Here is a 72089-nt window from a genome sequence, read left to right as displayed (position 1 = left end):
CTACTCGGGAGGCTGAGGCAGGACAATGGCATGAACCTGGGAGGCGGAGGTTGCAGTGAGCTGAGATCAGGCCACTGCACTCCAGCCTGGGCAACAGAGCCAGACCCCATCTCAAAAAAAAAAAAATGATCTATGCTTGATGATGTTCCACAGCTGAGTCTGTTCATTTTTCCATATTGTTTTTTCCTTTGAGTTTTTCAGATTGGAAATATCTATTAATCTGTTCTCAAGCTTGCTGATTGTTTTATTCAGTTATTGTGCATTTTAACTCCAGATTTTGTTTGGTTCTTTTTTATAATTTCTGTCTTTTTCTTGATATTCACTATTTGATGAGTCACTGTCTCCTGCCTCAGCCTCCTGCATAGCTGGGACTACAGGCACTCACCACCATGCCCAGCTAATTTTTTGTATTTTTAATAGAGTCGGGGTTTCACCATGTGGGCCGGGCTGGTCTCAAACTCCTGGGCTCACGTGATCCACCCACCTCGGCCTCCTAAAGTGCTGGGATTACAAGCGTGAGCCACTGTGCCCGGCTGGCTTCTCTACTTTTAAAAATGGGTGACAGGGCGAGACTCTGTCTCAAAAAAAAAAAATTTGTTTATAATAACTGCTTTAAAGTCTTTGCTAAGTCCAACATTTGGCCCCCTCATGACAGTTTCTATTGACTGCTTCGTTCCCCTGTGTATGGGCCATACTTCTTTGTTACTTTGCATGCCTTGTGGTTTTTTGTCGAAAATCAAACATTTTGTTCAATACAGATAGCAACTTTAGATTTGAACCCTCTCCCTCTCCCAATTGGGGGTTCTGGTTTTTTTGTTTTTTTTTTTTCCTTTGAGACAAAGTCTTACTGTGTCGCCCAGGCTGGAGTGCAATGGCATGATCTCAGCTCACTGCAAGCTCCGCCTCCCAAATTCAAACAATTCTCCTGCCTCAGCCTCCCGAGTAGCTGGGATTACAGGTGCACACCACTACATCTGGCGAATTTTTGTATTTGTAATACAGACAGGATTTCACCATGTTGGCCAGGCTAGTCACGAACTCCTGACCTTAAGTGATCCACCTGCCTCGGCCTCCCAAAGTGCTAGGATTACAGGCATGAGCCACGATGCCTGGTCAGATTGTTCTATTTGTTTAGTAACTTACCTGGATGAAATCTGTGGAATATTGTTTTCCTTGCAGTTTTTGAACATTGATTTATCTCCAAAATTGTTTTTGTATTTTTTTCAGTTAAAAACAATTGTAAAGCCCAGTTTCCTAGGGGTCACCCCGTGTCTACAATTTTTTAGTGGTCAGCCAGTTATTGGTCAAAGGTGGTGCTTTGAGACGGTAAGTTACCATCCTTTGTCCATAGATCTGTGTGTGGCTTGGGGAATGCACTAGAAGTTCAAGCGCAGCTGGGCATGGTGGCTCACATCTGTAATCCCAGTGCTTTGGGAGGCTGAGGTGGGCAGATCAGTTGAACTCAGGCGTTTGAGACCAGCCTGGGCAACATGGTGAAACCCTTCTACTAAAAATACAAAAATTAGCTGGTGTTGTGGTGTGGGCCTGTAGTCCCAGCTACTCAGGAGGCTGAGCTGGGAGGATTGCTTGAGCCCTGGAGGTCAAGGCTACAGTGAGCTGTGATCATGCCAGTGCACCCAGCCTGGGTGACAGAGTGAGACCCTGTCTAAAAAGAAAAAAAAAAGAAAATGTTTCATTTATCTTGACTCCAATCTTTATTATTTCTTTCCTTCTACTAGTTTTGGGCTTAGTTTGCTGTTTTTCTAAAAAGTTCCATAAGCATAAAGTTAGCTTACTGATTAGATGTTTCTTTTTCTTTTTTTTTTGAGACAGAGTTTTGCTCTGTCACCAAGGCTGGAGTGCAGTGGCGCCATCTTGGCTCACTGCCACCTCCATCCAGCTCCTGGGTTCAGGCGATACTCCTGCTTCAGCCTCCAGAGCAGCTGGGGCTACAGGCTCAAGTCACCACGCCTGGCTATTTTGTATTTTTAGTAGAGACAGGGTTTCATCATGTTGGCCAGGCTGGTCTCAAACTCCTGATCTCAGGTGATCCACTTGCCTCGGCCTCCCAAAATACTGGGATTACAAGTGTGAGCCACCATGCCTGGCCTATTTCTTCTTTTTTTTGAGACAGAGTCTTGCTCTGTTGCCCAGGCTGGAGTGCAGTGGCACAATCTTGGCTCACTACAACCCCCGCCTCCTGGGCTAAAGTGATTCTTCTGCCTCAGCCTCCCGAGCAGCTGGGATGACAGGTGCCCGCCACCACACCCAGCTAATTTTTTTTGTATTTTTAGTAGAGACAGGGCTTCACCATGTTGGCCAGGCTGGTCTTGAACCCCCAACCTCAAGTAATCTGCCTGCCTTGGCCTCCCAAAGTGTTGGGATTATAGGCGTGGGGCACGGCACCTGGCCTTATTTCTTCTTTTTTAAAGGAGGTGTTTACAGGTATATTTTTCCCTCTTACTACTGCTTTTGCCACATCCCATAAGTTTTAGTATGTTGTGTTTTCATTTTCATTTGTCTCAAGATATTTTCTAATTTTCCTTTATGACTTAGACTCAGTGGTTGCTTAAGGGTTGGTATCCTTTGGCTCTGTGTCCCACCCAGATCTCATCTTGAATTGTAATCTCCATGTGTCTGGGGAAGGGCTTGGTGGGAGGTGAGTGAATGGGGAGGGGCTTGGTGGGAGGTGAGTGAATCATGGGGGCGGATTTCCTCCATGCTGTTCTCGTGACAGTGAGTTCTCACAAGATCTGATGGTCTGAAAGTGTGGTACATCCCCCTCCTGCTCTGCAATGGTGAGACATGCTTGCTTCCCCTTCGCCTTCTGCCGTGATTATAAGTTTTTCGAAACCTCCCCAGCCATGGAGAACTAAATTAAACCTCTTTTCTTCGTAAAATGGCCAGTCTCAGGTAGTTTTTATTTATTTTATTTATTTATTTATTTATTTATTTATTTATTTATTTTAGGGACGGAGTCTTGCTGTGTTACCCAGGCTGGAGTGCAGTGGAGCAATCTTGGCTCACTGCAACCTCCACTTCCGGGGTTCAAGCGATTCTCCTGTCTCAGGCTCCTGAGTAGCTGGAATTACAGCTGCATGCCACCACGCCTGGCTAATTTTTGTATTTTTGGTAGAGACGGGGTTTCACCATGTTGGCCAGCTGGTCTTGAACTTCTGTTCTCAAGCGATCAGCCTGCCTTTGGCTCCCAAAGTGCTGGGATTACAGGCATGAGCCACTGTGCCCAGCCTCAAGTAGTTCTTCATAGCGTGTGAAAACAGAGTAATACAAGAGTGTTTTGTTTAATTTCCACATATTGTGGATTTTCCCGTTATTTCCTCTGTTAATTGATTTCTAGTTTTTGTTTGTTTGTTTTTTTAAACAGAATCTCAAAAGGACAGGCATGAACCACTGTGCCCGGCCCTTGATTTCCACTTTTATTCCATTGTGATTGGAAAAGATAATCAATCACCATGATTACAGTCTTTTAAAATTTATGGGCCACGCATGGTGGCTCATATCTGTAACCTTAGTGCTTTGAGAGGCTGAGGAAGGAAGGCTGCATGAGGCCAGGAGTTTGAGATTAGCCAGGGCAACATAGTGAGAACCTGTCTCTACAAAAAATATTAAAAATTAGCTGGGTGTGGTGGTGTGCACCTTTAGTTCCAGCTTCTTGGAAGGCTGAGGTAAGAGGGATTACTTCAGCCCAGGAGTTTGATGCTGCAATGAGCTAATTGCACCACTGCATTCCAGCCTGAAAAACAGAGTGCGACATTGTCTCTGATTAAAAAAAAAAATTATTAAGACTTGTTTTGTGGCCTAAGGTGTGGTCTGCTTTGAAGAATGTCCCATGTGTACTTGAGAAAAATATGTGCTCTGCTCTTGGAGACTAGAGTACTCTGTGTGTGTCTGTTAGGTCCAGTTAGTTTATAGCACTGTTCAGTGCCTCCGTTTCCTTATTGATGCTGTATCTGGTTATCCTATCCATTACTGAAGGTGGGATATTGAAGTCTCCAACTATTATTGTACAAATCTCTTTCTCACTTCAGTTGTCAATGTTTGCTTCATGTATTTTGGGGCTCTGATGTTTACAAATCTTAAATTTTCTTGGTTAATTAACCCTTCTATCATTATTTAATGTCTTTTTTTTTTTTTTGAGATGGAGTCTCACTCTGTCGCCCAGGCTGGAGTGCAGTGGCTCGATCTCAGCTTACTCCAACAACCTTCGCCTCCCAGGTTCAAGAGATTCTCCTGCCTCAGCCTCCCAAGTAGCTGGGACTACAGGTGCCTGCCACCACGCCCAGCTAAATTTTGTATTTTTAGTAGAGACAGGGTTTCACCATGTTGGTTAGGCTGGTCTCGAACTCCTGATCTTGTGATCCGCCCTCCTCAGCCTCCTAAAGTGCTGGGATTACAGGCGTGAGCTACCGCGCCCAGCCCCACCGCCCCCCCTTTTTTTTCTTTGAGACAGGGTCTCATTCTGTCACCTAGTCTGGAGCGCGGTGGTGCAATCTCGGCTCACTGCAACCTCTGCCTCCTGGGCTCAAGTGATCCTCTCACCTCTGCCCCCCAAGTAGCTGGGACTACAGGTACGAAGCTACCACACCTGGCTAATTTTTGTATTTTTTGTGGAGACGGGGTTTCACCATTTTTTCCAGGCTGATCTAGAACTCCTGAGCTCAAAGGATCCACCCACCTCGGGCCTCCCAAAGTGCTAGGATTACAGGCTTAAGCCACTGTACTTGGCCTTATTTAATGTACTTTTTGTCTTTTATAAGTTTTCAATTCAAATTCTCTTTTGTCTGATAGTGAACTTTGCCCTTCTCTTTTGCTTAATATTTGCCTGGAATAGCTTTTTCCGTCATTTTGCTTTCAATATATTTGTGTCTTTAGATTTAAAGTGAGTCTCTTTTTCTTTTTCTTTTTTCTTTTTTCTTTTTTTTTTGAGATGTAGTTTCACCCAGGCTGGAGTGCAGTGGTACAATCTCAGCTCACTGCAACTTCCGTGTCCCGAGTTCAGGCGATCCTCTCACTTCAGCTGGGACCACAGATGTGCAGCACCATGCCTAGCTAATTTTTTTGTATTTTTGGTTTCACCGTGTTGCCCAGGCTGGTCTTGAATTCCTGAGCTTAAGAGATCCGCCTGGGATTAGAGGCCTGAGCCACCTCACTTGGCCTAAAGGGAGTCTCTGTTCTGTTTACAGATTATAGTTGGATTATTCCCTTTTAATCTACTTTACCAGTCTCTGCCTAAGGAGATCTATTTACATTTAAAGTAATTACTGATGAGGAAAGATTTTCACCATTTCACTATTTTTATGTCTTACAGCTTTTTTGTCCCACATTTCTCCCATTACTGCTCTCTTTTGTGTTGTTTGATTTTTATAGTAATGTGTTTTGATTCTTTTCTCATTTCCTTTTGTGTATATTTTTCCTTGTGGTTACCTGGGGATTACATATAACATCTAAAGTTACTGAATTCATATTAACTTTAGTTGCATACAAAAACTCTACTTCTGTATTGCTCTATCCCCCCTTTATGTTGATATCACAAATTATATCTTTATAATAATTTTAATGCATTTGTCTTTTAAACTCTGTAGCAAGTGAAAAAGTGAAGTTACAAACCAAAATTACAGTACTATTGGATTTTAAATTGCCAGTGCATTTATCTTTTCCGGAGATCTTTATGTCTTCATGTGGCTTTTTACTGTCTAGCTCTTTTCATTTCAACCTGAAGTACTCTCTTTAGCATTTCTTGTAGGGGAGGTCTTGTGGTAATGAATTCCCTCAGCTTTTGTTTTTCTGGGGATATCTTAATTTCTTCCTGGGTTTTGAAGGACAGTTTTGTGGAATATAGAATTCTCAGTTAACTTTTTTTTTCTTTCAGCACTTTAGATAATATCCCACTGCCTTCTGGCCTCAAGATTTCTGATGGGAAATTGGCTGATATTCTTATTAAGGATCCCTGTATATTACAAGTTGCTTCTCTCTTGCTGCTTCCAAGATTCTCTCTGTGTTTTGAAAGTTTGATTCTGTAACTCCGTGTGGGTCTCATCAGTTTATCTTAGAGTTTTTGGAAGTTTCTTTTTTTTTTGAGACAGAGTTTCGCCCTTGTTGCCTGGGCTGGAGCTCAATGACAGGTTCTCGGCTCACCGCAACCTCCACCTCCCGGGTTCAAGCGATTCCCCTGCCTCAGCCTCCTGAGTAGCTGGGATTACAGGCATGTGCCACTATGCCTGTTCATTTTGTATTTTTAGTAGAGACGGGGTTTCTCCATGTTGGTCAGGCTGGTCTGAAACTCCCGACCTCAGGTTATCCGCCCACCTCTGCCTCCCAAAGTGCTGGGATTATAGGCGTGAGCCACCACGCCCGGTCCAACCCAATTCTTATCTTAGGTAAAAACAGCAATACTTGAAAATGTCAGACCAGAGAAATCATTAAGACATGTTTAATGAAATACTTAGCAAATTAACCCTGATCTTGTAGTTTTTAGGGAAAAAAGTGTTCGACTTTTCCTGTAGTAATAGTTGTAATACTAACAGAGATTTGTGGAAATATACTCCAGGATTTTGGTTTGCTAATGTATAGTATAATATGGAAATCCACATTGGTATTTAAGTAAGATGGACTGGAATTTGAATTCTAGTCCCTCACCTTAGTACCTCTTTGATATTGGACAAGAAACATGGCCTTCGTGTGCTTTTAATTTTCTTACCCATGATAGGAGAAGATACTTCCTCAGATAAGGTTTGTGAAGCACCCAGTTCATTGTCTTAGTGAATGTTGAATACTCAGTAGAGGATAGCTATAATTGTTTCCATGTTGGGGAAAAAATGAAATGGTCTGAATACCTATTTTCTTAACGTTTTGTAAAGTTGGACTAAAATTAAGTTCATGTAGTTGGAAATATTTACACCTATTAGGGAGAAGTTAAGCTGAGAGTTGCTCTGAACCATGAGAATTATGGTCAATAGTGAAACAACTATTATGGATAATGGTTTTAAAATTATTGAATGTATTGTTTTTATGGTTTCTTTTTTTTGGTTTTTTTTTTTGAGATGGAGTCTCACTCTGTCGCCCAGGCTGGAGTGCAGTGGCACGATCTCGGCTCACTGCAAGCTCTGCCTCCCGGGTTCACGCCATTCTCCTGCCTCAGCCTCCCGAGTAGCTGGGACTACAGGCGCCCGCCACCATGCCCAGCTAATTTTTTGTATTTTTAGTAGAGACTGGGTTTCACCGTGTTAGCCAAGATGGTCTCAATCTCCTGACCTTAGGTGATCTGCCTGCCTCAGCCTCCTAAAGTGCTGGGCTACAGGCATGAGCCACCACACCCAGCCAGTTTTTTCTCTTTTTAATGTGAAATCAGCATCAGGAATACTTCTAGGGGCAAAGGATAGTTTGTTGTATAAATCAGCTGCCTCAGTTTCCTCTTAGGACAATTTAACAGCTGTAGTTCACATGGGTGCTTAACAAGGGCCTGGTGATCACAGTTCTCCAGTGGGGCTGTCCACTAGAGAGTGGCATATGTTAGAGAACATATCTGTGTAAGTAGCATCAGAGTATGTTGTGCTGGTGATAGATGTTTTGAGAATTCATAATTATTTAAAATTTGTTATTGATTCATTATTTTATATGATTATAAAAATAATTATTTTACAGAGGATTTATAAAAAATACGCTTTTACATTGAAAGGAAATGGAGCCTGTATAAAGAAGTTAAATTCTGATCTCAAAGACATTATGTTGAATACGTTGAGAAAAAATAACCTGGTTGATATTTTAGTCAATGTCTCTTTAAAGGTTGCATTCTCATTTCTTGTTACAGAAGCATTTTTTAGCCATCCTTTTCTTGAGCAAGTTCCAGCCAAAAAATGTGAGTATCCATTTTTTGTATTTTCACTTAAAGAATGAATGCAAGCTTTAGGAAAAATTAATGATTTTTACTACAAAATTAATCTTTTATTGTGACAAAATTTCATTGAATTTATTTATTTATTTATTTATTTATTTTTTTTTTTTTTTTGAGATGGAGTTTCGCTCTTGTTGCCCAGGCTGGAGTGCAGTGGCGCGATCTCGGCTCACAGCAACCTCTGCCTCCCGGGTTCAAGCCATTCTCCTGCCTCAGCCTCTGGAGTAGCTGGGATTACAGGCATGTGCCACCATGCAAACGGAGTCTTGCTCTGTCACTCAGGCTGGAGTGCAGTGGAACCTCTGCTTCCTGGTTTCAAGTGATTCTCCTGCCTCAGCCTCCCAAGTAGCTGGGATTACAGGCGGGCACCACCACACCTGGCTAATTTTTGTATTTTTAGTAGAGACGAGGTTTCACCATGTTGGTCAGGCTGGTCTCAAACTCCTGACCTCAAGTGATCCTCCCGCCTCAGCCTCCCAAAGTGTTGGGATTATAGGAGTGAGCCTCTGCGCCTGGCCTGATTTTCTTAGATACCTACGATTGTGTTTATTTAATAACTGTTCTAGTTTTCCTTCTGAAACGAAGTTGGAATAGTTTTAGTAATTGCTGCACTTTTAGTTTCATCAGCAGATGTGCTAATAAATAGGTAAATGCAGATTTTGGGGAAACACAAAGGTGTATGTAGTAGTTTTGGCAAGTGTTTCTGTTATACAGGTCATGTGACTGCACTACAAAATGATGTAGTTCATTTGTGTTTCTTCCCCTAGCTTGCCCAGTTCCAGTGCCCGTGTATTCTGGTTCTGTCTCTGGAAGCTCCTGTGGCAGCTCTCCATCTTGCCGTTTTGCTTCTCCACCAGTAAGTTATAGTTTTATTAAAAATAATTTCAGAGTTAGTGCTGTTACATCTGTTCTCAAATGGAGCATGCACATACACTGTGGATATTCTTTTTATGTGTAATGTTTACTAATGCAGCTGAGGTTTGGGAGAAAGAACATGATAGTTGGGTCAAATGGACCTGCATTCGGACCTCTGTCCATATGTTACTGTGTAAGCTCCAGAAAGAAATGTCACCTCTCTGGGCCATTTTCCTCTGAACAGTGAGTATAGTACTATCACCTTTTTGTGCCCTATGGTGTTTTGGTGATGATACTTGCAAACAAAGAGTACCCATTAGAGGTGGATAGGCAATAAATATTTATTTTATCTGAATGCTGTAGACATGAGCTCGGATTTTTTTTGTATGTGGAATTTCTACCGAGGGAGGAGTCACCTCTGAGCCAGATTTCACTGACTTAGATTCTCTTAATCATGATTTTTGGTGCTTTAATGTGGCTTCTACTAAACCTCTTCCTTTCCCTGAAGCTCCCAAGCCATTTTCTTCATGGCTGTGTTCCCTCCCATCTCAGTACTTCTTCCTAATCCTGAGGCCTTCTGGTCACTCTAGTCACTTCTTCCTACTCCACTCTCCTCAGGCTTTTGTTTTTTGTTTTTTGTTTTTTTGAGATGGAGTCTCGCTCTGTCACCCAGGCTGGAGTGTAGTGGTGCCATCTTGGCTCACTACAACCTCCGCCGCCTGGGTTTAAGCGATTCTCCAGCCTCAGCCTCCCAAGTAGCTGGGTCTATAGGTGCACACCACCACACCCAGCTAATTTTTTGTGTCTTTTGTAGAGACGGGGTTTCACTATGTTGGCCAGGCTGGTCTCAAACTCCTGAACTCAAGTGATCTGCCCGCCTTGACCTCCCAAAGTGTGAGCCATGGCACCCGGCCCCAGACATCAATTTCTTGAATGCCGCTGGCAGAAAGGTAGGGGAGCCATAAAAGTGAGGCAACTCAGAGGTTTAAGTGGATGGGGCTTGCAGCCTCCATGTACCTTACCTGTCATATTAACTAGGACACCTTTTTTTTGTATGTCAAGTGAGTGTAATTTACCTACCTCGTAGGGTTCTTCAGGGATAAGTGAGTGTAAGCACTTATTGCATGCAGGGTCTGACACATAGTATATAACGCAGGAGGTGGCAACTCTTAGGTAAAGCAGATGCAGATGTAGCCTGTTGCAAAGCGACAAGTCTCAAAACTGGCAGCAGACCTTTCTTACAGAGCCCTGCAAATTCATATCAAATAGATAAAGCAGATTATGTTAATAAGACTTATGTTCTCGTGAACTAAAAAAATTAAGAGCCAGACACACTGGCACCAGTCCTAGCCCTGCTGCTAGCCCACCCAGTGACTTTCGGCTGGTCAGTTAGAGAGGTGGGCCATGGTGTCCTCATCTGGACCATAGGCTTGATTAACCTTTGCTTGCAGGGTCCTGGTAGTAAGATGTGGGAAGTGCCTAGCCATGGCAAAGTCTCAATAAATTGTGGCTATTATTATGAACCATATATTTGACACAATGTAATATGAAAAGCAAAGCTTGTGCTAGAGAAAAGAACACAGGGAAGAATCTAATTTTGGGAGAGCAAACATAAAGGAGCCTGTGAGATGATAGTGTGACTGAGGGATGAGAGGCCAGCAGGGAGGACGTTGAACTGGAAATTTTCTTTGACTGGAGAGAGCATTTTGGGGTTTTTGTTGGTTGAAAGAGGGGAACAAATAGGAGCCAGGCTAGGGCTGCCAAGGAGTAGCTGAATGTAGAACTAACTGGAGGAGTGAAGAGAGGCAGGAGAAAGAGAAAGGCTTTTTTAGATGTTGAAAACTCTGGTGGACAAACCTGTTTTTTCTGAGGCAGGAATATTGTTTGATCCCAGGAGCTTAAGACCAGTGTGGGCAACATATCAAGACCACCCATCTCTATCAAAAAAAAAGAAAAAACACAAATAGCCAGGTGTGCCTGGGCAGGACTGTAGACTCAGCTGTAAGGGAGGATGAAATGGGAGGATTGCTTGATCCCAGGAGTTCAAGGCCAGACTAGGCAACATAGTAAGAACCTGCCTCTATTAAAAAAAACAAAAATCTGGCTGGGCGTGGTGACTCATGCCTGTAATCCCAACACTTTGGGAGGCTGAGGTGGCCAGATCACGAGACCAGGAGATCAAGACCGTCCTGGCTAACACGGTGAAACCCCATCTCTACTGAAAATACAAAAAATTAGCCGGGCATGGTGGCACGTGCCTGTACTCCCACCTACTCGGGAGGCTGAGGCAGGAGAATTGCTTGAACCTGGGAGGTGGAGGTTGCAGTGAGGCAAGACCTTGCAGTGAGGCAAGATCACGCCACTGCACTCCAGCCTGGGCGACACAGCAAGACTCTGTCTAAAAAAAAAAAAAAGCCAGGCTAAGTGTTTTACGCCTGTAATTCCAGCACTTTGGGAGGCCTAGGCGGGCGGATCACCTGAGGTCAGTAGTTCTATATCAGCCTGGCCAACATGGAGAAACCCTGTTGCTACTAAAAATACAAAAAAAATTAGCCGGGCGTGGTGGTGGGCGTCAGTAATCCCAGCTACTCGGGAGGCTGGGAGGCTGAGGCAGGAGAATCGCTTGAGCCTGGGAGACGGAGGTCGCAGTGAGCCGAGATTGCGCCACTGCACTCCAGCCTGGGCAACAGAGCGAGACTCTGTCTCAAAAATAACAAGAATAGTGGCATTTTACAAGTCTTTGTGGCAAGGTGCTTCCTGGCCGTGGGCATCGCCCTCCGCACCCCCCGCGCTTGTCCCCTGGGAGGAGAGGAGAAAGGAGCAGCCCCGAGCCCCGCGCCCCCGCGTCCCCCGCGTTCCCCGCGCCGCAATCTGCTCTCGGCCGCCACGCCGTGGTCCTGCCGCCTCCCGACGACAACGTCGCCGCTTCAGAGGAGGCAGGGGACCCGGCGAGCGGTGACCGCGAACGCCTCTGCCGGCCGCCCAGCCGCCCCCAGCCAGGCCCCGTCGTCCCCAGCCCCGCCCGGAGTCACCCTACCTCCCTCCTCGGCGTTCCCTCTTCCACCTGCGTCTCCATGCCCGCCCCAACGTCCCCTCGCTCCCTCTCAGAGTCCCCTCTGCCCCGGGGTCCCCCCGCCCTCTGGGCTTCCACCAGGTGGAGGTTGCAGTGAGCCGAGATCTCACCATTGCACTCCAGCCTGGGCAACAAGAACGAAACTCCATCTCAGTAAATAAATAAATTAATTAATTAAATGTGGGGTACTGAAGTCTCCAACTATTATTAACAGCTTTATATTTATCCCTTCAATTCATGTGTTTTGGGACTCTGTTGCTAGGTACATATATTATTTGTAATTGTTATTCTTCTGGATGAATTTCATCAATACAGATGCTCCTCAACTTAAACAATGGGATTACATCCTGATAAGTTTATTGTAAGTTGAAAATTTGGTAAGTTGAAAATGCATTTAATATACTGAAGCTACTAAACATCATAGTTCAGCCTAGCCTATCTTAAACAAGCTCAGAACGCTTACATTAGCCTACAGTTGGACAAAATCATCTAACACAAAGCCTATTTTATAATAAAGTGTTGAATATCTCATGTAATTTATTGAATATTGTACTGAAAGTGAAAAACAGGGCCTCTAATCCGCGGCTCTGGCCAGGCCCACGGCGCCCTGCACCGGGGCTCCTGGCAGCCACTAAATATTTTTAATTTTTTTAAAAATCAAAAGTATGAAGTATGGTTTCTACTGAATGTGTCCTGCTTTCCCACCATCATAAACTTGAAAATTTTATCCAAATCATTTTAGTCAGGGACCATCTGTATGTAATGTTCCAATTTGTCTGTGGTAAAGTGAGTTTGTTTGGTTTTGGTTTTTTTGAGACAGGGTCTTGCTCTGTCACCCAGGCTAGAGTGAAGTGTGTGACCATAGCTCACCGTAACTGTGAACTCCTGGGCTGAAGCAATCTTCCTGCCTCAGCCCTGTTTTTGGGGCAGGGGTTTCGGGGGACAGGATCTTGCTCTATTGCCCAGGCTGGAGTGCAGTGGTGCAATCTCGGCTCACTGCAACCTCCGCCTCCCAGGTTCAAGCGATTCTTGTGCCTCCGCCTCTCGAGTAGCTGGGATTACAGGCACATGCCACCACTCCCAGCTAATTTTTGTATTTTTGTGGAGATGGGGTTTTGCCATATTGGCCAGGGTGGTCTCGAACTCCTGACCTCAAGTGATCCACCTGCCTCAGCCTCCAAAGTGCTGGGATTACAGGCGTGAACCACCACACCTGGCCTATAAAGAATGACTTCTGACATTTTGCTATTTGTTTTCCATATGCCCTACATCTCTTTCCTCCTTCAATTAGTTCATTAACTGCGGTTTCTTGTGTCTGATTTTTTCTAGAGTATTTTTTGTTGTTATATGTACCAACTTAGCACATTTCAAGTCTTTAATATACTATCGTTAACTATATTCACATTGCTGTACATTAGATCCACATCCTCACTAACAGGTTATCTTTTGTCTTTTTCATCATAGCCATTTTAACAGGTGTGAGGTGATACCTAATTGTGGGTTTGATTTGTATTTCCCTAATGATTGGTGGTGTTGAGTGCCCTTTCATATACCTACTGGCTACTGTATGTATGTCTTCTTCTTATTTTTTTTTCTCTTTGAGATGGAGTCTCACTCTGTCACCCAGACTTGAGTGCAGTGGTATGATCTCAGGTCACTGCAACCCTCACCTCCTGGGCCCAAGCAATTCTCCTGCCTCAGCCTCCCATGTAGCTGGGACAACAGGTATGTCCCACCACACTGGCTAATTTTTGTATTTCCAGTAGCGAAAGGGTTTTACCATGTTGGCCAGGCTGGTCTCCAACTCCTGAGCTCAAGGGATCCATATGCCTGCCTTGGACTTCAACAGTGCTGGGATATAGGCATGAGCCACCATGCCTGGCCTGCATGTCTTCTTCTGAGAAATGTCTATTCAGGTCTTTTGCCAATTTAAAAACTGAATTGTGGCCAGGCACGATGGCTCATGCCTGTAATCCCAGCACTTTGGGAGGCCAAGGCGGGTGGATCGCCTGAGGTCAGGAGTTCGAGACCAGCCTGGCCAATATGGTGAAACTGTCTCTACTTAAAAAATAAAAAAATTAGCCAGGCAGCGGTAATCCCAACTACTCGGGAGGCTGAGGCAGGAGAATCTCTTGAACCTGGGAGGCGGAGGTTGCCATGAGCCAAGATCATGTTACTGTACTCCAGCCTGGGCAACAGAGCAAGACTCCATCTCAAAAATAAGAAATTAAAAAATTAAAATTGTGTTATTTGGGTTTTTTTGTTTATTTGGCTGAGTTGTGTGAGTTCCTTATATATTTTGGACATTTATTTACCCCTTATCAGATACATGGCTTTCAAATATTTTCTGTCATCCAATAGGTTGCCTTTTCCACTCTTTTGTTTCCTTTGCTGTGCAGAAGTTTTTCAGTTTGATGCAGTCCACTTATCTATTTTTGCCTTTTTGCTTGTGCTTTTAGTGTCATATCCAAAAAAATCTTACCCAGGTCAATGTCAAGAAGCTTACCCCTGTGTTTTCTTCTTCTAATAGTTTTGTAGTCTCCAGTCTTAGGTTTTTGTCTTTAATCTATTTTTAGTTGATTTTTGTACATAATGTGAGGTAAAGTTCCAGTTTCATTCTTCTGCATGTGGATATCCAGTTTTCCCAACACTGAAGAGATTATCCTTTCCTCACTGTGTTTTCTTGGCATCCTTGTCAAAGATAAGTTGACCATAGATTAGTGGATTTATTTCTGGGTTTTCTATTCCATTCTATAGGTCTATATGTCTGTTTTATGCCAGTACCATACTATTTTGATTAATGTAGCTTTGTAATATATTCTGGGTTTTTGTTGTTGTTTTGTTTTTGAGATAATGTCTTGTTCTGTCACCCAGGCTGGAATGCGAAGTTGTGATCATTGTAACCTCCAACTCCTGGGCTCAAGCAATCCTCCCACATCAGCCTCCTGGGTAGCTAGGACTGTAGGTGCATGTCACTATGCCCAGTTTAAAAGTTTTGCAGAGACAGGATCTTTTTATGTTGCCCAGGCTGGTCAGGAACTCTTTTAATATATTTTGAAAACAAGAATTGTGATGCCTCTAGCTTTTCTTCTTGCTCAAGGTTGCTTTGGCTATTTGGGGTCTTTTGTGGTTCCATATGAATTTTAGGATTTTTTTCTATTTCTGTAAAGAATGCCATTGAGGCCGGGTGCAGTGGCTCATGCCTGTAATCCCAGCACTTTGGAAGGCCAAGGTGGGTGGATCACCTGAGGTCAGGAGTTCGAGACCATCCTGGCCAACATGGTGAAACCCCGTCTCTACTAAAGATACAAAAAATTAGCTGGGTGTGGTGGCGTGCACCTGTAATCCCGGCTGCTTGGGAGGCTGGAGCAGGAGAATCACTTGAACCCAGGAGGCAAAGGTTGCAATGAGCCAAGATCGTGTCATTGCACTCCAGTCTGGGCTACAAGACTGAAACTTCATCTCAAAAAAAGTAAATAAATAAAAATAAAAAATAGACTGGGCGGCCAGGCGCAGTGGCTCATGCCTGTAATCTCAGCACTTTGGGAGGCCGAGTCGGGTGGATCATGAGGTCAGGAGATTGAGACCATCCTGGCTAACATGGTGAAACCCTGTCTCTACTAAAAATACAAAAAAAAAAAAATTCACCAGGTGTGGTGGTGGGCGCCTATAATCCCAGCTACTCAGGAGGCTGAGGCAGGAGAATGGCATGAACCCGGGAGGCAGAGCTTGCAGTGAGCCGAGATCACGCCACTGCACTCCAGCCTGGGCGACTGAGCAAGACTGTGTCTCAAAAAAAAAAAAGGCTGGGCGCAGTGGCTCATGCCTATAATCCCAGCACTTTGGGAGGCCAAGGCAGGCGGATCACCTGAATTCAGGAGTTTGAGACCAGCCTCACCAACATGGAGAAACCTCATCTCTACTTAAATAAATAAATAAATAAATACAAAATTAGCCGAGTGTAGTGGCACATGCCTGTAATCCCAGCTACTCGGGAGGCTGAGGCAGGAGAATCTCTTGAACCTGGGAGGTGGAGGTTGCAGTGAGCCGAGATCATGCCATTGCACTCCAACCTGGGTGACAAGAGTGAAACTCTGTCTCAAAAAAGTAAAAGAAATACAATAAAAAATAAATAAACTTTCCTCTCCTCAACCCACTCGTGTGTATGTGTTGTTAATCTTCTCAGCATGAGATGACAAATCCCATCTCTACTAAAAATACAAAAATTAACTGGGCATGGTGGTGCACCCCTGTAATCCCAGCACTTTGGGAGGCCAAAGTGGGTGGATCACCTGAGGTCAGGAGTTTGAGAACAGCCTGGCCAACATGGCGAAACCCCTCCTCTACTAAAGATACAAAAAATTAGCTGGGCATGGTGGTGCACACCTGTGATCCCGGCTACTTGGGAGGCTGGGGCAGGAGAATCGCTTGAACCTGGGAGGCAGAGGTTGCAGTGAGCCGAGGTCACACCATTGCACTCCAGCCTGGGTGACAGGGCGAGACTCTGTCTAAAAAAAAAAAAAAAAAAAAAAAAACCAACTCTTGCATGCAAGCCATCAGGGAGGTCGGGTCTTAAGCATGAGCTGCCTGATTCTCCTTATTTGGCACCCTGCAAATAAATGCCCTCCTTTCTCCCTATGCAAACCTCAGTATAGATGTTTGACCTTGTAGCAGGATGCATCGCAGACAAAACTCCTCAGACACTGGATTAAAGAAGGAAGAGGTTTTTTTATTCAGCCGCGAGCGTCGGCAGACTCGTGTCTTAAGAGCCAAGCTCCCCGAAAAAGAAATTCCTAGCCCTTTTAAGGGCTTACAATTCTAAGGGGTCTACGTGAAAGAGTCATAATAGATCAAGTAAGCGTGAGGAACGTGACTGGGGGCTACATACATCAGCTAACAGAACAAAAGATTTTACAGTGCTTTCTCATACAATGTCTGGAATTTACAGATAACACCAGTAGTTTTGGTCAGGGGTTAATATTATCATTATTTTAACCACCATGGCCAGGTGGTGGCTCCAAGGTCATCTAGCTATTATCTTACTTCTGTTTCTTTTCAGCTTTTGGCTTTCTCCCTTTTCTCCTGTCTTATAAACTAGGGTAAAAGGGGAGGTTGGGGAGAAACTGGGAAGGACAACAGGAGAAGTGGTGGTCTCACACCATATTTCCCCCTTTGAGAATTTTTACTTTTTAGTGGGAGTTCTTACTCTTGTCTTTACTTTGTGAGTCTTTTTGTGAGATAGAGCGATAGTGATTTATATAATATATGTGAGCTGAAGTTTTCTGATGAACTAAAGTAGCAACAAAAGCTTTTATCATTTGAAAAAGCAAGGGTAACACACGGGGGAGCAGCAAGCAAGTTCTTACCACTAGCAATACACCTCTAATGAGGGTTTTAAATCCTCCTATAGCGGAAAAAAATAAAAAATAGGCTGGGCGGCCGGGCGCAGTGGCTCATGCCTGTAATCTCAGCACTTTGGGAGGCCGAGTCTCCCCGCCCCCCAAAAAAAGTTGAAAAGGACACCCGGTGCAGACAGGAGAGGGAGGCGAGAGGACGGAAGGGAAGACGCCTGGGGTGGATGGAAGTCAGTGCCGTTGGGTGCTGGTATCTGTCTTCCCGGCCACTGCTGGATCAGGCTTCTGAGCCTGTTGGCTGTCAGGGCCGGACTGTGCCCCGTAGGTGCCATGGCAGGCCCCGTGAAATCCACCAGGTGTCACCAGGCAGCATACAGGTAACAGGCCTGGAAGATCCCCAACAGCCCAGCTGGACATGCTCAGACACTCTGGGGCTCCTCATTCAGTGGGACAAACTCCAGGACCCAGTGAAGGAAATGGGAACACACCAGGCTGAGCGGTATGGCTAAATCCATTTATTCCAAAATGAAAAGCAAAATAAACAGGAGTCGCATCACCAAGGGAGCCACGACCCCATCCCCGCCTCCTTCCTCTGTCCTTTGCTAGCAATAAATACGTTTCCCAGATGCAAATAATTATTAGAACCTCCTCCCCATATGCCAGCTCTAACCTCCACTCGGTACGATACAGGGGCGGCCCCACCCCCCAGAATATACAAAACGTTACACAGATACAATATATACACTGGGGAAGGGGGGGTCACCCCAGCAGCCCGTGCCCTCGCCTGGTCTACTGTTAGCTCCACTGTCCTGCCTCAGCTGCCTCTCTGAATAAGAAGATGGGAGACCCCTGAGGGAAAAGTTGCTTTGGTGAGAGTAAGGAGGCCATCAGACCTCCTCCAAACAAACCAACTCCCCAACCTCTGGCTCTTAAATAACAAACATCATCATCCAGAAATTTAAGGACCCAGCCCTGGTCAAGGTGGCAAAGGGTCTGTCTCCCCCCATTAGACAGGGGTCTTGTCTTGCTACCCTAATGGTAAAGGGGTGACTGGGAAGGGGTGGTAGGGACGTGGTGGGGGCGGAGACTCCAGACCCACTTCTCAAGGCTTATGCTGACAGGGGCCTGCTTTTATTTATTTTTATTTATATCCCGTGACTTTATTTTTAATCCCATAACTTCTTTTTCATAACTTTTTAAATAACTTTTCATGCAAGTTTTTTCTACTTTTTTTGACACACTTTTCCACATTTTTTATCCCATAACTCTTTCATCCCATAACTTTGTTTGTTCTTTTAATAAACACACTTATATAGTTGCAATTTTCTAAAAATAAAAACATTATCTCATGCCAAGCGTGCCCATTATTTGCACGCTATAGTATTTAATACTATAGTTTTCAAGACACACAAAATTTTAAGGCAAAAACAGCACTTTGCAACAATTTAATAATTTATTGAATTACAGTAACATCACAGCAGTCAACAATGCCACTTTAGGCAAAAGTCAGTATTTCCATTATACATTCTGTTTGTAAGAATTCATAAACAGGTAAAAGTCATTCTAAGAAAACTTGGCAAATAAAGCTTTGGACTGGAATTGGCATTTCTTTCTCTACTTTTCCTTCCCCTGGTTTCTTTTAAACTACAGTATTCGTATTTAAAATGTTTTAACTTATTTCAAAACATTAAGATAGCAGTTACATTTTTGAACAGTTATATTATTTTAAGATGACTAAGATAAAGTTTTAGAGAGATTATATTATGGATAGGGCTGATTTACACTTTCACATTTTCAAAAAATTAGCTTTGGTTTTAGAAGTGATTTTTTTCATTTCGAGAAAACCTATCAGGTTTAATCAAATACTTTGAAAATAATCATCATATATTGCAGTCTTTAGATAGGTATTTTGATTCTTTACTTCCTACAGAAATTCATTTATTCAGTTGAACTCACATTTTAAAATTCTGTTTCTGATGAACTCTAACCTCTAATGTTGCCTTCTAAGCAAATTGAAAGCTGCCTTATACTGAATGAGGAAGAAAACAAATACTTGGCTGAATGAGGTATTGCAAAAGACTGCATGCACTTTGAAGAAAGACTTAAGTTATTGTCACACGATTTTCATTCTTTTTAGCTTTTCCTTATGTTTTCCTTATATGTTTATGCCAAAATACCTACACAAAGAGTGGTATTTGAATTAATATAGTACATTTATTTTTCAGACTGACATTGAGCTTAAATATGCCTGTATGTGATTTAATCCATAGGTACCTGATGAACACATTATTGTCAGATTGGTTACAGATGCTAAACGCTATCTGAAGGTCATTCCTGGTCACTTATATGTGTCAGGGTAAAAGTGAAGTGATTTGAACTATAAAAATACCTTTGAAATAATTTATCAATGTATTAGGTAAACCCCGTTTCAGAATGATAAAGAAAAACTGTTAGACCAAATAATGTGGCTAATTAACAGTGATAGGATTTCTAGCCTGAGGGTTTAAAATTGAACTCAAAGAATGCAAAAGCGGCAAGTTCAGAAAATAAAAGGCAAGAACAGGAGTTTAAGTCAATTTTAAACCCTTGGGCTGGAAATCCTACCACTGTTAATTAGCCACATTATTTGGTCTAACAGTTTTTCTTTATCATTCTGAAACTGAGTTTATCTGATACATTGATAAATTCATACAATTTGGAAGAGTCAGTTGAAGTCACAAGGGCTCAATATTTACACTCTTTCAGTGAATGCAGGCAATTTTCTTATTCGATCTGTAAAATCGTATTCTTGATCTCCTATTAATGTCATATTTATAAAAGTATCATGAGGATGCCAAATGCTAAAAATGGAGATGGTCTAGTAACTAGAAATGCCCACCCCAGGGAGCGCAGATACATCTCTCCCTACATCCTAATGATATGATGTATTTTGGAATACAGACATTAGAACTTTGTGAAGTTTCAGCTGTTGATTCTTTCCCAAGCATCATCCAGTTAATGATTTAGGCAACATATGACTGAAATAATTCATTGATCATGCACATTAACATAAATGTTACACAAAATATGCCTCTAACTGAAACCGAGGGGTATAAAAACATATTTCACTCTTCGTAAAGAACTTTGTGAGGAAATACAACTCTGTGATTGTATAGACACTTTTCCTCATAACACTTTGACATTCACAAACAGTAGATTGCGCTGCAGTTTGTAACCATTTTTAGTTGCATAAACTTCTCCTTGATTTTCAAATGTAGTATACCACTGTCTACTAAAACTCCTTTTCATTTCAACTAAGTACTCTCACATATATTAGTTTAGAATAATGTTTCTTATTATTTTTAAAGTGTTTTCCATTCGAGGAAAAGAAGTAAATTCCTATGTCAGATGGTTGAAGACTAGGTATTAGCCAGAGAGGTCTAGATGGTAAAATCCATCTTCCAGCCTCAAATATGCTCCATGAACATAGAGGAACGCCAGGCGTCACACACCTTTCCTTCACTCGAATTCATTCTTGACTAGAGCCTGTATGCCTGTTCCAGGGACATTTAAACTCTTAAAGGATTTCTTCTGATCTTTACTAAATACATTAAGAAGAATGCCAGCCAGTGCCCTTTTGTGTACTGGGACATGTAGTCATCTGATTAAAACAGGGAACATGAACTCTGACTTTAAAATGTATTGTAGACATAAATGCTCTCAGCTAGAAAAGGTTTTCCACATCCACAGTCATGATGGGAGCCTTTCACTCCTCAGAAATAATCCCTTTTTAGGTGGTCAAAAAAGAGTGCAACTGCCACAGCTCATGATGCAATATCTTCATGAGCCCAGAGCACATACAAATCCTAAGGGAACTACCATAGTACAGTGCTCATTCTTGGCACCGGAACAAATGAAACATATTCTATCCTGCACACACCTGCCAGAGCAGGCCACTTTCCTCTTCCGGGAGATTTAAAAAGCCCCCCAAAATGTTATTACTCCCATCCCCAATACACAGAAAAAGGGGGAAAGGCTGTTTCCAGTGCTCCGCCTTTAAACAGCTGTAAACGTCAGTACTCACAGTGGCACATTACAAAGTAATAAACTGTGCACTTGAGGGCAAACCACATATTGAGCTAATGAAGAGCTCACTGTGATTAGGATTTGATCAAACATAACAGCAGGACATAAGCAAATTCTATCTGAATTCCGTAATGAATATACATGCTGCACTAACATTAAAAAAGCATGGCAGCCTATCCCAAACCAGCAAAACAGTTGTGTGCATATAGTGGGTCTTTGTGTGTTTGAACTCCCACCACATAAGGGCAAACTCGATATGCATGCTAACGTCCTATAATTATCAAATTAAAAAAATGCTAAAGGATGCCAGAGTGAACATGAGGGAAAGACCCACTCTCCTTTAACTTTTTACAAATAAATTTAAATTAGAAATTAGAAACACAAATAAATTTAAACTATAAATTAGAAACACAAATAAATTTAAAGTATAAATTAGAAACACAAATAAATTTAAACTATAAATTAGAAACACAAATAAATGTAAACTATAAATTAGAAACACAAATAAACATAAGTGGCTCTAACTTTCAAATGAAGTAAATGAATTGTGTAGGAGATTAACCCCTTAACCGTTTTTTTTTGTTTTTGTTTTTTTAAATTTCTTGACGAGCTCTTGAAGAAGATGTCTCTTCCCTTTCTTGGCAGCCTGAAAAGAATGGCATGCAGCCTCTCCTGCTCCTCCTGCCGCCTCTCCTGTACCAACAGCTTCTCCACCCAAGCCTGGGGAGTCCTGCATTACAGAAAGCAGCTGCTGGATCTGCTGTGCAGTGGGGTTGTCATGGGGAGAACCCTCCCTCTCCTCTCCTGGTGCAGGCTCCACGCTATCAGTGAGGCTCGCCTCACAAAGATCTTCAGGGAGAGGGAGGGGGGAGGGAATCTGAGCACAGTGCGAGCCTCCCCTGCTCCTGACTGCCCACCCCACCTGGGGGCTCTACTCACCACCCTGCTTGTCAGCAGCACCCCAGCTCCTGTGGGATTAGGGCTCCCAGAGCGGTACACAGGTAGTGGTCTGGCTGCTGCTGCAGACTCTGAGCCTCTTGGCTCTTCAGCTCCACCTGCAGGAAGACCCTGGGCATGAGGGCATGTGGTGGCTGGCTTCCAGATTCCTGGCCCATTAATAGGATAGCGAGGGCACTGTGGAACTCTGTGGCCTGCCCAGGCCCCTGGCCCCTTGCTCCAGGCCTAAGAGACTGCTTCCCTTGCCTAGAACCCCATGCCTCCTACCCCAGCCTCAAATCTCACGTCCTTTTTCCCAGCATTTAAACTGTAGGCCACAGACTGGTGGAAAAGCAGGGGGAGCCAACCACCATCTGCTAAGTGTGCTACATGCCTAATGTTTCCACGTATTATCTCATTTAATCATCAGCACCTCTGCAAGGAAAAGGCCACCTTCCTTTTGAAGTTAAAGAAACAGAGACTTAGAGATGCAAAGTAGTTGAATTATGACCAGTGGAACCAAGGTCAGAATCCAGTTTGAATCTAAGGAGTCTTTTTTGTTTTTGTGTTTTGTTTTGTTTTGAGACAGCGTCACTCTGTGTCCCAGGCTGAAGTGCAGTGGTGCGATCTCAGCTCACTGCAACCTTCACCTCCCGGGCTCAAGTGATTCTCGTGTCTCAGCCTCCAGAGTAGCTGGGATTACAGGCATGCACCACCAGGCCTGGCTAATTATTATTATTTTTTAATTTTAGTAGAGATGAGCTTTCGCCATGTTGGCCACGCTGGTCTCAAACTCCTGACCTCAAGTGACTGTCCTGCCTCAGCCTCCCAAAGTGCTGGGATTACAGGCGTGAGCCACCACACCCGACATAAGGAGCCTCTTATACCACTGTCTCTTCCTCTGTGATTGGGGGGCTCCATGCCTCTAGCTGGGATGATGATGTCCAGACCTGGGAGGAGCCCAGGGCTACCCGCCTCTAAAAGTCAGAGGGCAGGAAGCAAGAAACAGTCATAGGACTGCCCTGGAGGGTGCTGGGGTCACCTGCCCCCAGGCTGCAGCTGCCTCTGGCCTGGCACCTCCCCTCCCCAGAGGCTGGTGCCCGCCTCCCAGCCCTTCTTGGATGGGTCAGAGGTTACCATCTCTTTCAGCTCACCCGGCTTCTTCTGTACTTTCTGCTCCAGCAGCTGTAGGGCCTTGTTCGGGACAGAGAGAACCAATCAGTGGCCACCCACTAAAACTGGAGACCCCAGAACTTGGTGTCTGCCTCCCATGGCACCGGGAAGGGTGGAGGCAGGTTAGAAAAACCATCCCCTCTCTCCCATAGCCATCAGAGCAGGGCTCTGGCTCACAGGTGCCTTTAGAAGTACCATTTCATGTGAAGGCTACAATGCCCCATTTTACAGGTGGGGAAACAAAGGCCTTGAGGGCTAGGGAAGAGGGCAGCCTCCCCAGGTGGGGCAACGCACCAGGTCCTCCGAGGCGCTGGATAGGTCTTCCCACTCCTCATCGAGGTCTTCCCACCCCGGCTCCAGCATCCTCTCCAGCTCCCGCGGCCTCTCCTGCCCTGGCAGCTTCTTCTGCTGATGCAGCCTCTCTTCCCGTTCCTGTAGCCTCTGTTCCCATTCATATAGCCTCTCTCCCCATTCGCAGAGCCTCTCCTCCTGTTTCCGTATATGCAGATCCCATTCATATATCCTCTCCTCCCATTCGTGTATACTCTCCTCCCGTTCACGTATCCTCTTCTCCTGTGTTTGTAGCCTCTCCTTGTGTCCGGTGCTCAGGAGAAGCAACATCTTGTTGTTTTCCACCTTGGCCTGGAGCTGTCTTCTCGCGCTCTCCAGCTCCTCTTTTAGATGGTTGATCTCAACCTGTAGCTGCTCCACCTCAGAGGGCCCTGCTGGGGGCTCTGGGGCCAGGGGTTCAGCTGAGAAAGGAAGCAGACAATAAGGGCCTCTGGATTCCCCCCCACCTCAAAAAAAAATCCCCCCTTTGATGCACAGCTCCTCCTCTCAGGCTTCCCAAACTTGGCCTCATTGCTAATGATTCCTCACACCCGGATGGTAGCCTATCTTCCAAGTCACTTTCAGATAGAGAGCACTGTGGGTGGCTGACAGTGGGCACTCCTCCCTCTTTACTGATGGGGACACTGAGGCTCATGGAGAAGACAAGACTTGCCGTCTCCTGGCACAGACCTCTTTCCCTCTGCCTCAAAGCCCTTCCATCCACCCACCTCCCTGGGGCATTCTAAGTCACCCTTACAGACCTCTGATGCCAGTCCTGCTCCCAGGTCATGCCAGCCCCATCTTACCCGTCTGGTGTTTTAACTTGAACAAGCTCCTCCTGAGCTTCAGTAATCGGGACTTCCCCTTCTTCAACATGCGAGGAGCCTGCCCAAAGCACAGGGGGGAAAGGGCCCTGGAGAGAGGGGCTGGCGAACCTCTAGAGATAGACTTTGAGAATAGCCCACCCTCCTTCTGCCAGCTTGTGATTTAGAAAGGTGCATTCATTCAACAAACATTTACTGAGCACATACAGGCCAGGTACAGTTCTTCATAGCACAGATATAAGACAGCAAAGGACAGACAGGAGCCCTTGGCCCTGAGGTTTCCATTCTAGGGGCCTTTAAATCTCAGACTTTCAGAGCTAACAGAGACCTTTGATACTCTCTACCTCCTCCAGAAACACGAGCCTAAGGAGGAGATGGCTTGTCCAGACTCAAAAGCAAATTAGGGACTGAGGCTGGGCAGAAATTCCGGCCCCTGACAACCAGTCAGGCTAGTGCTTCCCTGAGAGGTGACAACTCCAGGGCATGTGTGGCAAGGACTAGAGCAGGGGTGTCTGGAGAAGAGAGAGTCAGCAAAGAGGGCAGTGCAGAAGAGCCATGCTGCATGTTCCGTGCTCTGGAGTCCCTCCAGGTGAGACCTGGGTACCCCAGCTCCCCATTTGCCCTTGGCATCAGGGGCCCCTAACCCCTTTCTTCAGGGCCCCAAAGGGAAACTGGAGTCCAGGATTGACAGGCTGGAATCGGGGGACCCCACTGGACTCTTCCCAGTGAATTGATGTTTTCGCTGAGTTGGCCGATTATTGTGGAGCTTGAATCCAGGGCTACCTCTAGTTGCTGGTACTGGCTCTGAGGTGGATGCAGAGAGGAGGAGTTGGAGGAAGATTGTGGGGAGGGGTAGAGAGAACAATCATTAGGGCTGAGGGGGGTGTGGGCTGTCTCAGCTGGCAGAGGGGCAACAAGCCCCTGCTGTGGGAGGAGGTTGGAGGGCTGGCCTGCAGGGTCACTGCACCTCGGCCCAGGGCCTCTTACCTCCAGATCCTTCAGGGTAGATGACGCAGGGCCCTCCCTGTACACACCTGTTGCTGACTGCAAGAGATGAGAGTGCACATGGAAATGTTCTGTCCCCCCTCACTGTCTAAGCCCTCTGACTTCCTTTCTTCCCCATCAACTGACAAAAGCTTCTTTTCTGCCTATCTTGGACCCTTTGTCCTATAACTCCTTTGCGCCAACTTCTCTCATGGTTCTTATCTCCCCACCATCCCACCGTGGGGCCCTTTCAGTGACTCCTAAAGGGATGGCCTGATGGCAAGTGGCTCTTCTCATTGGCCTGGCTTCCCCTTGAGACTGGGGATGAGGAATATCAAACAGAAACGACCATTTCCTGGATGTCCTGGGTGTTTGCAGCAGGCCATGTACTAAGGATGCACATAAAAGCAACAATAACGAATCTCATTTAAACTTCACAAATGGAAGTAAAAAAATACCATCTCTATTATACAGATGTGAAAAGAGAGGCCCAAAGACCTCAAGCAACTTGCCCTAAATCATATCCTAATCAATCCCTAATCAATCCTTAGCAGACGGAGAGGCAGGATTCAAACCCAGGATTCTTAACCAGTTCCCAACAGTCCGTCCACAATCTTAACAATTACCCTCTACTGCCCCTTGGGCCCCCTGTCCCCAGGAGCCTGGCCAGCCAAGACTCACATCCCCAGGTGAGTGGTAACCACGAGAAGTGGATGCTTCAGGGCTACTGCTATTGATTTGCTTTCCTCCTGGAATGCCAGGGCTCTTCCTCTGCCATAATTTTTTTAGCTGTGGGAAAAAAGAGCAGTAACACTCGTGAGAACTATCAGCCCCTATAGCCACATCCTCCTTTACACTTTTGACAAAATACTCTTATACACTATCTGATTTAATGCCACCAACCACTGTACAAGGTGTTGTCACAATCATTTAGTGAATGACAGGGATTGATATCATGGATAGAAAAAAAAAGAAAGAAAGAAAAAGGCAATACTGGAACTTAAACTCAGTCCTCTGACTCCAAGCTCTGGGGTTTTGCCTTGAATCAGCAGCTGCCAGGGACCAAAACCAGGGGCAGAGGTAGAAAATTAAGCATTAAGCAGGCAGGAACTGTAGGCCGTGTGGTTTAGAGTCATACATCCTCACACGTCTATTGGTGTGAAGAAGTGCACCGGTACCTCTCATACTTTCATATCAACGTGTCATCATGGCAGAAGGCAGCTTTTCTGTTAAATCTGGGAATTTATCAGGAAGATGACAACCCAAGCCTCATTTCAGAGAGAAGTCTGGTATATGCTTGGAAACCTATGTGTCTGTCATCTCTAAGTACATTAATGTTTTTTCTCAAGAGAATCAAGGGAAAATGATGCTTCAGAAAGATGTCCCACATTTATCCTGTGGCACTCAAAGTACCCCAGGTTGAGATGATATGAGGAAGATTCAAGCTGTCAAGTTCAGTTTCCCAAGATCTATTCCACAGAAGATGGGCAAATCTCACTTCAGAGACCACTGACTGAAGGGCAGTCTGGTCCCAGAAGCGTGGAGAACTCAGAAAAAAATGTTAAAGTCTCTCTGGAAAGTAGAAGCCTGGGAGAAAACCAAACCAAACCCATTCTCCCATTGCCATCCAGAGATACTGTCAACGTTTTGAGCTCACGGGCGAAGTGTAGGCTTTTCCCACTGTCAATTAGACATTGTTAAGGGAGTAAGGCAGCCTGAAACCTCTTGCTCCTAGGTCCCATAGTCTCCACTCCCCTTCCAGCTGGAAATTTGTGCTGCAACCAGAGGAACCAGAAATGGGGTGAGAAAACTTAGGGACTGGGTTGTAAGATCAAAGGCCGGTCTTGCAGCAGTAATGACAGTTCCCAGGGGAACTGTGACATCACTACATTCCACTCCTCCCAGGGGAGGGGACCACATCAGTGCGATACCCAAGTAGCCGCTCCATGATGGGGGAGGGAAACACACGATTTTGACCCAGGTCCTCGGAGACGCCAGCCCAAGAAGCCCAGGGAGGTCGAGCTTGGGGCAGCAAGAAGGGAGGGCAGAGTCTGCAGTAGGGAGCCCCAGGAGTCACCAGCCCAAAGTCACCCAGGGACGAGTGGTGAGGGCGGGGCCTGGGGCTGGGGGACCCAGATCCTGGAAGACACAAGCCCAAAGAGCCCAGGGAGGTTGGGCTTGGGGTGGCAGGAGGTGAGGGCCGAGTATGGAGCAGGGAGCCCCAGGAGTCACCTGCCCAAAGTCACCCTGGGGTGATTGGCAAGGGCAGGGACTGGGCTCCTTGCTGAAGGGGTGGGGCTGACTGACAAGACTTTGGTCGGGGGAGCCCAGAGGCGCTGGGGTTGGGGGGCCCAGTCTGGTATGCCTCAGGAGTGGTATGGACTCTGGCACCAGTCTTGTCATTAGAGGGGATCTGTGGCTGGGTTGGGGGCCATAACCTGGTGCGTTTTTACCTTTTTCTTGGCTGCAGCCAATTTCCCCTGTTGTGTTTTTTCTGACATCGCAGGGTGCGGAGGGAGGCGGGGTTGGGGCCACATCAGCAAAATCCCAGTGAGCACTGCTGAATGCCTCCAGTCACCTACCAGGCAGCTGTGCGACTGAGCCACAGGAGGCGTAACCAGGGCCCCACTAGAACGCAGAATAGGGGGCGTGGCCTTAGTACTCCAAGCCCATTGGTCAGCGCGAAAGATGAAAGGGAAAGGAGGTGTGGCCAGGCAGCAGCATGTCCAGAGGGACCTGTGACATCATAAAGAAAGCGGCCCATGCAACCGCTGTCCCTGCCCACTCAGAGAAAGGGGAGGGGCCTCCCACTCTGGGAGAGGGGAGGGGCTGGCTTTTGCTTTAAAAGCTTTGAAACTGTAAAAAATACACTTTAAAAAACATATGTGTGTATACTTTATATATATGTGTGTCTCTGTGTGTGTATCTATGTGTTCCTCCAGAGCTGTCTTCATTATCCAGCTTCTATGCGAAGTCTAGGAATTTGGCCTATATTTTTCATCTTCAAATGGAGCACAAGAATTACCAGTATTATCTTAACTGAGATATAGATCCTATAAAAATGGAAAATCCATAGCATGCTTGATGATTAATGAAGCCAACTATAGTATCCAACATTCCAATAAGACAAAATAATCACAATGATTTCTCTTTTGTGGAAAAATGTTTGTCTTATTCCCCTCCGTTATCGTTAAGATTTTTTTAAAAAACAAGAAATACGTCTGATATCTTTAAAAACACAAAGCTTATGGGCTGGGTGCGGTGGCTTATGCCTGTAACGCCATCACTTTGGGAGGCCGAGGTGGGTGGATCGCCTGAAGTCAGGAGTTCGAGACCAGCTTGGCCAACATGAAGAAACCCTGTCTCTACTAAAAATACAAAAACTAGCCAGGCGTGGTGGTGGGTGCCTGTAATCCCAACTATTTGGGAGGCTGAGGCAGGAGAATCACTTGAACCCAGGAGACGGAGGTTGCAGTGAGCCAAGCTCACGCCACTGCACTCCAGCCTGGGCAACAGAGCAAGACTCCATCTCAAAAGAAACAAAATAAAATAAAATACAAAATCAGTAAGAACACAAAGCTTTCAATTTAATAAGCACTTAAAGCTCTTTACTGGTTTAAAACAAACACAAGGCCCATTTTTCTAGAATCACCTGGCCTCTCTAAGCCTTGCAAATGAAACTGAATTTCTCACTTGATACCTGGCTATGACTTGCAATCATGAAAACCAAGAATTATGTTATGTCACTGTGTATTGCTTGTTACCTGAAATCCACACTAGGTTGGGATCAAGGGTTGAATCCTTCATGATGTTCTCCATAACCTGTGTGGTTCTTATCCCAGACCAAACTAAGCTTTTTTCTAGAGTTCTACAATTTACAGTTAATAGACAAGAGTGGTTCTCAAAATGTAGTCTATGGACTAGCAGCACCAGCAGCACCCGAGACCTTTTTATAAGTGCAAATTCTCAGGCCCCGCCCTGGACCTGGTGAATCAGAAACTCTGGATTAGGGTTCAGCAATCTGTGCTGCAGTAATCCCTCCAGGTGTTCAAGAACCTCTGGCATACAGCAGGTAGTAAAATGTGTTTCCTTCTGTAGGTCCAAAGCCAGGGTTACCATACGTTCTGCCTTGTTATGAAACAATGACATGCAATTAAAAGACATCAATCTCCTTTCTACTCCCACCCTCCATCCAATGTGTTTTATTTTTATGAGTTCAATAAGAAAACAAGTGGCCATCGGAGATTTAGTCTAGAAAGTATGTTTACAAGTGTCCGTTCTCATCCAGCCTGATCTCCTACAAAACCATTTACATCCTCTTACATCTCAAGTTTTAAAAAAGTATCTTCACAATGTAAGACTCAGGCACACTAGCAGTTCTATAATAAAACACCAAGTAAATCAGAATGTCCAACCTTACTAGAGAAGAAAAGTAGAATTATTGGCTATATGTTCAATTGCATTCAACAGGAAATTTAAGTTTTGAGTTCTTTTTTCACCTTCATACTTCCAAGTTAATAGAATTAAACCAGAATATGCCATTCTTTCAAAGCCTCTAGCCAGGCAAAGTTTTACTGTATTATTTCTTGCTTTCAATGGATATAAAGCAGATTCCTGGTAGGCACATTCTGTATACCTGCAAAGATGCAGAACTAAACAGTTCCATCTGTTCAATATTAAACCAAAAGTGCTGTAGACCTCGGATGGTGAGTGTAATACTTCAGCACTAGCCCAAAGCCTCAAATATGAAAAGATACCAAGAACACCACTAGCAAACAAAACTAAACTCTCGGCCAGGAGCAGTAGCTCACGCCTGTAATCCCAGCACTTTGGCAAGCCAAGGTGAGAGGATTACTTGAAGTCAAGAGTTCAAGACTAGCCTGGGCAGCATAGCGAATTCATATCTTCACAAAAATTTTTAAAAATTAGCTGGGTGTGGTGGCACACAGCTGTAGTCCTAGCTACTTGGCGGGCTGAGGTGGGAAAATTGCTTGAGGCCAGGAGTTTAAGGCTGCAGTAGCTATGATTATGGCACTGCACTCCAGCCTGGGTGACAGAACGAGACTTAGATAATTACATTTTCTCCTGCTCCTGTTTACACTAAAATCACTAAGTTAAAAGGCTTTCAAATTTGGCAGAATAAAAATTAAGTGAAATGTGACTTTGGAGCTTGGCTAGTGAAGGAAAGAAAGAGAAAAAGGAAGGAGGGAGGGAGGGAACAAAGAAAGAGAAAGAAAGGAAAGGAAGAAAGAGAGAGAGGGAAAGAAAAAGAGAGAGAAAGAAAGAAAAAGAGAAAAAGAAAGAGGAAAGAAAGAAAGAAAGAGAGAGAGAGAGGGAGGGAGGGAAAAGGAAAGAAAGAACAGAAAGCAAGAAAGAAAAGGAAAGCAAGGAAGGAAGGAAGAAGAAGAAAGAAAGAAACAAGGAAAAGAAAGAGAAAGAAAGAAAGGGAAAGGAAAGGAAAGGCAAAAGAAAAGAAGGAAGAAAAAATGAAATGACAAACTACTTACTGGGAGAAAGTTTTTTTAACTTCAATGACAGATAAAAGGTTTGTATCCTTAGTCTATAAAGAAATCTTTAAAATTACGGAGAAAAGAAACAAGTGATTTTCAACCGAAAATGTGCAATGGAGAAACTGGCACTTCTCACAAGAATAAAAATGGCCAATGGCATATAAAAAGATTCAAAAGCACAAGAAATCAAAGCAATGTCATGAAAACAATGAGATTTTCTGTATAAAGGCAGCAAAGATGACAAATGGAAAAGGGAACCTGGAGCTCTGTCCTTGTTGGTGGGAGTATAACCTGAGTCACTTTTCCTGGAGAATAATTTGAAAATTTCTATTAAAAACCCTAAAAATTATTTTCCTCCAGAAATTCTACTTCTATGAATTCAGTCCAAAAATGTTTGCTTGAGCCCATTAAAATGTATGTATAAGAAAATTCACCTCTGGGGTGGCAGTGATTAACTTAATATACATCCAGCTATTAAAAATGATGATGCCAGGATATATTTACTGCCACAGAAATATGCCCAAAATATAGTAAGTGACAAAAGACTATTACAATTCTGCTTTTTAAAAGGTTTATATGCATAAAAACACATAAAAAGCAACAAACCAGAATGTTCTGAGTGGCAAATTAAAGATTTTTCTTAATATTTGTCATCCAAATTATTACAAAAAGAATGATTTCCTTTATAATCAGGAAGAATTGTTATTTTCATTTATTTATATTTAAAACTCTTTTCTTGTTCTGATTTTTTTTCTCCTATATGTATCCCATGTAGGCTAGAATCCCTGCCTCTTGAGGTAAATCAGCCCATTTTTGGGAAGTGCGCTACAGAAAGCTGCCCCAGCTTCCTTTTAAGAGATCTGGAGACATTTTTGTTTCAAATTGTTTTATTGTTCTCAGATTATTTTGTTTAATATATGAAATTGAGGAAAAGACAAAGGAAAGGCTGACTCCCTACCCTCCTGGGGCTACTCTTCCAATTTTTGCTGCTATTGTTATGTATTAATATTCACTGGGTACTAAAAAGATGGGCAGCCCCTTAGATCATTTGTTCTTATCTCTTTCTCATAATCCTACTTCATTCCTTCATTCGCTTATTTTTAAAAGGGTCATGTGTACAAATACATAGTTCAGAAAATTTTTAAATATAACTACCTATAAAAGTATGTGGCCAAATCCCATTCACAGTCTTATTCTCCTTCCACAGCCAAACACTTTTAATTGGTTCCTTACATATCATTTCAGAATTTATCTTTGCAAATACACATGTATATTCTTATTCTACTCTTCTCTCTCAACACAAAAAGTAGCATACCATGCATACTATACCATTCCTTGTTCCTTTTAAAACACACACACAATATATGTGAGTTCTTCTACATGAGTACAGAGGTCTTTCTCATTCTTCTTTACAACTGCACAGTATTCATTGTTTGGATGTACCACCGTTCACTTAACCAGTTCCCTGTTGGTGGACTCTGAAGTCATCCCTGTCATCCTATCACAAACAATAATGCCAAGCGTAACCACCCACACATACCAAGTTCATTTCTGAATCTGCCTTTGATGAAGCCTCTATTTGAATCACCACAAGGTCACAAGGCTGAATAGTTAGCCCCTTTTTTAGTTTTCATTATGTACAGCAGTATGTAGCAAAAGACTCCCTTGGGCAAAGCAAATGTGCTCTTTGGGGATTTACTTCATAACAATAAATGGATAAACAGAACACCAAAGAGAACCATTTCTATTTAACTATGCACATGTATGTATATAATACATGCATATGCATAGGAAGTATACAATAAATCCATCAAAGCATTAAGCATTGTCCCAGTATGGTGGATCTCCGGAGTGCTTTGTAGACAGCCCTCCTTGCCTATCAATTCTTTCTAGTTTCAAAACAGTGAATATGTACTATTTTTACAATACAAAATTTCAAAAAATGTTAACTCAAATTAAGCTGGACACATTCCTTCAGTCTGTCCTATATTTGTATGGTGCTCCAGAGTGCTCAAATATCACTTCATTTAAAAAATTTATCTATTTTTTTTCAAATATAGAGACAGGCAGGGTCTTGCTCTGTTGACCAGGCTGGTCTTGAACTCCTACATCCTCCTGTCCCACTTCCGCCTCCCAAAGTGCCGGTATTACAAGTGGGAGCCGTCACGCCCAGCTGGCTTCATTTGAGAAATCTTTCCCCAGCACTCCATATATTATGAATCATTCCTTTCTTCTTGTTTAGATAGCATCTTAGTCATGTCTCTATTACCTCATTTGCCACATGATAATCAGTTGTTCACCCATCTATCTCCGTTGATTGCTTATGAGCTCCTCGAGGAGTCTGATTTTCAGCACCTTGAAAAGTGTGCAATACATACATGCTTCATACGCAGAGAAGGAAATGATATCACTACAGTGTAACTATTCCCAGAATTCAATGCCCATATTTGTAAATTGTTCCAGATACTCTGCCAACAACCTGAGAATGTTATGTTCTTTCCCTAAAACTTCCATCCATTACTGAGTGTCTACGGTCATAGTTAACTCAATTGCGATGTGACCTCCGGCCAAGCCCATTCATACTTTTTATTTTAGGTGATTTTTAATTTTAATTTTTGATTTTGATAGTTTCCTTTTTTTTTTTTTAAATCTAGCAGTGTTTGGTAAACTTCAACATCTCTATATCCCTGTGTCTTTGCACCTACTGGTCTCTGCTTGGAATAATATCTCAAGGTTTTATTCATCTGGAAAAAATTGCTACTCACCCTTAAAGAATCAGTTTAAATAGGCCGGGCATGGTGGCTCATGCCTGTAATCCCAGCACTTTGGGAGACCAAGGCGGGCGGATCACCTCAGGTCAGTAGTTTGAGACTAGCCTGGCCAACATGGTGAAACCTCATCTTTACTAAAAATACAAAAAATAGCTGGGCATGGTGGTGGATGCCTGTAATCCCAGCTACTCGGGAGACTGAGGCAGAAGAATTGCTTGCACCCGGGAGGCAGAGTTTGCAGTGAGCCGAGATTGCGCCATTGCACTCCAGCCTGGGCAACAGAGCGAGACTCCGTCTCAAAAAAGAAAAAAAAAAAAGAAAAAAAAAAAGAAATAGGAATAGGAAAATTAGCCGGGCATGATGGCGCATTCCTGTCATTCCAGCTACTCGGGAAGGCTGAGGCAGGAGAATCACTTGAACCTGGGAGGCGGAGGTTGCGGTGAGCTGAGATAGCGCCATTGTACTCCACCCTGGGCGACGAGAGTGCAACCCCGTCTAAAGAAAAAGAAAGAAAGAGAGAGAGAGAGAGAGAGAGAGAGAGAAAGAGAGAGAGTAGCTGGAATGACAGGAATGCGCCATCATGCCCGGCTAATTTTCCTATTCCTATTTTTTTTCTTTCTTTCTTTTTTTTTTTTTTTTGAGACGGAGTCTCGCTCTGTTGCCCAGGCTGGAGTGCAATGGCGCAATCTCGGCTCACTGCAAGCTCCGCCTCCCGGGTTCACGCCATTCTCCTGCCTCAGCCTCCCGAGTAGCTGGGACTATAGGGGCCCGCAACCACGCTCGGCTGATATATATATATATTTTTTTTGTATTTTTAGTAGAGACGGGGTTTCACCATGTTCGCCAGGATGGTCTCGATCCCCTGACCTCGTGATCCACCCGCCTCGGCCTCCCAAAGTGCTGGGATAACAGGCATGAGCCACCGCAACCGGCCAATTTTCCTATTTTCAGTACACGTGGGGTCTCTCCATCTTGGTGAGTCTGGTCTTCAACTTCCGACCATTGGAGAATTTTAACTTTCTCTTTTTTTTTTTTGTTTTTCTTTTCTTTTCTTTCCTTCTCCTCCCCCACCCCCACCCCCACCCCCCATGTTCTCCTCCTCCTCCTTTTTCATTTTTTTCAGCTGGGCTGTCCTACTTGTGTTGCTCAGTTGCTCACGCTGGTCTCAAACTCCTGGCCTTGACGCTTCTCCCATCACCTCCACCGTCTGGTTGTTGAAATCAGCGTCTCTTGTAAAATGGAAAAGATGAAAAAAATAAAGAGAAAGACAAGAAGCGCGGAGTGAACGTTTCTCTTGCTGTCTCCCAGGGTGTACCTTGGACCCGATAAGACGGAGGGAGCTTGGCTGAGTGGGTTCTCGGTGCTAAATCCTCCCGAGGGTCTCCTTCCCTCTCCCCGCTGTCCCCGCTTCTCCCCCCGCCAAGGCTCCCACCGCCGCAGTGGCATTTTCCGTAAGAGAGGCATGGGAGAGGACTGACGCGGCTTCCAGATCTGTATCCTGCCACACGTCTTTGCCTCGGCGTCCCCCACCGGCTACCTGCCGCCTTCCGGGGAGCTCTGAGGCGGATGCCCGCCCCACGATCGCGTCCCGCTACCCTCCCCCTGCTGGCCTTTGCCGGGCGACCCCAGGGGAACCGTGTTGACGCTGCTTTCGAATCCTCCGGTGAAGACTTTCACCACATGCCCCAGGTGGGCCGGATGGGATGAGACTGGACCACCCCGGACCGTGCTTTTCTTGGGAGAAGGTTGACGTACAGGGTGGACTGGCAGCCCCAGCATTGTAAAGGGGGCCCGGGTATGGAAATGGCACATAGGATGCCCTCCTGCCAGTCAGCCTGCCTGCAGCTTCCTCAGGCATGAAGACAACTTCCCATCAGCACCTGTTTTCTTCCCTTTCTCGACCACACAGATGAGAGGCATGAGAGGGAGAAACAGCCCCATAGATACTGTTGACCTTCATTTGTGGAATCCTCAGTCATCTACAGACAGGGACCCAAATCAAACACCATTTCCGGGTCCTCATGGTAGGATTGGTCTCTCTCTCTCTCTCTCTCTCTCTCTCTCACACACACACACACACACACACAATTTCCACATCTAGTTCACAAACCACACTCATCCTTTTCACGGTAGGCAGGCTGAGTAAAACCCACCCCACCCTCCACCCGTCGGCTGATGATACCCCTTCTCTACAGTTGATTAAAACGACTATCTGGGCCAGGCACGGTGGCTCACGCCTGTCATTCCAGCACTTTGGGAGGCCGAGGCGGGTGGATCACTTCAAGACCAGGCTGGCCAACGTGGCGAAACCTCATCTCTATGAAAACTAGAACAATTAGCCAGGCCTGGTGGCATAGGCTTGGAACCACAACTACTCAGGAGACTGGGGCGGGCGAGTTGCTTGAACCGGGGAGGCCGAGGTAGCAGTGAGCTGACATTGTGCCACGGCCATCCAGCCTGGGTGACAGTGCGAGACTCTGTCTCAATAAAATCATGATATTATTAGAAGATGAGTTGTGCGTGGTGATGCCCGCCTGTACTCGCAGCTACACGGGAGGCTGAGATAAGCAGAAGATCACTTGAGGCCCCACAGGTCGAGGCTTCAGTCAGCCATGACCCACTGTATCCTGGGCAGTCACCAGTCAAGGAGATATGCCCCCTCCCCGTTTTCTTTTCTTTTCTTTTCTTCCCTTCTCTTTTCTTCTTTTTTCTTCTTTCTTTCTTTCTCTTTCTCTTTCTTTCTTTCTCTCTCTCTCTCTTTTCTTTTCTTCTTTCCTTCTTTCTTCTTTCTTTCCTGCCTGACTGCCTTCCTGCCTTTCTTCCTTCCTCCCTTCCTCCCTCGCTCCCTTCCTTCTTTCTTCCCACCTCGGCCTCCCAAAGTGCTGGGATGACTGGCGTGAGGCACCATGCCTGCTGGGCCTAAAGACATACCCTTTGAAAGTAACACACAGAGAGCGCCTTCCAGTGATCTGATTGACTGATTCAGAGACAGCATCTCACTCTGTCACCCTGGCAGTGGTGCCATCGTAACTCACTCACTGTAGCGTGGACGCTCCTGGGCTCAAGCGATCCTTCCACCTCAGCCTCCAGAGTACAGTACCTGAGACCGCAGGCACGCGCCACTGTGCCCAGATCATTTTCAATTTTTTTTTTTTTTCCCGAGAAAGAGTTTCGCTCTTGTTGCCCAGACTGCAGTACAATGGCGCGATCTTGGCTCACCGCAACCTCTGCCTCCCGGGTTCAAGTGATCCTCCTGCGTCAGCCTCCCGAGTAGCTGGGATTGCAGGCATGGGACACCACGTCTGGCTCATTTTGTATTTTTAGTAGAGACGGGGCTTCTCCATGTTGGTCAGGCTGGTCTCGAACTCCCGACCTCAGGTGATCCGCCCTCCCCGACCTCCCGAAGTGCTGGGATAGCAGGAGTGAGCCGCCGCGCGCGGCCTTCAATTTTTAATGTGTTTCCACAGACAGGGTCTCATCATTTTGTTGCAACCCTCCTGATCCGGCGACTCAAAGTGCTGGCGTGACGGGCGTGAGCCACTGCGCCTGGACTCCGGGGAATGATTCACGACCACGACCGGTGTTTTCTTTCTTTCTTTTTCTTTCTTTCTTTCTTTCTTTCTTTCTTTCTTTCTTTCTTTCTTTCTTTCTTCTTTCTTTCTTTCTTTCTTCTTTCTTCTTTCTTTTTTATTTCTTTCTCTCTCTTTCTTTCTTTCGTTCTTTCTTTTTATTGATGAATTTTTTTATTATTTATTTATTTGTTTGTTTATTTTGAGACGGAGTCTCGCTCTGGGCGGGGCGAGGCGAGGCGAGGCTAGGCGCATCGCTTTGGGCGCCGCGGCACCGCCTTCTAAAGCCCCATTCATATGCACACAGCCCTGTTCCCTTCCTGGAGTTGGAGCTGATGCCTTCCATAGCCTTGGGCTTCTCTCCACTCAGAAGCTTTTACGGGCGCAACCCCACCCAGAGGCTGGCTGCGGCTGAGGATTGGGGGTGTGGTGGGGCTGGAAAGTGGGTCCCCTATTTTTGATAGCTCGGCCAAGACATCCCCCGACCCCCATCGCTTGCTCACCTTTTGTGATCCCCCGCCTCCACCGCCTTGGAGGCTCACCTCTAACTTTCATTTCTGTCTTTCTCCCTTTCTTGCGTTTGAGGAGGGGGTGCGGGAATGAGGGTCTGTGTGGGGAGGGGGTGCTGGGTAAAAGGCAGAGATAGTCAAACTGGATGAAAAAGTAAGACCCAACAATACGCTGCCTATAAGAAATTATTTTTAAATATAATGGAGAACAGTAGGTTAAAAATAAAATGATAGAAAAGATCTGTAAACATGAATCAAAAGACAGTTGAATGTCTATATATTAATATCGAAGTAGATTTCACTGTAAGGAATATTGAAGGAATAAAGAAGGTCATTTTACAGCTAAAAGTGGCTAATTCATATAGAGGATATAATCTTAAACATTCATGCACCTAATAACAGAACTTTAAAATACATGGATCAAAAATGGATAGAGTTGTAAACAAACCTATAAATAGAATGCAAAATTCAGTTTCAATACCTCCTCTCAATCATTGATAGAACACGTATACAGAAAATCTGTAAGGTTATAGAAAACTTAAATAATACTAGCATGCATCTTCACCTAACGGACATTTATAGAACACCCAGCCAAAAACAGTATAATACACATTATTTTTAAGTGGACATGGAACATATACGAAGACAAATTATATTCTGGATCATAAGACAAGTTTCAATAAATTTACAAAGATTCAAGTCAACATCATTAGTCATTGAAGAAATGCAGATTAAAACTATAATGAATTATACATCTATTTAAGTGACTGAAATTAAAAAGGATAGTCATGCCACATAGACCAAGTATTTGGGAGGATATGGAGGAACTGGAATTCTCCTACACCACTGCTAGGAATGTACAATTATACAACCACTTTGGAAAACTGGAAATTCCTTGAAACATTAACCATGTGTCTACCATATGATCCAGTCATTTTTCTGCTAGATGTTTATCCAAGAAAAATGAAAGCATTTGTCCATACAAAGACTTGTATATGAATAATCATAGAAGCTTTATTTCCAATGGCAAAATAAACAACCCAAATGTCTATTAATGTACGAATGCAAGTTGTCATAGTCCATGAAAAAATACTCAGCAATAAAAAAGAATGAACAATCAATTCACACAACATGATGAGTCACAAAATCATTATGCTGTTTGAAAGACGCCAGACAAAAAGGAGCACGTACTGTGTGGTTCCATTTATATAAAATTCTAGAAAATGCAAATGAGTCTACAGTGACTGCAAGCAAATCAGTGGTTATCTAGAGAGGAGGAAGGCGGGAGTAAGAAGGTGGGAGAAAGGCACTACAAAAGCACGCAAAGAAGCTTCTGGGGTTGATGGATATGTTCATATTTTGCTTTTTTTTTTTTTTTTTTTTGAGATGGAGTCTTGGTCTGTCACCCAGGATTACAGGTGCGCACTACCATGCCTGGCTAATTTTTATATTGTTAGGAGAGACAGGGTTTCTCCATGTTGGTCAGGCTGATCTTGAACTCCTGGCCTCAAGTGATCTGCCCACCTCGGCCTCCCAAAGTGCTGGGATTACAGGCGTGAGCCACTGCAGCCAGCCCATATTTTGCTTTTGGTTTCATTGTGCCTATGCACACTTTCACACACACATACATATTGCAGTGCAACCAAAATAAGATGTTTGCAGATGCAACTAAGGTTGCTAATCAGCTAACATTGAGATAGAAGACTATCATGGATTTTCCAAGTGAGCCAAATCACTTAAGTTCTTAAAAGCAGAAAACCTTTCCTAGCTGTGGTCAGAAAGAGATGGCAGCATGAGAAGAATTTGATGCTCTGTTGCTAGTTCTGAAATGAAGATGCTATATGCAAGGAGCAGGGAGAGGCCTCAAAAGCTAGAAAAGACAAGGAAAACATCTCCCTTAGAGACCCCAGGAAGGAATGCAGCCGTGCCTGCAGCACCTTGATTTTAGTCCGGTGAGACCCTTATTGGACTTCTGACTCAGAGATAAAAAACCATAAGATATAAAGTGTAGGCCACCAAATTTGTGGCAATAATAGCAAACTAATACACAATTCTTACCCCAACATTTAATATCATCATACTCTTAACATTTTCCTAATCTGATAGGTGAAATGGTTTCCTCTTTAATTCGAATTTCCTTGATCACTATTGAGTTAAACCTCAATTTTTATATTTTATCTTCTGTAAATTGTATATTCCAGCCATTCAATTATTCTTTAAGTTGGGTTATTGTTTTGTTGATTAGTAAAAATTTATTTATATATGTTGGATGCCATTCCTCTATTATATGTATTATAAATATTTTCTTCTAGTCTGCTTATATCTTTTAACTTTGTAATGTCTTTTGACATAAACTTTCCAATTTATAGTCATATTTTTCTGTTCTTTTAAAAAACATTGGATGTGTGTGTGTTAAGAAAATTCCTCTTCATGCATATGTCCTAAAAATAATTTATGATATTTTCTTGAATCAATGGATTTAAATTGCACACTTTAAGCTATGTGTATATCTTTTATCAGGGATAATAAATTTTCTCAACCCCATTCATTAAGTAGTTCATTTATTCCTTACTGACAAATCTATTACATATCTATCATATATTGTTACCATATATGCATGAGTTTGTTTTTGGTTTTCTGTTGAATTCCATTTATTTATTTGTCTTCTTTTGTACCAATACCACACAGTTTTATATCTTTTTGTTCTATTCTTGGAACTCTACTTTTCCATAAAAATTTCAGAATCAGTTTTTCAAATTAACATAGAAGCTTCCTGAGGTCTGAGACTATAACTGCGCCAGATCAATCTGGTTCAACTTCTCTGCAGCAAAATTGCGAGTTGTTTTTAAGTTGCCATGGACCCCTGGGTTTAAGGTCACATAATCTGAGCTTGCTCAGATGAACCAAGTGTGCAATCACCAGTGGAACCTAACTGCTGGGACTGAGGAGCTGGAATTGAATTAAGAAGCTGACATTGCATGGCAGGACACAGAATCCAATGAGATTGAGCCCAGGCATCATCCCATGGCAGGATCCAGTCAAATCATGCCTCCCAGCATCACCTAATTGCAGGATCCAATAAGATCACACTTCATTACCCTACATTTATAAAACCAACCCCAGCCCTGAGCTCAGGGAGACAGATTTGAGTATTTCTTCCTGTCTCTTTGCCAGTCTACTTGCAATGAAGCTTTTCTTTTCTCAAAGGCATGTGCCATGGTATCGACCTCTAAGTGCATGGAGCAGTGAGCCCATTGATTGCTTGGTAACAAGATTTTAGTCTTTTTTTTTTAACTGAAGAATTATTTGTGTGTTTGGTGTGTTGTAGGAGCTCAATAAATATTTGTTGAATGAAAGAATGAATATTTGTGATATCAAAGTATTCCCTTCATTGTAAGTGGTGGTATTAGCTTTCTTAGGGCTGCCCTAACCAAGTGTCACAAACTGAGAGGCTTAAAGAGCAATAACATATTGTCTCACAGTTCAGGAGGCTAAATGATTGAAATCAAGGTGTTGGCAGAGTTGTGCTCTAAGGGAGAATCCTCCTTTGCCTGTTTCGGCCTCTGATAGCTCCAGGCATTCTTCGGCTTGTGAAAGCACGACTCTAATCTCTCAATTTCTCCCTCCATCTTCACATGGCCATCTTCCTCTCTCTGTGTCTGTGACCTCACATGCCATCTTCCTCCTTGTGTGTCTCTCTCTCTTCTAATAGGGGCATCAGTCATATTGGATTAAGGGTCCAGTCTACTCCATCGTGATGTCATATTAACTAAATACATCTGCAATGATCCTATTTCCAAATAAAGCCACATCCCAAGGTACTGGAGTTAGGACTTGGACATATTTTTTAGAGACATACAGCTTCACCCCTGTCAGTGGTATATCTCTTTTTTTCCTCATGCTTTATTTTTTGTCCTTCGATAACAATTATGAATCTTTCTCCATAGATCTTATCCATCTTTTGTTGTATTTCCAGGCAACTTTATAGCTATTTTTGCTGTTGAGATAGTTTTGCCTATTGCCTTTTTCAGATTGATCATTACTAATATATGGGCATTGTATTGCTTTCTGTATGTTGATCCAGCAAACTTCTTGCTCTCTTCGTAGTTTTAAATGGGTGCCCTGATGTGTGGAAACATGAATTTCAAGCTCCATATTCTTTAATTTAGACATGGCCTGAAATAATGTGGAATATAGAAAGTACAGGCTTCAGATGACAACTTAAATAGAATGTTTGAAAAGTAGAAGATTGATTTATATGCTTTCAAAAGACAAGTACTCAGCTAATTATTACATACTGTTAGATAATAAGAGATTGATATATATTTACAAATTGATTATCTTAAAAATCAAGTTAATTCTATATTTAATCTAAATCTTGCTAGAATAAAGTTGAGCTTCTCCCTAAATCTGTTTGCTAAAAAGACCAAAAGCTTTCCTACACTATTCACATATTTGTTTTGTTTGTTCTAAGGACTGTTGACTTGTAACTTTGAGGCTAGCATATCTTTTATTATGGAAAAATAAATTTGTAAAGATGTTTATTATAAAGAACTTTGGTGATGAGTGATTCACTATGACATTCCTTCTCTGTCTCCATCTCATCCTGTAAAAGAAATGTGCAGTTCTCTTAAAATTAAGAACATTGTTAAAGGTGTATTTTATTCTTTTAAAATATATACAAAAGGAAGCTTAACACACTCTAGCAGATTAATTTTCAAAAACATGCAGTCTTGATATGTTGTAACAGCAGAGACTTACGGATTTTCTATATAAAAGATCACATTATCTGTAAATGATGACATTTTCTCTCATCATCTCCAAACCATATATCTAGTTTCATTTTCTTGTCTTATTGCATTAAGACTATCAGCATATCGCTGAATAGTGGACATTTGCTTTAGGTTTTTAGTAGATACCCTTCATTGCATTAAGAGTTTGCAAACGGAAGTCCCATTTTATTTCTAGTTTGCTAAAAGTTTTTATAAAATAATGATTTCTTTTGAACTTTTAGTATTTTTTTTTTTTTTTTTTTTTTGAGATGGAGTCTCGCTCTGTCGCCCAGGCTGGAGTGCAGTGGCGCAATCTCGGCTCACTGCAAGCTCCGCCTCCCGGGTTCACGCCATTCTCCTGCCTCAGCCTCTCGGAGTAGCTGGGACTACAGGCGCCCGCCACCACGCCCGGCTAATTTTTTTTGTATTTTTAATAGAGACGGGGTTTCACCGTGGTCTCGATCTCCTGACCTCGTGATCCGCCCGCCTCGGCCTCCCAAAGTGCTGGGATTACAAGCGTGAGCCACCGCGCCTGGCCTGAACTTTTAGTATTTTTGTGCTTATTAAAATGATTATGATTTTGCTCCTTTATTAATGCAAATTTTATTGATAGATTTTCTAACAACAATTTTGAATTTCAGGGATAAGCTGTGTTTGATTAGTTTATATTATTTACAACTGCTGAATTTAAGTAGTTAACATTTTATTTAGAATGCTTCCATGCACGCTTTATATGCATGCTTCCAGTAAGACTGATCTATAATTTTCTTTTTCTTTACAGTGTTTATCTGTTTAGATACCAAGATTATACTAGTCTCCTAAAACAAGTTGAACTGTCTCTCCTTTTTTTTTTTTTTTTTTTTTTGAGATGGAGTCTCGCTCTGTCGTGCCCGGCCTGTCTCTCCTTTTATTCTCTGGAAATCTGTGTAGCTATGGATTATCTGTTTTTAACTACTAGAAAGGACCCCTCCAATTTCACCATGGGATCTCATTTGAATTCTGCAACAAAATATGATTATAAATATATTCACCTATATCATGATTTCTCTCTAGGTTTTATAAGCCTTCTGCCATGTATTCATTCACTCACTGTCAAGCAGACAAAATGGGTAAGTCCTTTATTCAAGGAGCTCAAATACTAGTTGATATAAACTGTTCTTCTGTTATCCTCCAAGACTACAGTCTTTTTCTCTGCCAAAAAAAAGATTTATCTCTACCTTTCTAAACTTAATTGCCTTATATGTGTTAATATCGTCTTCATCCCTAAGCAATTCCTACCCCTTTCTGTCTTCTCCTAGAATATTTTATACATAATCCTATTGCAGCCTTGATTCAGGAATATTCTAGAGGTGGCACCTGCAATCAAGCCTCCTCCTGCTCACTGTCAGTAGTTCAGGTATGTATTTATACTTTGGGGAATTTAGTGGGAAAGGCTTCTGGGAAATAACTCATGTTGTGTCCACTACTGGAGTGTAGACTACTGGAAAACAACAAACACCAAATTTCCTTGGTTTATTTCGTGACTCTCTATGTAATTCCCATTACTATCATTTTTAGTGTACATATGTGTTTCTCAGTGATACACATAGACTGCAAGGGTAGGGACCCAGCTGAAGGTGAACAAACTATGCCTTACAAACTGGTATTCTAGAATTGTTATTTTGTTTCCTTTTTGTTTTCTTGGAGATTTTACAACAGCCTACTCAAGTGTTCTAGCCCAATTTCACAGGGGCTAGGAATAATTAGAGAGGGTCCTGTCTTCATTAAAGGGGGAATGCCACCACCCAGTCAGCCCAGTGTGGTGGTGGCAGCCAGGTCAGTGAAAAAGGTGACTCTGTGGTGACCTGAGTCAGAGACGTGAGGCACAGTGATTGCTTTTCACATGCAGGTTCAACACTACATCCAAGGGCTACTCTGAATGATCTGGGTTTGATGTTCATTAGGAAAAAGAGATGGCCGGGCATGGTGGCTGATGCCTGGAAACCCAGCACTTTGGGAGACTGAGGCGGATGAGTTGCTTGAGCCCAGGAGTTTGAGACCAGCCTGCCCAACATGGAGAAACCCCATCTCTCCTAAAAATACAAAAATTAGCCAGGCATGGTGGTGCACACCTATTGTCCCAGCTATTTGGGAGGCTGAGGCAGGATAATCACTTGAACCTGGCAGAGTGGGGTGGTAGGAGTAGCAGGGCAGTGGAGGCAGAGGTTGCAGTGAGCCGAGATCGTGCCACTGCACTTCAGCCTGATCGGCAGAGGGAGACTCAAAAAAAAAAAAAAAAAAAAAAAAAAGAAGAAGAAGAAAAGAAAAGAAAAAGAAAAAGAGATCATTGCTTTTCTTATATATGCTTTAGTCAATTTGGATAGGAAAGAAAGTAATAGGTCATAGCAAGTCTTCAGATGTTTATAGAGACTGCTCAGAACAAAGCTCTCTTCAGAGTCAATGCAATTGACCTGAAGCCCAGGAAGAAGAATCTTTAGGAGCCAGAGATACATGCCCCATCCTCCTTCAGAGTGCCAGGGTCAGGCAGGGCCCATGAAGGCTGAAGAGGACACCCTCTGAGCAAAACCCACCGCCAAGTGGAAATTCACACCAAGCAAGGACTAGGAAGCTGGACCTGCAAGGAGCCGGTGTGCCACACACTGGCATTGCACCAGCCTTTCTCTTCCTGGGTCAATGGTCTGGATGGCTGAGAAATGATAAATAGAATTAGATGTCCTGTGAATTGTGCCATTAAGTCTGCCTTTAGAGTTTGAATCAGGTATCTGAACCCTGTAAAGTTCTTTCTTGCCTGTGTATAAGTTTTGGGTGTTGTTTTGTTTTCTCATATGTTAGGAAGTGTTTTCCATATATATGCATGTATATGTATATATCCTTTAGATACAAGTGGTAGAAAAATCACAAGTCTGAGTTACTCAACTAATAAAATATTTATTATCTTATGCAAGAGGAAGTCTTGAGGTAGGGCATTCAATTGTTCATGGACCTAAGTTCTTCCATTCTGATACTCTTCCGTCTTCAGTACATCAGTTTTGTTCTCAGACCAGCTTTTTTCATGGTCACAAGATAGTTCCACAGTTCCAGGTATCACACCAGACATGTCAACATGCAAAGGAAGAAGAGATCTCCTCCTGTATATCTCTTCCTCTGTATCTCTAGAAGCCTCCCGGTGGGGTGGACTTCCTTTCAGGTCTCATTGGCCAGAATTGTGTTCCATGGTCATACCTAAACCAATCACTAATATGGGAAATAAGACCACCATGATTGGCTTAGAACAATCACCCTTGAAGCATGTGACTGAATAGAAGAGAGCAGAAACAGAAATAAAGTCAGGATTCTTTGAGATGGAATAATATCAGCATTCCTTGGGAGGAAAGGGATGAAGTGGAAAATAAATACAAGGCATTCAATAGTAGTTACTACACCTGATTTCTCCTGAATAAGGAAGTTTCCCAGCCCCAGTTCAGACTAAAAAGGAATTAATATGTTCTCTGGTGGTGTTTGGAATAGACTTAAAGCAGCCAAAAGAGAGCAAAGTGGGTGTTCCAGGAGAGGCAAAGAAAGAGATCAATACAGAGGACCCATGGATATTGGCTCTTTTCCTCTGGAGCCATTTCTTCAGTGTTGGATGCTGCTGCCTTCATCTCCCTTGCAAGGTCTAACTTAATACAGCCAGAAGCAAGCTTTAAAACTGCTGTTATGAGGGCTTTGGCTCTTTGCAAATAACAGGATTAGCAGGAACCTCAGGAAACTGCTCCAACGGGGAGCCATTAGCCAGAATCACTGTTACTGGGCAGCTGGCCTGAGTCTACCAGCATCGCTCCCTCCAGGCGTGAGTGGGCTGGATACTGTTGCACATATTTGGGCTTGCTGAAGTCGTTAGGCCATGTTGACCTCAGGAGCAGGGAAATGGCTGCCATCCCACTTTCCCTACTCAGTAGAGATATTTTGCATACATAGCAAACCTGGAGGCCAAGTGGGAGAGCAGATGAGTAGGAAATAGAAGCAAACAATGAATTCAAAAGGTCACTTTTTACTGATTAAGATTGCTTTAGGCTACTTATACTAAAAATGTAGCATCAGCATCAACGGACAGCTTGGTACTCCAGCCTAGGTGACAAAGTAAGACCCTGTCTGAAAACAAACAAACAAAAAAGCAAAAAAAAACACAAAACAGTACAAGCTCTGAGGCCATACCTCAGACCTATTGAGTCAGAACCTCTGATTTGGAGGCTTATGAATCTGTATTTTAAAGACCTCTCTGGGCATTTTCTCAAGTTTAAAAGGCATTGCTCTGGATCCTTGTCATCCCTGTGGCTTTTCCTAAAACACTGGTAAATCTAAGGGAGTGTGGGTAGGGAGTAGGGGTGGGGAATGGAGCGTGGAAGGTCACTGGTAAGGGTAAGGCCCCAGATATCATCCTCTGGAAAAAAAAAAAAAAAAAAAAGATGAGCTAGCCTGAAAGGAAAACATTAGTCTCTTAACTGAGTGGGTATTTGTTGTACCAGAGATTTCATCAATCTGCAGTAAAACCCAGGTGTCTCAGCCATGTGACGGACATTACAGGGTAAGACTTTCAGGAGGGAAAATTCCTAAAATTGCATGTGTCTGCTTGGCTGTTCAATTATTGGTGTCCTGGAATTACGCAATGTGGCAGCCCTGCTGATGTACCCCTGAGGTCAAAGCATTTTAGATCTAGAAAGGACCATATATCTCAATCCCTTCAATTTATAAACCAAAGGAGGTGAACTAATTTGACCAAGATCATATGGTTAATTTTGCGTCAGAACCAAGAGTTCTGAAAACTCAGATTTCTACCCTGGCAAATGAGTCCTCAGAGAATAATTCAAAAGAAGCAAAGGGCTAAGTGTTAAAAAATATTACTTTTATTTCAACAACAATAACAATCACAAATATCTGAGAAGATGGGAATAGTTAGGTAATTTACAAGCTAATATACTATACAGTGATTAAAGTTACATTTATAAATATAATATATATTTTTATATTATATTATTATATATTATATAAATGTTCATGTATAATGAAATTTATAAAGATATATATATACACACACATGCATGCACACACAAATATATTGCATATGTGTGTTTTAAACAGGTTAGAAAATTGTGAATTGTATTATAAGAGGCTTTCCCAAAACTGTTAGGTCCTGTTCAGTTACTTCTGACCCCACCACAACCCCCGTAGGTGCTCCTCACTCCACAGCACCCATCTGTGCAGTCTCCTGAGTCCAAGAAGAAGCCATAAGTCATTCTCAACCCTGGGCTGAGAATCATCTGAGAAAATTAAAAAATAACACTATCCAAATCCAACAGACCAATTGAATCAGGCTCTCTAGAGGAGATGCCCAGACATCTATATTAAAAACACAACAAAACAAATCAAATCAAAACAAACCTTCTGCTATAGTTTGGATAGCTGACCCTCCAAACTTCATGTTGAAATTTGATCCCCAATGTTGGAGATGGGGCTTAGTGAGAGGTGTGTGGGTCATGAATGGCTGGATGTCACACTTGAGTTATTGAGTGAGTTCTTACTTTGTTAGTTCCTGTGAGCACTGGTTGTTAAAAAGAGCATGACAGCCTTCTCCCCTCTCTTATGCTTCCTTTCTTGCCATGTGATGTCTGCACATACCAGCTCCACTTAAACTTTCATCGTAAGTGGAAGCAGTCTGAGGCCCTCAGCAGAAGCAGATGTTGAAATCATGCTTCTTGTACAGCCTGCAGAACTGTGAACCAAATAAACATATATTCTTTATAAATTACCCAGCCTCACATATTCCTTTGTAGCAATGCAAAATAGACTAAGACACCTTCCCAGGTAATTCTGCTGTGAGGTGAATACTAAGATTCATTGAGCTAGTCAAGTTAACCTTTTGACTTTGAGTGAACCTCATGCGTACCTTGTTGGTAGCTTCAGGGGCCAGTGCAACAGGAGGCTAACAAAGCTGGTTAGAATACTGTCACTCTTGGCCTAAAACTCAAAGAACTTACATATTTTCTTGAGTTCACCCACTATATGACTGCAGTAGATTAAAGATGGTCACAAATTCTTTGCTACTTCTTCCGTTGAGAGGTAGAACCTATTTACCTCCGCTTGAATTTGTGCTGACCTTAAGGCCTTGCTTGAGTGGCACAAAAGAATATGCCAGAAGGGACATTCTGGGACTTCTCAGGTTAAGTCACAAGAACTTTGTAACTTCAATCCATGCCTCTTGGCACATTTGCTCTGGAGGAAGCCATCTATCTGCAGAAGTTCAAGTACCTTGAGACCACCATGCTGTGCAGAAGCCCAATTTAGCCACTTGCACATGACATGTGGAGAAAGAGAACCTTGCTAGCCCAGCTGTTCTAGCCACCATAGATCAGGCACTTGTCATGCCAGTGAAGAAGTTGTATTGGACATTCCAGCGCCAACAGATGCTCCAACTTTCCAACTGGAGGCAGATCTGGCCCCAGATGGTTGTAATTCTTTATTCTTCATCTCTCCATAGCTGGTGACACACATATCATCATTCTGAAATTCACCTTTTCTTGGCCCACCTCTCATGTCTAATCCATAAGTAGATGGTAGAAATTTGTGATGCAAAGAAACGTAGGTAGCTGAGATGTCTGTGGGGTTTGGTACAACAGATTTTTAAGGATTATGGACTTCAGATAGTTATTTCCTAAGGTAAATGCTAGTCCCTGTGTCCTCTTGCCTAGGCTGGCAGAACATAACATGTAGCCCACCACATTAAAATGCCAGTATTGCCAGGGTGAGTACAGTGCACATTGCTGTATATCTGGTTTTGATGCCCTGATAGAGTAAACATAAATTACGAATGTGATAATGCCAGAAGAGTTCTTTAACAAAGGACTTTATTAAGACTATGAAAGAAATTGTTGAAATTCTAAACCCAAATTACTTATAATAAGTACCTACAGACTACAAAGCTGTAAGCTTCCAATTCCTCTTCAGAACTGTCATGTGTATGGTGAAAGGTAAAGGTCTAGTTTCATTCTTCTGAATATGGCTATCCAATTATCCCAGGATCATTTATTGAGTAGGGATTCCTTTTCCAATTGCTTGTGTTTGTCAGTCTTGTCAAAGATCAGATGGTTGTAAATGTGTGGATTTCTGAATTTTGTATTTTGTTCCATTGGACGATGTCTCTGTTTTTGTACCAGTACCATGCTGTTTTGGTTACTGTAGCCTTATAACATAGTTTGAAGCCACGTAATTTGATGCCTCTGGCTTTATTCTTCTGTTCTTAGGATTTCTTTGGCTATTTAGGCTCTTTTTTGTGTCCATATGAATTTTAGAAAATTTTTATCTAATTCTGTGAGGAATGTCATTGTTTGTCTGATAGAAATAGCATTGAATCCGTAAATTGTTTTGGACAGTATGGCCATTTTAACAATATTGCTTCTTCCAATCCATGGGCATGGACTGTTTTTCCATTTATTTGTGTCATCTCTTATTTCTTTCAGCAGTGTTTTGTAGTTCTCCTTGTAGAAACATTTCACCTCCTTAGTTAGCTATAGTCCTAAGTATTTCATTTTCTTTGAATTGGTGGCTATTGTAAATGGAATTGTACTCTTGATTTGACTCTCAATCTGGACATTATTGGTGTATAAAAATGCTACTGATTTTTATACATTGATTTTTGTATCATGAAACCATGCTAAAATTGTTTATCAGTTCTAGTTGCTTTTTGGTGGAGTCTTCAGGGTTTTCTAAGTATTGAATCATAATGTCAGTGAAGAGAGATAGTTTGATTTCTTTTCTTATTTTAGTACTTTTTATTTCTTTCTCTTGCCTGACTGCTGTGGTTAGGACTTCCAGTACTATGCTGCATATTCTTGCCTTGTTTCCATTCTCAAGGGGAATGATTCCAACTTTTGCCTGTTCACTGTGATGTTGACTGTGAATTTGTCATAGTGGCTCTTATTATTTTGAGATATGTTCATTTAATGCCTAGTCTGTTGATGGTTTTTATCATTAATAGGTGTTGGATTTTATTGAAAGCTTTTTCTGAAGTTATTGAGATGATCATGTCATTTTGCATTTAATTCTGTTTACGTGGTGAATTACATTTATTGATTTGCATATGTTGAACCAACCTTGCACCCCAGGTGTATTAGTCCATTTTCACACTGCTATAAAGAACTGCCCAAGACTGGATAATTTATAATGAAAAGAAGTTTAATTGACTCACAGTTCTGCATGGCTGGGGAGGCCTCAGAAAACTTACAATCATGGTGGAAGGGGAACAGGCACCTTCTTCACAAGATGGCAGGAAGACAAAGAGCTGGGGAAACCACCACTTATAAAACCATCAGCTCTTCTGAGAACTCACTGACTATGGGGAAACCTGCCCCATGATCCAACCTGCCTCCCTCAACACATGGGGATTACAGGCCCTTCCCTCCACAGGTGGGGATTACAATTCAAGATGAGATTTGGGTGGGGGCACAGAGCCAAACCATATCACCCCTCTAGTAGGAGTGTGTGCGAAGGAGGAACTGTCAAACACTTATAAAACCAACAGATCTCTTGAGAACTCACTCACTATCATGAAAACGCCATGAGGGAAACTGCCCCCATGATCCAGTCACCTCCTATAGGTCCCTCCTTCTACACGTAGGGATTGTGGGGATTATAATTTGAGATGAGATTTGGGTGGGGACACAGAGACACACCATATTACCAGGAATAAAGTTACTTGATGATAGTGGATCAACTTTTTGATGTGCTGCTGGATTTGGTTTGCTAGTATTTTATTTAGGATTTTTACATCTGTGTCCATCAGGAATATTGGCCTCAAGTTTTCTTCCTTTGTTGATTTTGATATTAGGGTGATGCTGGCTTCATAGAATGAGTTAGGAAGGAATTTCCCCTCCTCAATTTTTGGAATAGTTTTAGTAGAATTGGTATCAGTTCTTCTTTGTACATCTGGTAGAATTTGGCTGTGACTCCATTTGGTCCAGAAGATTTTTTTGGTTAGTAGGTTTTTTTTTTTAATTATTATTAGTGATTCAATTTCAGAGCTCAATATTGGTCTGTTCAGGGTTTCAGTCTCTTCCCAATTCAATCTTGGGAGACTGTGTTTTCAACAATGTATATCTATTTTCTCTAGATTTTCTAATTTGTGTGCATAGAGTTGTTCATAGTATTCTCTGAGGATCTTTTGTATTTCTGTAGGATCAGTTGTAATGTCATTTTTGTCATTTCTGATTGTATTTATTTGGATACTCTCATTTTTTTCTTTGTTAATCTAGCTAATAGTCTATCAATCTTGTTTTTTTTTAAGAATCAACTTCTGGCTTTATTGATCTTTTGTATGGATTTTTGCCTCTCAATTTCATTAAGTTCTCCCCTAATTTTAGTTATTTCTTTTATTCTGCTAACTTAGGGTTGGTTTGTTCTTTTCTTCTAGTTCCTTTAAATGTAAGACCTCAAACTATAAAAATCCTAGAAGGAAACCTAGGAAACACCCTTTTCAACATCAGCATTGACAAAGCATTTTTGGCTAAGTCCCCATAAGATGTTGCAACAAAAACAAAAAACGACAAGTGGGACCTAATTAAACTGAAGAGCTTCCATCTTTAGTTTAAAAGAAACCATCAACAGAGTAAACCGACAATCTACAGAATGGGAGAAAACATTTCAAACTATGCATCTGACAAACATCTAATATGTAGAATCCATAAGGAACTTAAACAAATCAAAAAACAGAAGACAAATAACCCCGTTAAAAAATGAACAAAGGACATGAATAGACACTTCTCAAAAGAAGACATACAAGCAGCCAACAAACATGAAAAAAATGCTCATCACTAATCATGACAGAAATGCCAATCAAAGCCACAATGAGATACCATCTCACACTAGTCAGAATGATTATTATTAAAAAGTCAAAAAATAACTGATGCCGGTGAGACTTCAGAGAAAAGGGAATGCTTATACACTGTTGGAAGGAATGTAAATTAGTTCAGCCACTGTGAAAAGCAGTTTGGAGAATTTGCAAATAATTTAAAACAGAGCTACTATTTGACCCAGCAATTCCTGAGTATATACCCAAAGGACAATAGATCATTACACCAAAAGGACACATGTACTTATATGTTCACTGCTGTGGCGTTCACAATAACAAAGACATGGAATCAACACAGGTGCCCGTCAACAGTGGATTGGATAAAGAAAGTGATAGATATACACCATGGTGTACTATGTAGCCATAAAAAAGAATGAAATAATGTCATTTGCAGCTACATGGATGGAGCTGGAGGCCAAAATCCAAAGTGAATTAATGCAGGAACAGAAAACCAAATACTGCATGTTCTCACTTGTAAGTGGGAGCTAAATGTTCGAGCACACGTGAACATAAATACAGGAACAATGGACACTGTGGACTGCTAGAGAGGGGAGATAGGGAGTGGGGAGTGGGCTGGAAAACCACCTATTAGGGACTATGCTCACTACCTGGATGCAATATACCCATGTAATAATCCTACACATATACCCTCTATATCTAAAATAAAAGCTGAAAAAAAAAACTTCATGTAAATAATGGAACAGAGTCTGTCTGGCCTCATCTAAATGTCCCTTCTTCCATGTTATGCAGGTCCTTTTTTATACATCCCATATTGCTTAGCAGCAATGTCTGCCTCTGTAGGGTTCTTTGTTTCTTATTAAAGTTCTAGTCATTGCTGAAACCATTTTCAAAGTGGAGTCTTTAAGAACCGGCTGATTTACCTGGAACACTTGGTTTCTCTATAAAATCATCTATAAAATGTGGGGTGCTTGTTTTATTTGTTAATCCTAAGAATGGCTTTTTCTCTCTGCCCCAGGCACTGTTTATGCAACTATGTTCCCCTTGGTCTTGATAAGTGTTTCTAGAGGGAGGAAATACCTAAACTCCTTTGATAAGAAGTATAACTTCCTTATTAAGATTCAACCTAGAGATGGCTTTCCATTATACATTCTGCGTAATACCATAATGTATTGGTAGTAGGAGCTTACTGGCATAATAGTACAATCATTTCATGCTCCCTATCACATGGATCACATGTATGCCATGTACACCCATTTATATGAAAGCCTGGAGGAGTCAACACAAAAACAATATTATTGTGGAGGAATTACTGGTGAAATTCTTTTTCCCAAGTTTGCTTAGAGATATTTCTGCTTTCAAAATTTAAATAAATTTAAAAAATAAATCTGTGCTATTTCCAACAAATTATACCACCTCTAATATCCCTTCTTTGGATGCATTGAAAAAGTTTCTCAAAGAGGGGTTTATGCCTTTCTACCCACTGAACTCCAGGAACCCAATTTTTAGAGAATATGTTCTTAATTTTTTTGACCTTCTGGTTTTAATGAAAATATATCCAAGCAAGGAACAGTAGGAATACAACTCGGAGTTCCCTGTGGAGCTTTTGGGTTGAGCCAGGTTGTGATTTTCCTTGAAAACAACAAAAAGAACTTCAGCTCAAGGAAGGAAGAATTTCATTGACACCAAAACTAGTACTGTCACTTTTTTGGGGAGACGGAAAGCTCTAGGGGATAACCCAAGCGGGTGCTAGGTTTTAGAGCCAAGAAATTCCCATGAGAATTGCTGAATTTCACATCGTTCCTAGAAATAACTCAGAGCTTTATATTATTTACATGGGCTGTACAAAACATGGGCTTCCTGTAGGTAACTCCCTCCGCCTGCTTTGGTTCTGCAAGCCTCACTAGGCCAGATTTCCAAAGTAGAATGTCCAGTATTGCACCATTGCTGATCATGAATATGGCTGAGAAAATTGCCAGGTTGAGTTGGTTGCCCAGCTCACAAGGATCTCACTCTTGGTGAGAGCTTATATACACAGAAGTGGCCCAGAGGCTGTATTGGTTCTATATGAACATGATTTTGAGCCTAATAGTAGATACAGAAGTGAGCACCTGCCCAAACTAGGCTAATCAGAGTCTTTCTGTGGAGTTTTGAAAACTGCAAGTAAGGAAAGAAGATTACTTCTTCACTGATGGCAGGGTCTAGGACATGAGGCTTGATAACTTTTAGTGACTTTATCTTCCTCAGTGCCAAGGACACCCCTTTCTCACAAATGAGGGGAAAGAAATGGAGGCTAGAGATTTTTTTTTAAACTCCTTAGGTCATTTAATTCCTTAATTCCAATGATTTCTGAGGTCTCTTTCCATCTATAGTTATATTTTTCAGTATGCATCCAATACATTCCCATTTGTGCCTAAGATCGTTTGAGATACGTTTCTAACACACTGTGATCAAAAGCATCCTAATACAAAGACCCTGCATGGTAGTAAACCATACCAATCAGTCATACAGGAATTTCCAAGTCCTCTGGTCCCCCTACCTTCTGATGGGGGCAGATTTGATCAAAAGCTACTGGCAAGTGTCATCAGTCACCCTGTTGAGGAAGGATGAGAAGAGAGCCCCCGGACTCATCCTGGGTTGGTGTTTAAATGCATGCATGTTTCTTTGCTATTTTGACATCTCTGAGAAAGCAATTCCTTTCCAGCTTTCTGTTCTGAGACCCCAGAATTCCAGGTACTAGTCCTGAAGAAAATAAATTCTTCGAAGCTCACCTGCAGATTTCTTTTCTTGAGCACTACCCTTTCATCCCTGCTTCCACATGTGAGATCCCCAGGGCTGGGATAAAGGTGAAGTGAGCAAGTCATCTAGGACACAACATTGAAGGAGACACCACTCTCACAGTTTTGCTAATACCTTCAGCTCCTCACTTGCCTCACCCTAGTCCTGGCCTGGATGATCATAGGTGCCTCACCTGGGTTCATGGTGCAAGGTGTGAACATTCAGTATGGTGAACTGAAAAAAAAAAAAATTGAATGAGAAATCAAAAAGCAGAATTTTCATTTTGACTTTATTACTAACTCAGCAAGCTATTAAGAAAATCCTGTAGCCGGCCGGGCGCGGTGGCTCAAGCCTGTAATCCCAGCACTTTGGGAGGCCGAGGCGGGTGGATCACGAGGTCAGGAGATCGAGACCATCCTGGCTAACACAGTGAAACCCCGTCTCTACTAAAAATACAAAAAAAAATTAGCCGGGTGTGTTGGCGGGCGCCTGTAGTCCCAGCTACTCGGGAGGCTGAGGCAGGAGAATGGCGTGAACCCGGGCGGCGGAGCTTGCAGTGAGCCGAGATCGCGCCACTGCACTCCAGCCTGGGGCACAGAGCAAGACTCCGTCTCAAAAAAAAAAAAAAAAAAAAAAAAAAGAAAATCCTGTAGCCTGTTTGAGCCTGTTTCTTATTGGTAAATTAATAATAATCTCTTTCTATCTCAGTTATTTCCAAAGAATGTGACAGGAATAACATAAAATCTCATACAGAGAGGTTAAGAGACTTGTCAGAAGTTGTAAAATTCAGCCATTGGAACTTTAGACATAATCTCTTCAGCCAGTGCTGGGTTTGCCAGTGACTCACTACTTATTTAATTAATTAAACAAATAGGCATTAAGTGCCTACTGTGGTCAAAACTGTGGGAGGCACCAAGTGTGGGGGGTGGGTGCAGAGAAAAATTCAACCAACAATATGTTCTAGAGGAAACGGAAGTTGGGTGAAACTGCCATCTAGATCTTCCTGCCCCTATGCCCAGTGATTCCTATGACCCTATTGCCTTCCTTGCCTGGCTCTGAGTCTTGCCAGATGTCTGAACTTTGACTTACTTTTTATGCTAGGTCCATCTTTATCCAAAGGCCAATCATCAGGAGGCCTAAAGTGGCTACAGGGCTTACCCTGTCTTGGGAGAAAAGGAATTTAGCCCCAAGAATAATCACCCATATCCTCGATGTACCTACCCCTTAGTCCCAGACCACTAAGACAGAATTAGCTGATGAGCAGGTCTAGACGAGAGAACTCCCAGGGAATATATTTTATTGCTGTTTTTGGTCTTTCTCGACCTTCAATGACACAATCTTATATTTTGAAGTCCAGGATAATTGGAAATAAAATGAAATCTCTTCTGTTCAGAGTTCATAGCACCTCTGAGCAGTGGCTGTGGATGGAATTGCACTGTATATTCAATACTCTGCATTAACAGGAAAGGTATAAAGTCCCCTGCAAATTCTGCTCCTTTGCTGCCCTATCTGGGGCAAGACGTGCCAGCAATTTAACAAGCACAGGGGTGTAAATCATGCAGTGAAATCTCTCACCATGGGAGGACAAAGAATCCCTAAGAGAATGAATAAAAGCCACCCAACACTAGGCATTTTGGGAGTCAGTGCTCATGTCTAAATGTTAAACATTTACATTTTACAGCAAAGTGACATTTGTAAAGGACTTCTATTGCTCATTCGCAGCCATTCCTCGCTGCTGGGCAGGGGCTTGGGGCTGGGGCTGGGTGATGAATCAAAGACACTCTTTGTGTCATGTCACTAAGCAACTCCCTCCTGTTCTGTTGCTTGCAGAGTCTGGGCTGGGCACACAGCCTGTGTCATCCACATGGTGGATTTACAGGTCTTGATTAATGCCAGCAAAAGTTTCTTGAGGAAAAAGGAGCTGGGTTTGGGCTCTGGCCGTGACTCAACTTTGTGCTAGGAGTAAAACATGGAGCAAGTAGAGACTAGCACAAGTGGACAAGGCCACCCCCAGCCCTTTGTTACTGGCTCCCAAACTGTCTAGAATGAAGCTTCAGTCTAAAGAAGGCAAATGTATAGCACACATGCAGACATGACTCTCTTTGCCACCCAGAACAGACATCTCACTAATAGATCATAGCATACTCTTCCCTACTGAGCCAGATAGCTCTCAGAATTGTGCCTCAGGCACATTCTAGGCACTCATTGCCAACTGGCCAGTTGGTACATGAGATGAACCTGTCACCTCTGTTTTTGGTCTATGTGTCAAAGTCTGTTTCCTGACTCTAGTTTCACAGGATTGGAGGTTTCAGGAATTCTCCATACATAGCTATCTCTGGTAACAGCTAACAGTAGTAGTAACAGTTAACATATGTGCTTCTCATGGGCCAATCACTTTACATGGATGAAAGTATTTAATCCTCACAAAAATATGATATCTGTATCACCTAAAAGTAATAATATCTGTAATTTATCGAACATCTACTGTGTATTGGGTACTACATTTGATTCTTTAATCTCCACGTGGTCCTGTTTCACAATGAACTGAAAGCTCAAAGAGATTAAGCAAATTACCCACAGCTCCACAGCCAATCAAAAGGAAGAGCTGAGATCTGAACCCAAAAAGGTCTAATTCCAAAGCCTTCATTCTTAAAAAAAATTAGACCTTGACCAAGGTCTAGTAAATGGTTTGCACATCAGCATACCATTTTGACATTCTCATTTACTTTTCTTCTTTACTGCCCAAGGGGGAAGGGGGAGATTTTTTTTTTCTGCCAGAAACTGGCCCTAGACTTTCTCTAACTTCCTGCAGCTTTCCTGCTAACATTGCTTTACCCTCCCTGTCCTTAGGACTCCTTCCAAATAGGTGAGCCAGTAAGTTTTCCACAGGAAGAGAGGGGAAGAGAGGATTAATGCTACAGACTGGATAGAATTGAATTGAAGGAATCAATTTTCTTATTCTGCTAGTGAGCAGGACTCCCTGCATCTCCATTGCTGACATGAAGACTGGAGAAGGTGCTGACTTCCCAAGCTTGGTGCCAGGGAAGAGCTGCCATGGCTGCTCATTTCAACAGGGAAAAATGAGCCACGATAGCCTTTTCTCTGTCCCTTCATGCTGAAAACTTCAGCCGGACTGAGATTCTCTTTGTTCCCCTCAGCTCTGAGAGGCTGAGGTGGGCGGATCATGGGGTCAGGAGATTAAGACCATCCTAGCTAACATGGTGAAACCCCATCTCTACTAAAAATACAAAAAAATGGCCAGGCGTGGTGGCATGCACCTGTAGTCCCAGTTACTTGGGAGGCTGAGGCAGGAGAATCGCTTGGACCCGGGAGGCAGTGGTTGCAGTGAGCCGAGATCACACCACTGCCTAGGTGACAGAGCAAGACTCCATCTTAAAAAATAAAAATCAAAAAAAGGTCTCAGCTCCCAGTCTTTACACCTGATGTTTGCTCTACCAAGAACTGTTATCTGCTAACTGTGATCTGTTCCTCCTCCACTGGCTCCGTGGCCTCCTCACTTTGCCACCTCTGTCTGACCAGCTCCCACTCACCATTCATGTGTCCCACTTCCTTGGGAAAGCTGAGCTAGGTGCCTCCTCTATGTTTTCCTTAGCACCCAACACTTCCTCTGTCCCAGCAACACTCCACTCTAGTGTACTTGCCTGGTCTGCTTTCTGCATTGGGCCGTAAGCCTAGTTAGGACAGGCATGTGTCTCACTTGTGTCCCCAACACCAAGTAATGTCTCGGTCTGAACTCAAAAAACAACTGATGAATAAATGGATGATTGAATTGAATGGATGGGTGAAGGCACTGTCAGGAAGCTAACTGCATTGGCATGTACAGGGAGATTCTCCCCACCTCGCTTCTGTTGTGCCCAGTGAACTGTGATTGGCAGATGTCCCCCAAGCTGGTAGAAATGTGAGAACAACCAGCACAAACCACAGGGAGTTCGGTGGTCATATCTAAGGGTGGTGAGAAAGCAGGCCCAGAAAGATTGCTCTATTCACGTGCCATCCATCTAACAACTTTGGGTGTAAATGAAAGCAAACACAAATGATTACATCTTAGTTTCATTGCTTAGTGTGGCCAAAATCCATATCTGATATTAAAAGTTCAAAATTTGGCCTTGGCATACAAATGTGTATTGATTTCTCAAAAATAGATATGTGTTTACCCATACAGGAGTATTGGCACTAAATAAGAATCATTTCCAGAATCTAAGAACCAGGTTATTAAATGTCACTCCCTTGCCATAAATTGAATGAGATTTGTCAGCACACATTAGGTGAAGGAATAAAGGGACTTGGTTGATTCACATAACTGGGAAGAACAGGGCGGAGTGGACCCAGAGACTCAAATGATGTCATCAGCATTCCTGCCCTCTTGAGGTTCAGCTTTGCACTACACGATGGCTTCCTCCTCTGTCCCCAAGGTCTGTATGCTTGTAGACAGCTCCAGGCTTTCATCATGCCAGTGTGGGAACCCTGGAGAGAGCCCTTATCTGTTTACAGCCCCAGGGAAGGATACCAATTGGTGCTGCTTGGCTTTCATGCCCCTACCCTTGACTCAAGCCCTGTGGTCAGAGTAATGGATACTATACCCAGCCTAGCGATCAGAAGAGACCAAGGTACTGAGACTCATCAAAACTACCTGGAAAAAAGGGGGATATGGGGGAGGGAAGAGAGGGAGGGAGCAAGTTAGTTTGCTAATAGAGGAAAGGGATAAAGGATAAGAAGAATAAAAAGAAACCCCAAACCAAAAAAAAACAGATGTCCTCTGTACCACCTCATGAGGGGTTAGCTTACAAATGTGCACAGACAAAAGTGTCCCCCAAATGTCCCCAAGATTGAAATGTGATCAAAGGAAGATAAATAGCAATATGTAAAGCTGTCGACGTGGTAGAGCCCAGGAAATGGTGAGTCAGAGAATCTGACTGTTCTAGAGTGTGGCTGCTGTGATCTGAGGCTGCAAGCTGGTTGGCAACATACCTGGTCCTGTTGCTAAAGCCCCCTCCTGTATGGTGCAGCAGTAACTGTTTCCCAGGTTCATCCTAGTCAACATGGTTGGTGTGGCCCCGATCACCCAGAGTGAATTCACAGACTGGAGTTTGAGTTTGCAGAGCTGAAGCCCAGATCAAGGGCTGGGCCTGTGCTAAGCCCTGAGGAGCAAGAGCTCTGTGAGACTGGCCAGATGTTTGAAATTGCCCTCTCTGGCAGCTGAACTGCAGTGACTTCCCTGGCTCTTCCTTGCAATTCTTACAACTTCATCCCTTGGGAGCCAGCAAGGTTCGCCCCTGCCCATGCTGGTTATTTACCTACTGCCTCCCAGCTATGAGCTCACCCTTCCAGGTGCTGCTCTGCAATGCTGGGGCCTGAATAATCCACTCCCAGTTTCCCTTGCCAGCTGGCCTCCTGCTACATCCTGCCAATGGGAGGCACTAGGGTGTGAGCAGAAGGCGGTAGGAGGAGAGAAGGTGTTTCCTCTTGTCTGCACTTCTGGTCAACTTTTCTCCAGCGGAAGAAGACAGCCGTAGCCTCAGTGGCCAACCTAATTGGGTCCCCCTAGGTATAGTGTCTCAGATACCAGCCCCAGCCGGCTACAGATAGGCTCCTTTGGTGTCTAAGCATCAACTGTCTTCCACCTCTCAGAGGTCCAAGGTCCAGCCATGAGCCACTCCTGTCCCGCATGCCCAAGAACCAGTCACAGGGGTGGGGGGTGGGGGGTGGGGGGCTCTCCTCCATGTTCCTCCTCTCTGACGATCATCCCACCTCTTCCTACTACATACCTGCCTAGGAGTGGTAACTGCTTCCTGAGGATAGTGATGTCTAGATTGCCTCGATGTCCTTCTTTTGCTCTTTAACCCTTTCAATATTTGCAACCAATTCCTACATTAAATCTCATATTCAAAACACCTAGAGTGATTTTTCTCTTTTCTTGCCTGGACCCTAATGGATACAATCCCCTGCCATGACCCCCCGCTACTCCCCAATTCAGTATTTCCCAACTTGTCCCAGAGACATATTTTTAAATCCTTCAGGTTCCCACTTATATTTTACTATGGAAATTTCCTGCTTTGTCATACAACTCTGTCACTCAAGGCCTTGGATCCTCAGGTTGTAAGTTCAGAGACTCTCAGGCCATCAGGTGAATAAATAAATGAAAGAATAAATGGACGGTTGAACTGAATGGATGGGTGAAGGCACTGTCAGGAAGCTAACTGCATTGGCATATACAGGGAGATTCTCCCCATCGCACTTCTGTTGTGCCCAGTGAACTGATTGGCAGATGTCCCCCAAGCTGGCAGAAATGTGAGAGCAACCAGCACAAACCACAGGGAGTTCAGTGGTCATATCTAAGGGTGGTAAGAAAGCAGGCCCAGGAAGACTGTTCTATTCACATGCCATCCATCTAACAACTTTGGGTGTAAATGAAAGCAAACACAAGTGATTACATCTTCATTTCATGCTTAATGTGGCCAAAATCTGGTCCCAGGCTATATTATAAGGAATTGCCTTTGGACAAGCAAGCTGAAGCCAAAAATGCATGCATGGATTCAGGTTATAAAGGTATACTAGATATTGTCCTGTTATCTAGCTGTTTCCCCATTCCCTTTTTTTCCCCCAACCTCATACTAGCCTGCGGAAGTCTCTTGGAGAGCCAAATATGGGAACGAAGCCAGCAATCTTTCCTTGTGTCCAGTATCCCTTCCTTGACTGGTAAAGGCAATTCTAGCAGAGACTACAGAGCCAAAATCACTAGGAATGACTTGAAACCTATCTTGACATTTGGAATAATTATAAGGACGTATTAGGGACGCTCTCAAAATTATATTTTATACATAAACATGCAATCAAATTTATACATAATGCAAAAGAACACACACATACACATGTACAAACTCATGGGCTCACACATGCACACATATGCTCTCTGAATTGGAATATCCGAGGAGAGGCAAGAGAAGATTGAAGGTGATGCCTAGTATCCTAAGAAGGAAGCTGGGCTGAGACTGCTGAAGACTTCTTTGTGCTTCTCAGTCTTCAGCAGTCTGAGCCCAGCTTCTTTCTTAGGATAGTAGGCACCACCTTTATTCCTTCATTCTGATGCTTGGAGCCTCTCAACTTTCAGAAGCTCTCAGGACATTGTCTTGAGTGTGTTTCAGTCTTTCTTCCATTCACTCATATAGAGTGCCTACTATGGATTGAGCACTGTACCAGCTCTTGTGAATACAATGGTTGAATGCAATATAGTTCTTGACTGTCAGAGGCTTATAGGATAGAGTGAGAGCAAACAGCTAAACAGACAATCACAGCAGTATGATTCATACTACAACAACGACATAGGGACCAATGGAAGTTCTAAGGAGGTAGTGCTTAAATCTGTTGGAGAAGTCAGGGAAGCCTCTCTGGAAGATACTTTTTTTAAAAAATGAACTTTATTGAGGTATAATTTACATGCAACAAAATGCATACACTTTAAGTATACTCATTGATGAGTTTTGATAAACACATATGGCTATATAATCATTACCATGGTCAAGATATAGGTCATTTCCGTAATCCTAAAAAGTTTCTTGGTAACTCTACCCAGAAAATTCCTACCATCTCTGGCCCTACAAAATCACTGATCTGCTTTCTGCCATTGTAGATTAGATTTGTCTTTTCTATATCTTATATCTTTTAGAAATCAGGGAAGGGTGAGTTCCAAGCTTTGATCAACATCCTTAAACTAAAAATTGCATGCACAAGATAATTAGAACATACATAAATGGCATAAATTAAGGAGATGTTGAAGCCCGAAACTAGAGTAATTGTAATTTCACAATTCACTTCTCTCCCCAAGCCCCTTAATTAGCAAACATCTTAGGAAAGGCTTTAACTTTCTATAGATCATGGAATGTGAGGATAAATTAACTTTACCTACATTTTAAAGGATATAGAGATTTCTCTTTATAGTTGGGTAATAAATTGAAAATAGGATTTAGTTTAAGACAAACGAGTGGGACCCCAAGAGCAAATGATTAATATTACACAAGGGAAAGTGGAGAGCTGCTTGGAAGAGGTGAAGTCTGAACTAGGATAAACTGGCAGAGAGGAGAAAAAGGAATTCCAGGTAGAGACAAGATGCAAATAATGAAGTAAACAAATAAGTTAATGAAATAATTAATCTTTAAATGTCATTGTGGAGCTGAGGGAACTATCAGCAGTTTGGTGGTACTGCAGTGTCAAGTTCAAGGAAGAAAGTGGGGGATGAAGCTGGAGAAATTCACACAGGCATTTAATGAAGTATCTCAAACAGGTGAGAGCTTTGGGAATTCCCCGGGGTTGAAGCAAAGACTCAGCCATGGGGAGTCATGTCCACCTCTCTGGTGTCATTTCTTCCTTTCCATCCAGCAAGAAAGGCCTAAGCCTGCTTTGGAGAGGAGCCAGCAGCCCCCAGGATCCCTTCCAACTGCACAGCCTCACCTTGGCTCCTCAGTGGTGTTTTCTGAGCTGAACACAGCAGCCAGGGGTGCTCCTGGCTTCGGCTGATGGCTATTTTCTTTGGAGAGTCAGCTTGCCAGCTGCCTTGAAATAACTCAAGAAAAATCACTTTTCCTGGGTTTTATCATATGTCCATATCACCAGACTAATTTTAAAACTTTTTCTTAAAAAAAGGGGAGAGAACCTTTTTTTCCCAGATAAAATATATTAAAAATCCCAATATACTGAAAAGATAAGATTGCAGCAGCTTTGTTGAAGCAAAATCAGAAGGCCGAGGGCTCCTTCTAACCTCTCATCTTCCCCGCTACCCCCAGCAGCTTACCCTCCCCTTTCTCCCCTACTTTCACACCTGGGACACCTACTGAGAGCCCCAGGACTCTTCGGAGCACAGCCTGGAAACCATCAAGCAGAGGTGACCTCCTAGGACAAAGGCTCTGCATGTTCCCTTGGTCCCTAGGGGATGCTCCATCAAGGGTGCCTGTTACTAAGGTCATGTTTTGGTTTATCTGGATTCTCAGGCCCCATGTTAGGTCTGTTCTTTATCCACAGACCTCGCTCCCCCACTCCCCATGGGAAGTAACCTTTCCTTTGTCCTTATCTGCTCCCCTCTCCCTCCACACTGTGGTTCCCTCCTTCCCTACAGAAATTGCACCATTTTCAGCTTCCTATAAAGGAAGCTTCAACTCAAGCTTACTTCTCATCCCCAGCTGTCGTCTATGATCCAGCCAGGCCAGCTTTCGGGGTTTCACTGTGATATCTTGCCCTTTGAACTCATAGGCTCAGACCCTCCCCTGGAGAGCTTATGTGGTTGGTGTGTTTGTCCCCCAAGGTTCAGGGTAATTAACGTAGCACTGGGGATAAGGGAGGTGAACATAGTATAGGTGGGTGGGGGAGATTGCCCAGGTGAGCCTGGAGACTGGGGACATACTACCTCCATTCTGAAGGCAGGGAACAGTTTGAAGACAGCCCAGCCTCTTGCTCTAGTGAAAAAAATTCTGCTCTTTCAAAGTTCTGACTTTCCAAACCAGAGGCCCCAAGGATCATGTATGAAAGTGAGAGGTAAGTGGGCCATGTAGTTATGTATAACAATTTATCTTTCTCATCTTTTCTTGAACGAAACTCAAATTGAAATTCTATTCCTCCTCCCTGAAGTTCATTATTTCTGGATTTATTTTTTTCTCTCTTTACACACAGTCACGCCATATATTGGAATAGCAGATATAAGGGCATGAATCTTACTCCACAAATTCAAGTGTGTGAGACATTCACACTGCTTTATTCTCTTTAATTAAAATAAATCTAATTTCACCACTATTTCTGTCCCCCAAACACTGGCTGGCAGGAAATTCAGTCTTTGTCATTGCTGCTGTTCTCTCTTCTGACCTCCAGGATCTCTGAATCTTAAGCACCTATTGCAGTCTTTGCTTCTGTCCCTTAGGGAACATTTCCACCACTAAATCTAGGAAGCCTGCCATGCTAGGACCCCCTACATCTCTTCTTAAGGCTCCAGAGTTGGCCCCCATTATCCCCCTTTATTCTTATGAGCTCCTTCTGGCTAAATCATAAAAATAGCAACCATTGTTAAAAGTTCACAACAGACAGATAATATGCTCTCCACCACCTGCGTGATCTCATCTACTCATCACAACAGCTCCCGAGTTGGGAAGAGTGTCATCTGCTTCACTGTATAGGCAAGGAAATGGAGGCCTGAAGAGAAGTCTCTTGCTTGAGGTCAGGCTGAGTAGGAACTTCCAGAGTCCATGTTCCTGGGGTCTTGTCTGAGTCCCCCCACTGCCTCCCTTCTGCCCTTGGATTTAAGGCCCCTTTGACCTCTCCTTCTCAATGTCCATCAGTAACTGTACATTTCTTTCGCTGTGGGACAACCCAGGATGCCTCCCTAGGACCTGGAGCATTTTGCTATGGTGCCTTCTCTACTTCACTCTCCTCTTTTTCCCTCTGCTTCCCAACCTACTCTTTTTTCTGAATTCCTTCCCAGACCCTCTTCCCACTCACTCTCAGCATGTGCTCTCTGACTACAATGCCAAGCCCTGCTTATTCTCCAAGCCATCTCTCCAACACCATTCAAGGTGCACACTATCTCCTTTGGGAAGCATTTCCAAATCTGTCAAGAACAGACAGCTTGCCTGGCTGGGCAAGCTCTTCTGTAAATGAACACCAAAGCCCTAAGTTGTAGAGTTTGGAGAAACATGTTATATCAAGGATTCTAACCTTCTCATTTTACAAAAAAAGAAACTAGCAGAGGAGGGAAGGGAAGTGCCTAAAGTCAGCAAGTCAGGAAGGGCCAAGCAGGATGGAACCCACATGTATACTCACACTACATCTGACTAATATTCCATCTCTTCATGCTGGTAGGGAGGGTGGCCCATCTCTGCTTCCTCTTCCAGTTCCAAGGAAGTGGCCTTGGAACTTGCCACTTCCCTTCCCCTAGGAACTAGATGACAAGTTAGGCAGCTCACACCTGTTCCCTTAGTTCAGCTGAGAACAGCAACAACAACAACAAAAGGGGCTTTTAACAAATTTGCAGAAGTTCTAAAATTGGAATTGGTACACAATATCCAACTTAATAACATTTCAACTAATCACAGAGACAAAATCATCACAATTTCTAGAGGAAGCTGCTATAGGATTGACACACATATAATTTATTTGACAAGCACAGACTTTTTTAAAAAAGAAAACCACTATTAAATGTTACCAAAATCAATTTTGATTTGGAATATGACAGCACACTCATCATTTCTGAGATGCTAGCCACCTAGGACCCAAACAATACCAGCTGTACTCTCTCCCCTGGACCCTCAAGCCTTCTGCTTCCCCTCCCACCCTGTCCACTGAAACAAGTAAAAGAGGACCACATTCCCCCTATGGAAGCTCAGCACCTGATATAATTATAGCAGTTAACATTTATCATGCCCCTACAAAATGCTGTACATGTCCTATCTTAATTAATCCTCACAGCAACACTATGAGGTGAGTACTATTATTATTTCATAAATGAGGAAACAAGGCCCAGGAAGAATACACAATCTGCCAAGGTCACTGCTGCGCGGTGGAGTCCATCGGACTCCAGGGTCTTTGGTCTCACTTCTCATGGTTGGATGAGGGGGGATTAAATGAGAGATGCATATAAAAAGAGTAGTACATGTTACTACTCTTTCTGCTTCTGAATAAATATATCTTCCACTCTTTCCCACTACACTGTCTGTATTTTCTCTATTAGGGAGATATTCCTTTGAGATTTTAAGGAAGGGGGCTTTAATGATGCCAGGGATGTATGCTTTGGACATCATTGCTAACTTTTCAAACATTTTGAAACAATCGCCAGAACTTAACTTCTCTCTTTTGTCCATTGTCTGGTTTCGTCTGGACTCTATGAATGCAAACACCGGCTATTTTATGAATATCTGCCTTGGATTCAGGGACCATGAATACAAGTGTTTATAAAAATGGGGGTCCCTGTACAGGGGGAGATGGAGAGGACCTTGGTTAGTCATCCCCTTTAGGAACCCAGAATTCCTGGGTCTTGCCAGTAAAAGCCTTTGAATAAAGAAGAGGGTCGTGCCAGGTTGGACTATCAATAAAGTCCAACCAAGCACTGTTTCCCTAGACCCACATGCATCAAACACCTAATGCTGAAGCATGAACTATGGAATGAGCTGCCTCTGACACTCATTGTCATAGCATTACCTGAAGTAAATGACTTCACCTTTCCAAATCTCAGCTTCCCTATCTCTAAAAGTGGGATGATAGTGATACCTACATAACAGGATTGTTGTGAAAATGACATTGAATGATTCATTTTAGCACTTAGTGCAGTCCCTGGTGTACTATGCTCGGACATTCAGCTGTGATTATTACTAGCAGTAGCATAAACTGCTGTAGTTGTAATAGTGATTGTAGTAAAGACATGTTCTCAGCATGTGCTGCCCCAAGAACAAAAACAAGAACGGGACAATTCTAATTGATCTGGAGCTATGCTTTCAATTTGAATAGTACATATTTTATTCACAATTTTACCCCAACTCATTCCAAATACAATAATACCTTTGCAGTTAGAATTTAACATTAGAACTAGAAAATGGAAAATCATGTTGAAGAAAAAGAGTGGAGATATTAGAAACAACTAGGGTTGAATCTCACCTTCAGTTCTGACCTTCCTAGTAACCAGTACAAAAGAGAAGTCAGATGGGCCATGACATACTCATTATCTGATGTTTTATACATAGTGGTTTTGTGTGAATCCAGATTAGCAAAGCTATTTCTCTTAGAATTTGCTATAGCAATTGCTACTAACAAAAAACAGTTTCATCAGCTATCTTAGTAGGGAAACATGTCTATTTTCTCCATTTTCTCCACTGATCTGTAAATTCTGTGACAGGAGGAGCTGTGTTATGCTCATATTTGTATATCCTAAGCATACTCCCTGTCCTCAGTAGGTACTTAAACATTTTCTGAATGATGTCTTAGTCCACTTTGTGCTGCTATAACAGAATACCATAGACAGGGTCATTTATAATAAACAGAAGTTTATTTCTCACAGTTCTGGAGGCTGGGAAGTCCAGGTTCAAGGTGCCAGCACCTGGCAAGGGCCTTCTTGCAATGTCATCTCATGGCGGAATGCAGAATGTAGGACGAGAGAGAGACGGGGTAAAAAGGGGCCAACCCCCCCTTCCCTTAATGACAAATCCATTCATGTGATAACAGCATTAATCCATTCATAAGGGCACAATTCGCATAGCCATTAGGCATCTCTTACAGGTCTCACCAATGGCAATTAAATTTCTAACACATACTTTTTGGGGAACACATTTGAACCGGAGTAAATGATGTGATAAATTGTATGTAAGTTCCTTAGCCCTCAGACTGGTAATTTGATAGTGGTTGCTCAAAGTCACATTTAAAATTTGAGTAAGGGTCCCCTTGATCCTCAAAATTTTGTTTTTTTCTAATACTCTACTGTTCTAGTTATCTATTTCCATATTATAAATTATGCCAAGACTTAGTTGCTTACAAACAATCATTATCTTTCATAAGTCTATGGGTTGCATGGGCTCAGCTGGTCTAAATGGACCTGAACTAAATGGGACAGATGGAGGGAACTGGCCCCACTCCCAAAATTACAGGTGTTGTTTCTGTAGTGACTGGACCTCCTTTGCTTCTTCCCTAAAAGATTATCCTGAGGAGGTGCCTCAGCTGAAGAAAGTGCCACGTACACACTAGGCCCATGCTCATCACTCCAGTGGACTCTGGAGTCCCTGGGCATGTCATTTCACCTCTCTAAGCTTCAGTTTCCTAATCTGCAAAACAGGGGTGATAGTACCTATCTCATGGGATTGTTAACAATGGCATTATTAACAATGGCATTATCAGGGCAATGTGTCTGGCACACAGTAGGTGCTTAAATAGGTGGGAGCTTGTGATCAGCCATGGTCACCCCTGGGCAGCTCTGCCCATGAGACGCTATTCCTTTTGTTTTGTTTTTTTTTTAGACAGTCTCACTCTGTCACCAGGCTGGAGTGCTGTGGTGCGATCTTGGCTCACTGCAACCTCTGCCTCCCAGGTTCAAGCAGTTCTCCTGCCTCAGCCTCCCAAGTAGCTGGGACTACAGGCACCCACCACCACGCCCAGCTAATTTTTTGTATTTTTAGTAGAGACAGGGTTTCACCATGTTGGTCAGGATAGTCTTGATCTCCGGGCCTCGTGATCTGCCCACCTCGGCCTCCCAAAGTCCTGGAATTACAGGTGTGAGCCACCATGCCCAGCCGATGCTATTCCTTTTTCCATCCCATTAGCAGATATTTTTTTGAGGGCCTACTAAGCACCAGGTCCGTGTAGATGCTGGGGACTCAGAGATGTGCAAACAGTAGATCCGTGCCTGTGGGATTTGACATTCTAGCGGGGAGACAGACAATACCCAAGAAAATAAGAGAGTTTGCCAATGGGGCTGAGGGCTACCGGAGAGAGAATTCTGGTGGCCTTCCTGTGAAAGGTGAGGCGGGTGCGGGGGGGCATGCAGGTGCGTGGGAGCAGTGACTTCCAAGCAGAGGGAACAGGAGATGCCAATGGTCAGAGGCAGGAGTGGGCCTGGGTGTCAGGGAACAGTGAGGAAGGCCAGGGAGGATCCTTGGCTGGTGGTAGGCATGGGGGTGGGGAGAAGAGGACATCCCCAGAGCCGTTTGGAAGGCAGATTCAGCATATTTTCATACCTTGGAGACCCCATGGCAGTCCGCAAGCCTGGACCCCTGGGGTCTCTGAGCCTCACAGGTGTTTACTAGTCCCTCCCTGGTCTGAGGCTCCTAGGCTCCTGGAGAGAGAGGTGGTCGGTCCTGCTAGTGACTCCATTCTGTTCTTGTCTCTCTCTTTGTCCTCCCTCCTGGACGCTCTTGAAGATAAAGGTACTCAGTGTGTGTGTGTGTGTGTGTGTGTGTGTGTCTGGGAAAATGCCTGTGGATGTGCCTGCTCCTGTGTGGGTGGAGGGACAGGCAGGAAAGGATATCCAAAGGCCTGTCCTGGGCGGGGCTGGGGCTTGTGGTCAGGGGCTGCTGTGGGGGGCCATGGAGGCCGGAAGGCTGGGAGAGGGAAAGCATGGGGCTTGCTGTGTGGGAGTTGGGCAGCATGCGATGGGAAACACTGGGGGGCACTGGAGAGACCTCAGGATTCTCTAGGGAGCGCACCTCTGGTCATCCCTCATAAAGGGAGGTCCTTGGGAAGGCTCGTGTCTGGGTGTCCCCAGCTATGTCCCCCACCCAGGCCCCCAGAACAGTGCCTAGCCCCTCAATTCCCACATCTCCTTCTGGAGTCCAGATCCTGGAGGCAACACCCCTCTTGGAGTCCTTCGGTAATGCCAAAACCGTCAGGAACGACAACTCCAGCCGCTTTGGGAAGTTCGTGGAAATCTTTCTGGAAGGGTGAGTTGGGACAGTGGAGGGCCTCCCAAAAGCCTTGCAGTGTCTTCCATGTCCTGCCACAGCCCCTCGGAGCCAACACCAGCCCTCCTACCCCCACTGACAGCTGACTGTGCTCCCCACCCCAGGGGCGTGATCTCTGGTGCCATAACCTCCCAGTACCTGCTTGAGAAATCCAGGATCGTGTTTCAGGTGGGCCACCCCCTCCCAGGCCTCTGTGTTGGGCAGGGCGGGGGTGGGAGGTACAGATACTCAGAGCCTGGCCCCTGGTGGGGCTAGGTAGATGTCAAATTAATGAACGAATACATGCGTACATGTGTACATGTGAGCCCAGGACCTCCCCTCCCCAACCATCCTCCAGCCACAGTGGCTGCTCCCTGCCCCACAGCACACAGGCACACTCCTGCCAGGGCCTTTGCACCTTCTGTTCCTTCCCTCAGGAGCACTTATCCCCTGCTTGGTCAAACCCCTCACCTCCTCCAAGTCTCCCCTACAATTTCACCCACTCAGGAAGCTCCCCATTTAAAAACGCAGCCCGTCTCCAACCCATCAGAACCCCCACCCCGTCTACTGCTTTATTTCTCTCCAGTGTACTTTTCCCTGTCTCGTATATTTTATGTTTTAAGCAGTGATTTGCTGAGTGTCTGTCTCCCTAGCTAGCAGGTGGGCTCCATCAGGTCAGGGGCTTCTCTCTGCCTTGTTCCCCACTATGTCCCAAGGGCCTAGGACAGGGCTTGGTGCGCAGGAAGTGCTCAGCCATCAAGAAGCTCCGTGTGTGCACATGTGGGCTATGGATACACATGTATCCAGGTGTGTGTGGCCGGTACACATAAGAGAAGACGGGTCCCTTTTCTCTTATTTCTCCTAACCAAATAAAATCCCACCAGAACCCTCTCAAACTTCAGTCATACCAGGGCACCTCTGCTTCTGCCCTCACCTGCAGCTGGCACCAGGCTGGGAGCCTCACCCATCACAGAAGCACATGTTCTCATCTGCAGCCCACTGTGTGCATGTGCATTTGTGGGCAGGCTTGGGCTTGTATGTGTGCCTGGGGGTCACCTAGGTAGGTGGCTCCGTTCTCTGTGCCCACCTACCCATTCTACAGGCCAAAAACGAGAGGAATTACCACATCTTCTACGAGTTGCTGGCCGGGTTGCCTGCCCAGCTCCGACAGGCCTTTAGCCTGCAAGAGGCTGAGACCTACTACTATCTGAACCAGGTGAGTGCCAGCAGGCATCCGAAGGCCCCTGGCCCTGGTCCTCCCACCCCGACACCCCTGGATGGGCCTTGGGAGCCGAGTTGTGAGTGATGGAGTGTGAAGGTGATGGAGATTTGGGGAGGGTGAGTTTGGATTTAAGACATCTCATGGCAGTGAGGGGGACCAGGAGTCTTCTGGGTCCAAAGCGGAAGCAGGAAAGGCCTACCT

General features: G+C 43.6%; 1 protein-coding gene and 1 pseudogene across 1 annotated transcript; both read right to left on the bottom strand.

Annotated features, from left to right (window-relative positions):
• Window positions 1–17425: 17425 nt before the first annotated feature.
• LOC100602176 (putative golgin subfamily A member 8F/8G) lies at window positions 17426–24574 on the bottom strand. The gene is made up of 8 exons (XM_030827076.1): window positions 24505–24574; window positions 23663–24165; window positions 23333–23389; window positions 23083–23172; window positions 22484–22537; window positions 22257–22365; window positions 21959–22108; window positions 17426–17580 (listed from the first exon to the last, which is right to left on the bottom strand). The coding sequence occupies exons 1-8, from the start codon at window positions 24572–24574 to the stop codon at window positions 17426–17428; spliced, it is 1188 nt and encodes a 395-aa protein (XP_030682936.1).
• A 2743-nt stretch (window positions 24575–27317) lies between these two features.
• On the bottom strand, window positions 27318–27909 carry LOC115838241 (annotated as a pseudogene).
• Between the last annotated feature and the right edge of the window lie 44180 nt (window positions 27910–72089).

Source organism: Nomascus leucogenys, chromosome 14, assembly GCF_006542625.1.
Source record: "Nomascus leucogenys isolate Asia chromosome 14, Asia_NLE_v1, whole genome shotgun sequence".
NCBI lineage: Eukaryota > Metazoa > Chordata > Mammalia > Primates > Hylobatidae > Nomascus > Nomascus leucogenys.
Note: the sequence above shows the minus strand (reverse complement) of the source record. Positions and strands in the feature narration are given on the sequence as shown.

Excerpts from the sequence above, each read along its gene's own strand:
- LOC100602176 (XM_030827076.1), bottom strand. The coding sequence starts at position 24,574 with ATGTTGAAGAAGGGGAAGTCCCGATTACTGAAGCTCAGGAGGAGCTTG. Across the intron at positions 24,166-24,504 it reads CAAGTTAAAACACCAGACGG|GTGGGGGGGAATCCAGAGGC; the intron begins GTAAGATGGGGC and ends TTTTTTTTTGAG. Across the intron at positions 22,109-22,256 it reads GCAGCCAGACCACTACCTGT|ATCTTTGTGAGGCGAGCCTC; the intron begins GTACCGCTCTGG and ends CTCTCCCTGAAG.